This window comes from Talpa europaea (genome assembly GCF_964194135.1).
Source record: "Talpa europaea genome assembly, chromosome: 6".
Lineage (NCBI taxonomy): Eukaryota > Metazoa > Chordata > Mammalia > Eulipotyphla > Talpidae > Talpa > Talpa europaea.
In genome coordinates this window covers 10,226,144-10,298,232 of record NC_140072.1, presented here as the reverse complement: position 1 = coordinate 10,298,232, position 72,089 = coordinate 10,226,144, and positions in this window count along the sequence as shown.

Sequence of the window (72,089 nt, the reverse complement as noted above, 5' to 3'; positions counted from 1 at the left end):
CAATTTATTTCATTTGTAAATGGGAACTTAGCTGATTTTATTATTCTGCATTATTAAGCATCGTCTGTTTCCAGATGGTCTTCAGAGCAGGTCTGAGCGCGGGTGTGTGTGTCAGGCCTTCGCTAATCTATCACTGGGGGCACATGTTCTGCAGGCTTCACTTTCAATAACTGGTCTGTGTTTTTCCAAATGGATTTACATTTTTATGTTCAACTGATGACTTCTCCAGAGACACATAGCATGAATGCCTGCCTCACTATTATTACATGTACAAGTCATAAAGCTATGTAATAAGACTCATAAAAACATGCAAATAGTCCTTTTCCAGGGAGGAGAGGAACATGATCAGCCCTAGAATAAGAAGCTTTGCCAAGCAGAGTGCTCTGCTGGGAAATGACAGGAAGGAAGAGGAAGCTTCCACTGGGCTGGCCATGCCAGAAGATAGGCAGATAGATAGATAGATAGATAGATAGATAGATAGATAGATAGATAGATAGATAGATAGATAGATAGACAGACAGACAGACAAAGCCAACCCAACAAGAGAAATGTGAGTGGGCAGGGGGTCACCTCCAGTGGCCAGATGAAGAAGAGCCCCACACTGCCACACACATTGACAATGAGGCAAAAGATAAATTGTGGGTAAAACTGCCACATGGAGACAGATGTGATTGCAATGCCCAAGGCATCATATATGATCCTCAATATCATTAGACTGAGGCCAGAAACCATGTCTGCCTTGCTCACCCCCTGCAGCCCCAGAGAAGCAGTTGTTGAAAAAATGGGTAATAATTTTAAAAGCAATGTATAATAGTCACAAAACAAACTAGAACCCGCTGACTTTGAAATATCATTTTCCTCAATGCCTATTGATCGGTATATCTGTTAAATGAACAATTTCTGGATGAAGGATGGACATATGCAGCGAAAGCATCTCTGATAAGGTCAGCTGTGTGTCTGGGTGGAGCACCAGGTTGGGGGCAACATGCTGAATGCAAAAGGCTGCAAGAGAGCAGGTGGTTCTAGTCTTGGAGCCAGGCGGCCCCTCCCTGGAGGACCTTCTCAAGAATCACATCCTCTTGGCAACTTGGTTTCCTTTTCTTTCCTTTCCTGTAAATCTGGGAGAGTCACCCTTACCTGTGAAGTTGATGTGAAAGGTGAAAAACACATTTTTGGAATCACATAACTCATAACAGGTGCTCAGAAATATTAGTTTTACTATGTATTTCATAAAGCAAAGCTCCTTTCCACAGCGAGCTCAGCAGTTGGCAGGAGAAGAGCACATAGATACATAAACCAAAGCCTAATGCAGGTGAAGGATTCAGACAGGAATCTCTAGAAAGAAGAGTGGAAATTGCACAAAGGGGGGTTATTGGGAGAGAGGAAATGGAATGCAGTGCTGCCGTGGGTGCTGGCCACTCCCACCTTGTCCTTTCTTTCTGCCCCTCTCAGACTTGGCTCACAGCCCCCCATGGGACGAGTGAGCTCCTGTCTGGTGGTGTCTGAAGAACAATGTGCTCCATGTGAAAGTATATGCAGGACACTTTCCACTGCCTCCAGTTCTCTTATATTAGTGAGTCTCCCTTTGGAATACAATTTCATCTAGAGCAAGGTCAGATTAAGGTGTCAAAATATTCATAATTTGGTTCACTAACTGTTCAAGTGATTTGTTCTGAAAAGTTTATTTTCTAGGGAATACATTTCTCCTTCCCCTCCCTTCCCCTGGACCTCTGCCCTTCAAATTTTTCATCCCATGCCAGACTCATGGATGTCAAGAATGTGAAGCATCCCCTGCACTACAGAAAACAAGTTAGGTATTGGCAGAAGAAAGATCTTGTGCAAAGACCTCAGCCCCGTATGAACCAGCAACCTGCAAACCTTTCCTTCTCTGATCCTTTCAACTGAACAGCACTGCCAAAATCATATATACCTATATACCACCCCTTTCCAGAGATGCATGTAGTCAGCTCTTATGAGCTGGTTAGTCAGCTTGCAACTCTAACCAGATTAACCTAATTAGGGGAGTATCCCAACATTGCTCCTGGCACCCCAATGAGCATCCAATTCAGTTAAGCTTCTATCCTCCACTCACCCATTTGTGCAGACATTAAGAGCGCACCCAGAACTACCCTTCCCTTCAAGACTAAGCTCTACTTAATACAACCCACTTCTGCATGCCTTCGACTCATCATCCTTCTGTCACAAAGAGCTCTCTTATAAGGTATCTCATTCTCCCAGCAGATAGGAATCTGCAGCACAAACCCCAGCAATACGAAGATGTGCTCTGAAAGTTTTATCTGGGCCAAGAAACACACACACAGTCAGAGCCCCCCAGCACCGACCACAGCACATATTTGGCAGATTGTGTTATTATTGCTTGAACTTCCTGGTATTCCACGAAATCCTTCTGGGAAGAGACATGACAGGAGTCATCTGACGGCTTTGGTGCCCAGAAAGTGGCATATGGTAGATGCTTGAGGAATGCCAATAAGTGCAGAGACTACATGCCCAGGGTAAAGGCTAACATCTCTCCCCACCCTCCGCCCCCACCACCCTCCTAAATCTCATTCCCCTCCCAGCGCTTTTGCTCTCTGTCACTAAGACCAATAGAAGAAAACAGTGTTTCTTCACTCCTGGTTACTGGAAGTGTGGTTCAGGACACATTCCCAGCAGCCTGTGCAAGGGTCAAGCTCAGCCCCAGCACAGACATGGTAAAATGGTAAAAATAGAAAAGCCCCCCCCCCTTTTTTTTTGTCACTACCCATTTGGAAAAGACTTGACTCTGGCCTGCTTGGTTCCCTCTTTTCTAAAACATTTAGCTTATCTCTCTGTGGGCTTTTTAAGTTGCATTCACTGCAAAGTTTGCATAGAAAGCATTGTTCCAGGACAGAGAACCCAGCAGATGGAGGAAAATGAAAGAGAGGAAAGCTTTGCAGAGAGGAGCCAGGTTGGCTCCTATGAGGCAAATGGTCTATTTCCCAGCAGGGATCCTTAATCTCAGTGAAGCCAAGTGTTTCGGGAATCTGAGATCAAGACGGTGCCTGGGGATGCTGGCCTGGCCAAGAGGGCCATACAGAAAGCCATTTCCTGCAGTGAGAGCGCCGGATCCAGCGGCTGCTCAACACAGAACTCCCAAGTTGCCTCTGCCGCCCCAGAGCCTCCCCACAGAACAGGCACAAGATATGCTTGTTTACTGGGCAAACTAACAAATGACTGGGGTGACTCTCTGGCCAGTCTGTGATTCCAGAGATATAACATGGAGGGTCTTTCACTCTTGACCAAGGAGGACTAGCGGGCACCCCATTTAATAGTCTCTGTATGTTATTTAGGTCAGGGATTGGCTAAATAGGCCTACAGGCCACACCTGATCTAATGCCTATTTTTGTGGATCACTTTATTAGAACACAGACACTCTCGCTCACTGAGGTGTTACTTGTGTATTACCTACAGCTGTGTTCACCCCACAATGGCCGAGCGGAGTCACTGCAACAGAGGCCACGTGGCCCGTGAAGCGTAAATATTTACTGTCTGAATCTTTACATATGAAGTTTGCCGACCTGTAATCTGTGCTATTTCAGACAGTTGGTTTGATCCAATTTCTAAAATGTACACAATTTGCGTAACTTCTTTTCAGGTTAGTCAAGCAACAGGTGCAGAATAGGTGCATGGTCTCTGGTTGTTGGGTAAACGAGTCCCAGAAGCACGGGCTACAGGAGACGCACTGAAAGACCACACTTCTCGCTGCTCTTTCCTAAGGAGACGGTTTTCTCTTGTTCCTTTCTGACAGGATTCACATTCCCTCCTTCAATATTAGAGCATGACACCTTCAGTGAACACTTAGGAGACCGTAGCAATGGGCATATAACAATATCCTGGACAGTCTTTGTGGCATTTACCACATATTTATGGAGGACTTTCTATATGATCATCATCATTAGGATGATAATATATCCCTCCCAGTTTAATATTTTACAATTACTCTTGCAATCAGGTTAGCTGGGAAGCAGAGATGGAGATGAGCCTCCATGCAGCCGTGCTCTGGGGACTATTTCTGTGGCAGAAAGACAGGGAATAGATCTTGGGGATGGGAAGAGCCGGGGGGTGATGCAGTCAGGACAGAAGCCTCCACTGGCCTCACAGGGGCTCTGCAACCCGGATGTGCTTCCAGAACTGTCCCCAGTGGGGTCAGGGACTTTCGGGCTCTGGTGGCAGTCCCTGGAGGCACACCCCTGCTGGAGTGGGGTCTGCAGGGGAGGGGAATTCACACAGGGTGACAGCTAAGTCTAGCATGGAGGGAATTAATCCTCCTTGGTTCTGACGAGGCCAGGGACATCCTGTGCCCACCACAGCTGCCCTTCACTTCAATTCTGAGGTCAGCTCATCCAGGATTCAGGAAGGCAATTGTTTACTTGGGAAGCAAACTTCTAAAGGACAACAGTGGGGTAGGTGAGAGCAGTGGACCCTCGGTCAGTCTCTCAGCTCCCTCCTGTGCCCCCTGTCCTGGAGCCCTCGCCCTCGGCCAGCCCCTCTGCCACTGGATGGCGTGACCCACGTTCTCCTCTCGTGAGGGTCTAAGCTTGGGGACATCACGCCTTTCTGAGGCCATAACTACTATATTTATCTGTTTATTATTAAAATTAGCCAAAGGTGTGGCAAGAGGTCCAATTACAAAACATATTTTCCCTGCACCTGCCCAGTGGCCACTGCCCTGCTCCTCCTTATGCGATGGCAACTCCTCTCCTGCCTCCGGACCCAAGCTCCAGGAGCCCAAACACCTAGCAGCGGGCAGCTTAGTGACAAGGGGGTGCTGTTGTCTAGGCTCCTCTTCTGTGGGAATCAGAGCCTCTGAGCCAAGCCCAGAGTTATGGGAGCCAGAAGCATGCATTCCCTGCAAATGGTTCTCTGGTGCTGATGAGATGTTCCATCCTCTTACCTCTTGGTCCCCAGGCCCATATATTCTCCCCGCCGGGACACAGCATTCATTGGCCACCCTGACCTTACCTCACTGGGACAGTCTTTACCATTTCCTTCTGAACATTAAGACCACAGCCTGGCCTCCATGATTCGGGATCTCATTGTCCCATTCTTATTAGTGAATCTAAGTCTCTAAATCATCCAACTGTCAGCCACAGTCCACAGAGAGCTGCCACTGAGTGGAGGGAGATGCCGGTGCCCTTCCTTCCTGTATATCTCTTATTGCTGCAAGAAATGGAGCAGCCGTTGGGTGCTCCCACTGCCTATAACCAGCTGGTGAGTGTTCCAGCCAAACACAGGACACGGTGTCCCAGCATGCTCATTTCTCAGTGACTTTTGATCCACCATCTGCCATCACACTCTTGCAATTTTACCTTCCTTGATTTGCGCCATCACTTCCTCCACACCCATAAGAGCCATCCTGCAGCGTGTTAGCACCCTCTCCTGGGGCTCGTCAGGTCCAGCCCTGCAGCACAGAAGTGTCTTTGTGGCTATAAGGGCTCCCTTGTCCAACATTAAGTTCCTGTCGCCTGATTCGACATCACTGGGCTCCATTCACAGGTGTATGTCACTCCCCTGGGCCCTTGGGTGCATATTCCCCTGAGAATGGGCTATAATTCCTGTAGTCCCTCTACCCTTGCTTACTCAGTTAACCCAGACTTTGAAGAAATTAAGTGAAGTCAAGCCCCAAGGAAGGGCAGTCACTTTGACAGAAGGGGCTCTTTTCAGCTCTGGACAATGTCTGGCAAGAGCTAACACTGTCAGTCAGGAAAACACATTCAGAGGGATAATTTCCTGACATTGGAGGAATAAGTTTCTCAGTGTCAAAGGGGCTCATTCTGAGCAGCACAGTGCAGTGTCCACTACAAGGGCTTCCCCAATCTTCTGTCCACCCGGGTGATAGGACCTGCTTCCCGGGACATTTCTTCTAGCAGCTGGACATCTAACAGGTATAAACCTTCTCAGGGAAATTGGGCAATAAGATATGGCAACAGAAAGAGACTTTAGACTCCATTCTCGGGTCAATATGAGGAAGCTGAAGGCTGTTGCTGAGGAGATTGGCCCCAGGTACACGGGTGGCTTGTGGCAGAGACTGACCCTATTCCAGAGATCTCCTCCCAATAACTCTGAGTACCCTTCTATATTCTTCATGCAAATTCTGTGATGCATCAGTCTCAAGCTGAAGACTCCTGAGTGCCCAGATCAGCATCCAGTAAGTTGCTCAGGCCAGGAGACAGGAGTAAGCCACCCCTCAGGTGCTTTTTACCCAAGGTCCCAGCACTGCCGGCAAGTCTGGCAGTCCACCCAGTTGTGCTAGTGCTGGCCCCTGCCACACAAGGCACTAGCTAAATGTCCTGCAAGGTGAAGGCTGGAGCTAAAAGCAGGAAGGAACTTGGCAGAAATTCCATCCAGTCTCCTCACCTTACACTTTGTCCCAAATTACACTGTAATTGTGACAGAGCTGAGAACAAGACAAGAGCGAGAAAAGGTAAAGTCCTCTTCCAGACTTAGCCCTAATTACTGGAGGGAGCAAACATCTAATCTATACTTGGAAACAGTAAGAGCCAACAAGCAAAGATGACACTCTAAAGCACATTTGCACACAGAACACAAATGCTGTTTCCTGGCAGCTAAAGGCCACTCTGAGGGCAGGTCAACAGTTGCTCATGGTGTCCTTCCAGATGGAGGATGGAAGATGAGAACAGATAAAGTTCAGCATTTCCCACTGACCCTATGGATGGGAGGGTGTGTGTGTGTGTGTGTGTGTGTGTGTGTGTGTGTGTGTGTGTGTGTACCCACCATCTACAGCAGAGTCGAGATTTCTTCCTCTCTTTGTGTTTCCCAGTAATGGGACCCAGAGTTTAGATCTGGTCTTGATCACCACACCTTAGGGACAGGAGTATCTTACTGTATACCCTTTTAGTATGTTTACTCAAGGGAGGGTCCCAAGATGGGGAAAGATCTGAAACCAAGGTCTTCAATTTGTGTCTGTGATAAGGGAAGTCCTGGGGTTGGGGTGGGTCAATGGCATTGACCAATTCTCCAAAGTGCAGCCCAGGAGACCTGCACAAGTCCAAAGAGCATGCGCTAGAGTTACAGACAGGCAGCTCTCAGCTTTTCCTAACACATGAGTTTCTAGAATCTAGAGCCAGTTAGCAGAGTCTAATGGTATAGTCTGTCCATGGAAGCAAGTCGTGAGTTTCTCAACCTTTCAAATGTTCAGAGAACCATATGCCAGCACCAGAGTCAGTGGGTTTCTAAATCAGGAGGGAGTTTTCAAGAGGTGGGGCTCAGGTGCCTCCCAATAAGAGATTCCCCAAAGCTGGCTGGCTAGGTAGAGATGCAGGGGGCAGAGAAGTGGCCCCTATAAATAATACAAACTTGTTTAGATTCCAACTACATAAGTGGAGTACCCTCCTCTACCTGGGATCTGGGACTCACTTCCACCTGGGCAGCACTGAGCTGATACTCAGTCACCTTTGCCAGCACCCAGGAATTAAGGCTCTGTCCCCATGACAGTGGTGAGAGTGCCTGGAGCATCCACTTCCTTACAAATGACCCTGAACATGCCCTCCAGGTCACCAGCATTTTCTCCCATTTGGGATGTATTTGTCAATTTAACAAGCTGTTAAATCACCACTCTGTCCTCTCCTCTTTCATAGAGACTTGAGCTAATAAAACAGAATTCAGAGATCATATTTCTAGAGAAGCCTATGTTCTGGTGTCTGCTGACAGTGTTTACTTTAAGCAATAGATGTTTATGAAGAAGAGGAGCTGATCGCTTCGGGTCTTTCCCTCCATTATGAATTTTGTGGGTGAGGGGAGGGGGGGTGTCTTCAACCACTCTTATTCCCATTTCTCACTTGCAAGGGAACTACTTTTAAAAAATAAACTGGTCACTCCTAAACATGAAAGTAATTCAAACAAATGACTCAATAATTAAAGTATTGGTAAAAGAGAAAGTTGCTGGCAGTTTGAAAACTGGGTTTGGGAGGAAGGGACAAAGAGATGGACCCTAAGCCAGGCAGCCCACCAGACACCCAGGCTCACAGAGGTCCCACACCCGCAGCCAGCGCCTGCGCATCACTGGTGGAGCGAAGCTGCTCTAGGGTTTTGCTGCCTCTGCCTCTGAGTCTCTTTAATCTGGTCAAGTGGCTTGAGCGGGGGCGGGAGGGAGGCCTTAATGGGACAGAGCCACAGTCACAAACAAATGTAAGTTCCTAATAGGATGTCTCACATTACCCTCTGTTCCTAGGTCTCCCTCACCTCAGCCTGTTTACCTCATGTGCTTCTTGGATAAGACCCCCCTGAGGCTCACCAAATCCCTTTGGCTTTAATTGACCAGCCCTGCTCTAGCTCTAGGTCCCAAAGCCCTCTGCCTGGGGACCCTAATGAAGGCAGGGGCCCAGACCCTGCCTCTCTCTCAGTCAGCACTCTGCCTCGACCTCCCCTGACACCCTGCAGGTGTGCTGGGCACATCTGCCAGGACCTGCCAGCGACAAAGCTCTCTATTTCAGTCTCACTCGTGGATCACTGGCTCGCCCTCCAGCCCCCCGTGCTCCACTCACAAATGCTAATTTAATAAAGTCCCACCAGTGTGGGCAGGAGCTGAAAGCGATTGTGGCTAGGACCCAGAGTTACCTGCGGCCCAGGCTCCCGGGCCCAGAAGACATGCAGCACCTGCCACAGGCAGCCTGGCCCCCAGCCTGACAGTTTTATAGAAATATGACTGCTTCTTGGAGACATAAAACACTCGGTGAAGGACCCTAAGAAGCTGAGAGCCATTCCCTCATTTGATAAATCAGGAAACTGCCGAGAGTAGTATGACATCTTGCCAACGTACCTGAGGGAGTAATTGGCAGAACACATGGGGATCCCATTTTCTCCGACCCCGAGGTCTGAGTGTTTAATCCATCAGCCCGCACCCTCCCTGGAAGTGCTGCTGTGGACAAAGCCGACAATGAAGACAACAGCTCAGGGAAGACCTGAATCAGCTTCCATCCCATATCCCCTTCCTAGTCCTCTCCCAAGTCCAGGACCCACAGGCCCAGCTGACTTCTGTTGCCTCCAGATTCCTGGAGCACCCCCAGGATGACTCTTCCCCAAAACGCGTTCTCCCACTCCAGGTTTCATTCACACAAACCTCTCAGAGGGCACGGTCCTGAGCCGAGAGATTTGAATACTTCTCACCAAGCGGGTGCTTCTCTGGGCATAGCTTCTCTGGCATGAGTTGACTCAGTGTGTCTCTGTGGGTAAAAGGTCTGAACCGGGGTCCTTTCTCTCTGCCACCTGCCCATTTCCACACTATTCCCAGGTCCTGATGCCACTGGACAAGACCCACTAGATCCCCCTTCACAGCACAGGGCATCTCTGCAAGTCTCACAAAACAGAAAAGTCCACCAAGAACGGGCCCTGCAGAGTGCCTCCCGCATCGCCAGCATGGCCCAGGCAGTCAGATGCTAAGGAGAAGGAGTTGATCAGCTCTTCCTCCCGTAAGGCAACTGCACAGCAGTCATATCTAGGGGGGGAAAATGTCATTACTGCCCACAGGAGAGTGTAATGACCCGATTACAGTGCACGAGATGAAAAACACCTGCTGGGAGGCGGTTGCGGGGCACAGCCCGCAGGGCAGGGGAGGGCTGTTCTCCTGGGCTGCAGGGCTGCGACTGTGGCTGGGGCCTAGCACTGGCTTCTGCTTTCACTCCCAGGCTGCAGGTGCCCCGAGGCTCCTGGGGTAGAGGGGAGGAAGTGGGTGCACAAGCAAAGCCACCTAACCAGGAAACATCCTCTTGACCAAAATCCTTAAAGAATATTTAAAAAACATTTTAATTTTGCAGAATTTTATAGAGATGGGATGGTATAAAAAAATAGTCACAGGGTCAGGGGATGGAAATTACCCAGGCATGTGTAGTGAGGGCTGAGTGCCTGCTTCACCACTGGGCAGCCTGGGGCAGGTGGTTTTCTCTCTGAGCCTTGTTTTCCTCACAATCTCACTTCATCCAAGGGTTCTAGGATTCCACCTTTGTTCACTCAAATAATTATGTTGAGCACCCACCCATTCAAGGTTGTGACATACTCTTAAAGAATAAATATTAGAAAAGGACGCAAAGTAATAATAGTAGCCATTATTACAGGTGTAGAAGAGTAACCGCAGGAAGCACGAATTGTGCCAGACACTGTTGCAAGAACTTTACATTTTTAACTATTTCAGGCCACTAAAAAACCCTATAAGTAAGATCCAAATGGTTCACCATTTTCCATAGTCAAAAAATAAATTCACAAGTCAAGTATCCAACAGCCATAGCCACAGCCTTCAAAGTGCTTTTATCCTAGGGGGACTCACAGATTATAGCAGATAATTATAAAATTGCAATGGAATATGCCAAATTAAAATGTACAAAGTAGCAAGAAAGAGACCTAATAGATCAACTGCTCATAGGCGGCATGAAGCTACAGCTGAGAAAGGAGGAAGCACCGAGGATGAGAGAAGCATGGAGTACAGGGAGAACAGGCCTTGCACACCGCCCAATGCATAGTGGTTGCTTAATAAATGCTAGTCCCCCTCCCTTAGCAACTCCTTGGTACAGAAACTTGATGTGAACTTCCATGGCGATACTTTTAATCATGTAAAAATATGGTGCAGCCCATGGGGATGACACTCACAAAGTGGTTTCTGCCTTGGACCATAGTCACCACTCATCTTTCAAATATGAATCACCTCTTCGTTAAGAGAGCTATTTGGCAGCCACTGAATGGGAAACAGGGTAGAGAGGACAACTGTCACCCTGAGGATGAAGAAGGGATAGAAATCAGAGTAGACAGGACCTTTGAGTCATAAATCTTGCTTGAATATAAAAGACCAGAGATAACTGAAGCCCCTGGAAAACTTGGGAATATCTTGTCCCTCACACAAAGGGAAAGTTCATCCCCAAAGTCTGATCTGGAGAGCATGTGGAATGTGATGGTGTCCACCATCCATAGCCACTTGAGAATAATAAGCCAATGGACTCACCTAACGACATGCTATGGAGAAATTTAGATATCGTTCTACAACCAGCTTAAGGATCTTGACTATGACAATTTGGATGGATGGATGGATGGATGGATGGATGGATGGATGGATGGATGACCTGTCTCTATGACAGCTCTAAGTGACTAATTCCAATCATTACCTTCCTATTAAGGAACGACCAATTCATCCTGATAGAAGCTGGGCCAGAGTTTAATAAATACATTTTCTGGCACTCAGACAGGGAAGCTATTAGGCTAGTAATGGAAGCTGCACTTTCAGACCAGCTATTTGTGGCAAAATGACTGTTCAATATATTTTGAAGATCCTTGATAATCCATCCAGTGTATCCTCTCTATTGTGTGAAAGCCCTGGGAAATTCTTCAGATGAGGAAAAATCCAAGATGGCCTCACAAGTTGCAAGAAGGGTAGATCCACTTTTACACGTTTTATGTTAGGAATATGCCAAGAATTAATTTGAACCAAATTTATGGAGACTCTCCTTTTAATGTACACCTGTGGGAAGTAGATGAAAATAACCTCTATAATTAAGGGAACTTTGAAGCTTAGTTGTTTTAAGGATTTCACAATAAATATATAAGAAATACAGTTATAAGTATATGATGTTTTGGTAAATAAATCAAGGGTTTTCAAATATCTTCACAACAAGCCTGTAATTTTAAATATTTGCCCTACAATCTTGTTTATACAAGTCAGAGTGCATCATCTTCCTAGCCCCTTCCACTCTTCTTAAGTTTGAACAATTTATGTCCAATGCAGATCTTAAGAAAAAGAGAGGGGCCTCCCTGGTGGCTCAAGGGGTTAAGACGCAGCACTATGAAGCTATAAGCAGCCACTTCAGCATGAGTTCAATCCCAAGCCAGGGAGGTGACCCACATGGCACAGCAGACCTCTCCTGTCTCACCTGCTGCTCCCTTCAGCAGTGTATTTCAGTAGATCTGTTTGTTCTGCCCCCTATCTCTGGTGAGTCCTCTCACCCCCCTGTATCTCTGGCCTGTACCCCAGCTCTTACATGCACAAATAAAATAATCTTTAAAAAGAGAGAGAAAGTTGTATCTTCAAGTAGTATATTTTTAAACTTTAAATATTTTTAAGCTTCAGAAAACAACTGCATTATTTCCTTCTCTAGTTGTGCAGATTCATTACAGACTGACAGTGGTGAAGAGCTCACGAGTGATGTGTCCTAGAACTGACGGTAGTAATAGAACAGGTTAGTATTGGATTTAACTTGGTCACTGAAAAGCGTGCATTGTGCCTGTGCTAGCATGCATTTTATAGAAAACGGTGCTGCAGAAAAGCAGGCAGACATCCCCCGTGCCTTCCAAATTGGGAGCTTCAGACGACACCAGAAGAGCTGTGGAGTTGGCAGGGGAGGGGGGGAAACTGAGCAAAAGCCATGTGTGAGATGAGCCAATTTTCAGTGAAATGGCTGTGTGGAGAGTCCCATCAGCTCCTTTGCAAATGGACAAGTCATAAACCTGCCTAATGACTTGGAAACTCAAATTGCCCCTTTCATTTTAAAGAATTTTTAATGTTGTCCTCTCCAATGGGCACCATTAAGAAAGAAACCCTCCACTCCTCCACATGGTTTCCCTGGTAGGCAAGTGTGTTTGCAGTAAGACCAGAGGGGAAAGGAACTCTCAGTGGGGGGGGAAGATCTGTATGGAGAGAGGCACACTTGCTAATTTCTCCAACCTGCCCCATGCACTTAGGCGGAGAGACTGCAGGCGTGCAAACCACAGAGAAAGTAGAATTGATCTCAGCTGTGATTGCATCTTCCAACCATTTTAATCTTTCTTTCTTTTGACACTGTATAATAATACTTTCTTCAAGGAACATTCTTTAATCTTATAATTTGAAAACAAATTCTATTTCAGCTGTCCTTCCGGTAGGCGACCTTTAATGGTTTTGCTATAGGTAAAACTCTGTCATTATGTTCTGCCTCCCCGCTCAGCTTTCTGGATATCAAATTGCTCAGATGCTGCAGTTTTTGTCAGTGATAATATTGCCCTTTCAAAATTTCTCTGTAATCAGCCCGAAAGGATTCATTCTGAGCTGTGGTTTCATTAATTTATTGAAATGCATTTCTCAAACAAAGCAGGTTAGTTGTTTCTAAATGTCAGGGTCTGGGAAGAGATTTGAAAATATTCTGCAAATGCAATTGACCAGGCTCTTGGAAGGAACGAAAGCAGGCACTTGTGAAGGAAGCAAACCAAGCAGTGACCGCGGGCTGGTCCCAAAGACCCCAGAGGCCCCTCTTTGGGGAGATCAGCGGTGCCCACAGCCACCTGCTCACGCAGCCCACGGAGGGATGACGTCTACAAAGTGGCTTCTGCCTTGGATCATAGTCACCACTCATCTTTCAAACATGAATCACCTCTTCGTTAAGAGAACTATTTGGTGACAGACTGCTGCAGTTTCACAAGATCCCTGGGGCCAATGGATGGGAAACAGGGTGGAGTAAATTCCAGGGGCTTGTCTCGGAGAACCGGAAGCTGCTGAGCATCATTTGGTGGAAACATAGGGCTCTGCGCCAGGCAGGGAAAACAAAATAACATGTGTTGAAAACCCACCTGAAATGTGAACACATAGCTCAAAAGTATTGGTTGGTGTATGTCATTGAAGGAAGAGTAGAATTTATCTTCTTCAAACATAGCTTTTATCACACCAGATTTTAAATCACCCAGATGTTTTAGCTTTTTTTTTCACTCACTTGTTAAAAAAGCAACCATCCTCTGTTGTCTGCTGAATAACACCTAATCTTCCAGCATTCTAGGCCAGCATTCTAGGTTCTCCACAAGCTGGCATAAGCCTTCAAAACTGTAATTCCTTACCACTGCCTCCCTCCGTGCCCACCCTTGAAATACACATGTGAGGCTAGACACCCCTCCCATTCCTAATCATGCCCTGATTTTCACCCAGCTTGATCCTTTGGTGACAGGGGCAAACAGTCTCTCCTTTCAGGCATCTTGGAAACCCCAATTGATACTTCAATTGGAACAAATGCTTCAGCTCTCACCCCATGCTGCAAGGAGGCCTCTTGCTGTCTTCTCCAATTTCATGACACCTGATAGTTCTCAGTGCCCCATTTCAGAGGGGCTGACTTGAAGGCAATCTAGATACACACTGCTCGGCCCTCCAGGGACACCTTCCTGAAGGTGGGATGGGGCCTCAGCCATGACTCTGCCCTGGTAGTTTCCAACCATGCTCCTTGGTCACCAGGGAGTTTTATGGAAGCCTCAGGACAGGTTCCACCTCAGAAACTGGTGCAAATAGCCTGAAGTTGGGGCTGGGCATTTTTTTAACCATCGTAAACATTTTTTTAAGTGGACAGATAAGTATTGATAAGTGGATTCATGCTCATGAATAGCCTGTCTCCAGAACTTTTTCCTCTTGCAAAACCTGAACTCTATCATCACGAAATAACAACTTCCCGTCTCCTCTCCCCCAGCCACTGGCACCCACCATTCTACTTTCTGTCTCCATGAATGTGGCTCCACCAAGGAGCTGATGCAAGTGGAAGCATACCGTCTTTGTCTTCTTGTGACTGGCTTATTCCACTTCATATAACGTCTTCACAATTCATTCATGTTGTAGGTGACATATTTCCTTTACTTTGAAGACTGAATAATATTCCATTGTGCGTAGACACCACACTTTCTCTGTCATTCATCTATCAGGGGGCATCCAGGTGCTTCTTCCTCTTGACTATTGGGAATAACACTGCTGTGACCTCAGGTGCTCCAACATGTCTCCAAGGTCTTGCTTTCCCGTGTCCTGGGTAGACAGCCTAAAACGGGATTGCTGGATCCTTTGACGACTTTGTTAACTTTCCCATAGTGGCTGCTCCGCGTCACAATCCCTATCAACAGTCATAAGAGTGCTAATTTCCCTACATCCTCAGCACTGCTTGTTGTTGTCTGTTTTTTTGACAGTAGCCATCCTGATGGATGTGAAGTGGTACTTGTGGTTTTGATTGGCATTTCTCTAATTGGTGATGTTAAGCATCTTTAATTTATATGCTTGTAGGTCACTGGCATATCCTCTTTGGAGAGCTATTTGTTCAAGCCTTCCACCTATATTTTAATCAGGTTACTTTGATGTATTCTTGTTGAGTGATAGTGTTTCTTTGTATGCTCGGATATTAACCCCTTGACAGATAGACCCTTGGTGAATATTTTTTTTTCCATTTCATAGTTTGCTTTCCACTCTGTTGCTTGTGTTTATGGGTGTTTATAAGTTTGATGTAGCCTACTTGTCTATTTTTCCTTTTATTGCCTGTGCTTTTTATAACATATCTAAGAAGTTATTGTGAAATCCAATGTCATGAAGAGTTTGCCCTAAGTTTTATCTAGGGCTTTTATAGTTTGAAGTCTTATGTTTAAGTCTGTAATCAATTTTGAGTTAATTTTTGTATATAATGTAAGGTAAAGGTCAAACTTCATTCTTTTGCATGTGGATATCTGATTTTTTCACCACTTATTGAGGGAGCTGTACTTTTGCAGCTGAGTAGATTTGGCATCCTTGTTGAAGACCATTTTGTCATAGATGCCAGAGTACATTTCTGGCTCTATTCCACTGATCTATATCCCCATCTTTATGCCAGTATCACATGCTGATTGCGGTAGTTTCTATGAAGTTTTGAAATGAGTCAGTGTGAGGTCTTCCACTTTGTTCTTCTTTTCCAGGATTGGCTGGGCTATTTGGGGTCCCTTGAGAGTCCATAAGGAGTGGAAGATACATTTTTCTATTAATGCAAAAATGTCATTGGGGCTTTGATAGAGATTGCATTGAATCTGTAGGTTGTTCTGAGTCCCTTGCCCTCTCAGAGCAATCTACAGATTCTGTTTCATTAGCAGATCTCAGGAGTCTCCGGTGCATAATCTAGGTTGAAAACTGCTCTCTCCCCTCTACAGTGGTTAACACAGAGCCTGGCAAATAGTCATTAAATACAAATTTGCTTTACCTTATTAATCAGTTATGTAGCACGTATTTTGTAACTACTTTGTTCTCAGGAGCAATGTAATGGTAAATATGATTTGAAAGAAAAAATGAGTCTAAGAAATGGGACTTGATCAAAAGCACCCAGAGACAGTAACAGCGAGCCATAAAAGTGGACCAGGTGGATACTGATGCCTCCCTCCCAGAAAATACACCCCACGCGAAGCACGTCATCCCAGTGAGATGAGGAAGGAAGATGGTTAGAAGTAAGAGGCTAAAATCCGACATGTAGAGCAAGGCCAATTTAACCCTCCAGGGATTCTCCTGAACCAGATGTCAGTGGAAGTGTCTTGTTCTTAAATAAAATTGCTTCAATTTGATACATTTACATATTGCAACACCATAACTACTGCAGTATTACTCCATCATGTCACATATTAGCATTTATTTTATGTGGTGAGAACACTGAAGATCTACTCTCTGAGCATTTCTAGGGTTATACGGTTCAGCAAATCTTCACTTAATGTCATCAGCAGGTTCTTGGAAACTATATCCTTAAGTAATAGCATGCATAAATGAAACTAATTTTACCATAAACTAATTGACCTAATCAAGAGTTATGTTCTGGTCACAAAATCATCACCAAACTTCTAAATAAAGGCTCCAAACACTTCTAACATTAAACAATCATTTGTATTTATCCGTTCATTCATCTCCCAGCCAGCTTACTCCAGTTCAGAGTCTGGGGATGACAGGAGCCCATTCCAGAGCTCAGGGGCAAGCCAAGGATGAAGCCTAGACAGGACGCCCTTTCATAGCAGGGCACATCATAGACACACACTCACACTCACTCCTGTGGGGACAACGGAGAACATCAGGGTGCATATCTTTGAGAGAAAACCCATGCAGGTAAGGGGGAATGTTCTGACTACGCACATGCACATAGTGACCCGACAGGTAATTGATTTTTTTCTCACCAAACTTATAGTGAAATGACATTAAATAAGCCGACATCATCCAAAGCCCTGCTGTGTTTTAATGATAATCACCATACTGTACCTTAGATGCCCAGGCGTACTTATCTTGCAACTGAAAGCTTGTACTCTTTGCCCAGCATCTTCCCATTCCCTCCCAACCTTCAATCTCTGGTAATCATAGTACTACTCTCTCTTTCTATGCAAAACAGAGCTTTTAATGTTTGCATATATAATTTATATCATACAATATTTGTCTTACTCTGTCTGACTCATTCACTTGGCATAATGCCCTCAAGTTTTATCCAGGCTGTTGAAAATGGCAGGATCTCTTCCTTTTCACGACTCTATAATATTCCTCTTTTTCACATCATGGGGTCCCATTGTTCTTCCCAATATCCCCACGGATAGAAGTTGGCACCATCAGAGCAAAAGGCAGAGCAGCAGGTCAGGGAGACAGTACTGCCTATAATTTCCCAAAGGAAGAAAAACCTTTACAATTATGATATCTACAAAAAGCACACAACCTCTTAAAAAATACGATACAATATTTTACAATTTAAAAATTGGACATTTTAATTCAAATATATGGCCCTCTGCCTGTGTCACTGAGCAGAATCCCGGAGACTCTGAGGAAGCCTACCAGAGGTGACATCCACCTGGAACACAGCTTCTCCCCCGTGCCCTGAGTGGAGCCTGTGGTCACAATTGTGAAAGGAAGCACTTTCCAGGCAGGACCAGTGCAATGATGCTCAGTGATTGGATTGTCTTGAAATCCTCTTGAAATAATGGAGTCTCTTCTAGAAGGAATAATCAGTCTTGGCTCAGAGATGAGGAAGAGACAAAAAAAAAATGTGTTCTATGGAGACATTCCCCATTTGGGATACATCATCAGGGTTTTTGCTTCTTCAAAGAGGATCAGTGTGGAGGGAATTTTCAGAGCCTAGAGAAGGTAGCATTCCCTGAACAGGAGGCCATCAGTCACCCAATCCCCAGAGTCTCCATTTTTAATAATAGACCGGGACTATCCAGCATGTGGTCGGTGTCCTCCAGAGGAAAGGGAGGGAGTGGATGCAGGAGGGGTGGTGTGAAATGGTGCAGAGAAGTAGGAAGAGAAGGGGACGCGAGTAGTTAACAGGCAGGAGAAGGAGAGGAGGCAAAGAGGAGAAAAGAGGTCTGTTGCTGTGGGGACTTCCTCCTGCACTTCCACACTGATCGTGGCAGAGTCTGGGATGGCTGTGGAGTTGGAAAATTCCACAGTGAGTGGGACTAAAAAGTGGACACATTGACCACAAATTTCCTCTTTCTTAAAGATTGATAATTTTCACAGATTTCACTCCAGACTAAACCATCAAGAGCAACTGGTTAACTCCTCAAAACACCCTCTGCACTTTCATGTGGGCAAGTCTGTTCCTCTTCTCTCCTTACCCAGCCTGTCTTCCTTCCAAATGCAGTTCAGACTCTACCTTCTCAGCACAGCCTGCCCTAACCACCCAGGCTGATGTCGTGACGCTGCCCCCTTCCTACTCTGAAGCTCTGTAGTAATTATAAACTGTAAAATCCACTTGGCAATGAGTCATGTACTACACAGAAGCATTGATTTCATTGTTCTTACAAAGTGCTATTAAATCTTGGTTGAGCATATGTCCTGGTCCTGGCAGCCTGTCCTGGTTTACGCAGGTTAGTCCAGATTAATAATTAACAGCACCCCCTTTTACTCTCCCAAGTATCCTGACTTGGAAGATAAACAACAGGACTAGCCTATTTAAATGCTAACTTCTATGTCACTCCAGACGGCCTAATGAGAATCTAAAAGCTCCCCAGGCTCTTGTCATTCTCCACACCAGCCTGGCTCTGTACACACAGTGCCCAATAAGATTGTTACTGCGACCAGGAATCACGTTTTTCATTTTTAAAATATGGGAACGGAACAAGCCCTAAGCACTTGTGAACATGTTGATGCAAGGAGGGAAATTTTCATTTAACTTAGGCCTTTGTTTTCATTGCTTAAGATCTAAAATGCATCACATTCCACAATTGAAGATGGTGTTATTCTCTGACTGCCATCTGATTGGGAAAGATCATGGTGGAGGAGAAACTGCCAGCTCAAAGGCAGGCATGCTGTGTGGCCCTCCTGAGGCTTGAGGACCAGGCCACCCAGAAACACAGGTCCCTTTGGGTTACTCTGAAATGCATTTATCCAATTTCATTCTTACAGGACTGTACCAATAGGTGGTCCTGTCAAGTACAGTGAGAATTTATTTACTTAACAAACATTCTGAAAACAAAAGTCCAAAAATGAAATCTCTTCCTTCTTACTGAAAGATTACATTTCTGCAGGTGAAAATGAAAGTTCATTTCCTGCCTTTCATTTCCTCTTAGTGGAGAAAAGCAGGTTTGTCACAATAAGAGCGTCCATCTATTTATCTACCCAGGGATCCATATATATGAAGCAACTGTCATATAAAAATCCCTGTGCTCTGTCCCATATATGATGATGAATGAAACGGACACAGATCCTGCCCTCAAGGAGCTTACAGTTTAATATGTAAAAGAGGCATCAAATGTGTATGCAAGCAATTGAATAGTGTCTGGCAATAAGTAAAATAGAGTATTTCAGTAAAACCTCGACAAATCTTTAACCTACCCTAGAGAATCAGAAAAGACCTCCCTAAATAAGAGGCATTTAGTTTGAGACCCAAGTTGGATAAATAATTGGGAAGGCAAGAAAAATAACGATAAAGCTGTAGATAGAGGTTGCAGCCAACACCTGCATCCTCAATGGAGTCACCACTGTGGCTGTCAAAATAGAAAGAGCACCATTGTCTGGGACATGGGGTGAGGCAGCAGAGAAGGGGCGGCAGGCACCACTATGCTCCATCCATATCTCCAGAATTTAGCTCCTTGCTCTTCCCTTTGATCAATTATCCTGAATCAGTTTCTAAAGCCAACAACTACACAGGTTGCTGAGTGAATATCAAAGTCACTGCCAGAGCTTGGACACTATCATCCAGGCTCATAGCATTTTGGGGGGAAAAAGGAAGAGATTTACACTTAGTAGAATTTTGGGCCTGGACCACAACATTACTTGAAGACACAGGGACATCTAACCTCCGTCACATCTAAGCCAATTGCTCCACTTAGAAGCACTCATTTCCCCCACTCATGATCTGTTGCAAGAACAACCAATGAATCAGTTGTCAATGGCAGCCTGGATGCCAGCCTGGATGTGGCAGTAGGTTACTCTGCCAAATGCCAGCAAAATAAAGAGAAAAAAGACAAGTCTCTGTCCTTAAGAAATTTAAGGGAAAAGGAACCATTGGGGATAGATTTCTGGTATCACAGAAAAAAAAGAATATGGCCTCTGGAGTCAGGAGGCTTGGGCTGAAGTGCCAGTCTATCACTTATGAATGTTGTGATCTTACACAATTTTATTAACCTCTCCAGTCTCAACATATTAATTTGAAAGATGAAGATAATATCCACCTGCTTCCTAGAATTGCTGGGAAGATTGAAGGAGGTAATATTTTCAGCTACTGTGTACGTGTGAGTGTGTGTCTGTATGTGTGTGTACATGTGTGTGAATGTGTATCCAGGGAAGGTAGTCCAAATGAGAAGGAAGATGGAGAAAAATGATAAACGGAAATCGTTCCCTCCTCTTAGAGGTATACACTGGTAGGGATATAGATATATAAACTCACTCTGTAAGCACAATGTAAATGGAAATTTAACAAGCCGCAAAGAAATGATGACTGCCTGAAATAAAGTGGAGAGGCCGAGTTGATGTAGAGGAAGGGACAAATTCAAGAGATATTTCAATTCAAATTAACATAGATTTGAAAGTATGATATAAAAATAGAAAGTTTTGTATCTATATAGAGTTTTGTTTTATATACTTGAAAACTGTGTGAATTCTGTGAATATAAAATGCATAAAGACATGGTTCTTTTCAAAACTACCAGGGCCACGTGAATTAAAGCTGTTTACCCTGGAATGCAGGCAGCGGCCCTATGGCTAGCAAACAAGAAGGCCTGCCTTCTTCAGGCTGTCTCTGTGACAAAGCTTCCAGCCCCCGTGGCCTTCAGGAGCCCCCTCTCTTCCAGGTAGCGTAAGCTCCCTTGCTCTGGGGGTGCGTAGGGGAAATGAACACAATCTTTAAAATGAATAAGGGGCAAAGAAATGATAAGAGAGAAGGAAGTAAAGGTTGGCTTTCATCACCTAGCCTGACTTTCATTTCCTAGCTTATGTGACTTGAGACCTGATAAAGCCAGCTGATAAGGATAGAAGCAGCAAATGGCTACTGAGAAGTGTGTCTTGAGATCGCCACTGAGAAGTGTGTCTTGAGATCGCCACTGAGAAGTGTGTCTTGCAGATGAAGAAACTCACGACAAGAACAGATCACAAGAGTGCCAGGATCCCACACCAGAGCCAGGACTGAGCAGGTATCTGTCTCATGATCCCCACTCCCTCCACCACATTGCCCACCTCCTGCCAGGTGAGGCTTCCCAGGACTGGCGCCTGGCAGAGGCAGGACGCCTTCAAGCACAGGACCCTGGCAAGGCTGTTCCAGGGATTCCCCTCGCTGGTGATGAGTTTCCCAGGGGCCAGCGCAGAAGGACTGCAGCGCCAGCGGAACTTGGAAAGGGCCTGTGGGCCAGCGGGGGTGGTGGGGGGCTCTGCTGTTCCTTGTGTGCCTCTGCTCTGCAAGTTTCCTGGAATCCAGAGTCAGAAACTGCCCATTTCTGTGACCACACCTCCATTCCTGCTTCCCTCTGGTCCTTAAGCTCAGGTTGGTCCGGGACTGAGAACATATCACCTATCTTTCTTGCTTTCATGTCAGAGAACTAACGAGAGGACAGTACAATACAGAGAGCAAGTTTTACACTCACGTACACGCTCTGCTGTGATTAGGATGGTGATGGCTCCCCACTTCGGAAGACCAGACAGGAGGAATCTGGGCACTGTCTCCCGAGCATGCATGCTAGGGACCGCTCTGGTGTCACATTTGTGGAGGAAGGTGTCACCTAGAAGCTGAGTGACAAAACCCAGCTCTCAGTAGCTTAGGTAAAAGCTCAGATTCTTTATTCAAATCCCACTGGACAGTGTGGAAGACGTTGGAGCGCCCTGACTCAGGATTTGAACGGACCATCTGGTCTAAGGATAGATCCCTGCAGCTGTACAGAGACTCTCACAGCCACATCGAGGATGAGCAGGGGCAAGGCAAGTACTAGGAAAGGGGAGTGATGACATAGCCTGCTGGGGTCTTCTCCAAGTCACTGCCATGCCAGGTAACGTAGCTGGCAGACAACCCCCTTGGGGCAGAACAAACCAAGGGCATTTATTGTGGGTCACAAGGCAACGGAGGGTACCAGGCCTTGATTGGCATGTGATAGCAGGGATCCGGGTGGTAGTCTACAAGAGCAGTTAGCATTTATTACACATTTACATTTAATATCTGCCAAGAGCGTTCAGGGGTCACGAGATCGGTATAAGGCTGTAATGTGATTATCTCTACTGAGCTCTAAAAACCTCTGTTTTGGAGAAAGGAAGTGAAATGTTCAAGTTTTATTCTGCTAGGAAGCTGCTGCTTGGGAAGTTGAATGCAGTTCTCTCTGACCTCGGAGCTCACACTCTTTCCATTAAAACATTGTCTCTGTGATTTAGAAAACATACAGCGTGCACGCAATGGGATGCCAAGTGGAAAAGCTCCAAATGCACATTCCAGGTGGTAAAAGAAAAAAATGCAAAATAGAGCCACCTGCCTGGCGGATGCAGTATTTTGACTTTGACTCCCCTCACTGACTCAAAATGAGGCGCCGACCCTGCTCACCTTACTCACCTCCGGTGGCCCAGACAGCGCGCCGGGACAGCCAGCCAGCCACTCAGCAGCCTGAGGAGAATCCTACCCCATAATCTTTCTCTCCGTGGCTTGTCTTAAGGTCTTCCAAGCCCCTAAAAATCCAGGAGCTGATTCTATGACATCAGATGTCATTTAGAAAGGTCAAGTCACCACCGAGGCCTTGTGACCCCATCGTGATGCGGCGGCTCTGCGGGGTGAGGAGTCTGTGCGCGTGGCAGGGACGCCCTCGGGTTTGCTGCTCTTTCCATTTCATCGATGAGAAAATGAACGTGGCACATTGCAGTTGGCCCAGCTGAGCCACAGTCACAGGTGCCTCGGCTAAATAATCACACAAGGGAATGAGAAAGGCCAACGTCCTCCTGCACCCCAGAAGCCTGCTCTCTTCTCTGGAGGGGGCATCAGGCTGCCCCGAGGAGGTCTCCATGCCCGCCTCTCCCACTTCACTGTAGTCTTCTCAGCATCCCTCAGCGCCTGACTGCGTCCCTCGCAGTGTGGGGATCCCCCCAGGCCAACACCGTGGGTACAGGGGTGCCCGACGGAAGACTGGCCTTCCAGACCTCATCCTCAGCCCCGCCAAGAGACCCTCCTGGCTCTGCCAATGAACTTCCCCTTCCTCTCGCCCCTTCAACTACCGTCTTAAGAAACCCTGAGCCAACAGAGCCGCCCGGCCTCGCCGAGAGCGCCGCGGTCACCGTGTCTCTGCGGGCTTGGGACTTGAGCAGAGGAAATTGAAAAAGGCAAACCCAGTTCGAGGGATGGATAAATGACGAACGAAAAGAAGTATTAATATTGACCTTTGTAAAAAACACAGCCCCCCTCCTCATTTTGAAGCTGGTTTTCTCTGTACGCAGAAGGGAAAATGAATTGCTGGAAGCGCCTCAAAACATGCAGCTGAGAAGCCTTTATATTAACAAGGAAAGTGGTGCCCATGAATGGGCTGCAAGAAAGTGAGAAGGAATATTTCCTCCCTCTGCCTTCCTGCCAGGCAAGGGGCAAGTGGCCCCTGGGGTCCCCAAGGCAAGGAGAGCCGGGCCGGGGCCTGCGGGCTGGGGCATGTGTGAGCTCATCGTGCTTCATTTGTACTGACGCGCAGACAGACGCTAGGAGTTGGCCCCTGTGAATCAGGCAGCCCTTGTCCTCTGAGCCTCTGACCCTCATGGATCAGACACCTCGCTGGGCCACACAGCTAGTCTGGGAAAGGATTTTGTGACTGTTCAGTTCAATGACAATGACTGATTTATACCCTTAATTCTTCCTCACACTCACCTTCCACTTAGTATGTGTCCTGTTCCCTCAGGTCTGTAATTCAGAAGTAGTTGTTCTGCACAGGACGGCCATGCCCAGGGGGCAAACAGGACCCGAGGCACAGGAGGCGGAAATGCCCCCACGAGCAGGGAGGAGTGTGGTCTGGCTGGCTGTCCAAGCTCTTCCCTGCTGGGGGCTTTGAAGTCAGCGTCTACCTGGGCCAAGAGCTTCTATCTGACTGCACCTGCGTGGTCCAGGCAGGGAGGCTCCCGGGAATGAGAAGGACGCCTTCTTTCCAACAAGCCACAAGGGAAAATGCCTCTGCCTGGCCTCCAGGCTGCACATCAGCCTCACCGCACTGCCCTCTGCGCAGAGAGGAGCCAGGCTCCACACGCCACCCAGCGCCGGTAGCTTGGGAGATGGGCCATGGCAATGGGGTGATCTGGACACGCAAGGGAAGCTGGGCAGCTTCTGGAATCTTGCTCTTTAGTCAAGAGTCCAGGCTTGGGAGGAACAGGTATAGAGAGGTCTGAAGCACATGCAGTTTTAAGGTCCCTCCTTAGAAAAGGCCACAATTCCAAAGGTTTATATGAAAGTCAACAGCTACTTATCAAGACAAAGTGTATCATAATATGTTAAATGTTAGAAAACTGGCAAATACCATAAAATCATCAAAGGAGGAAAACTAACATATTTTTATTAGTGAACTGCCTGTCACAAGCTTTGCCCTGCTTGGGCAAAAGCAGTTGGGTGCATGTGCCAACTGTTCTGACCACCGGCCAGGCAGTGAAGAGAATGACTACTCAGTCTTTGAGTCTTTCAGTGGGGACTGGCGCCCACCGGGGTCCGGTGCTGGGCACACAGGACATTGTCACGAAGCAGCACAGACTCTGGCCTTGACTCTCTTGCCGAGACCAGGCAGGTCATCTCAGCAGGATGGAGGAAGCTTCCTGGAAGCCATTCCTACAACTGCACAGCCAGCTGCAGTTATTTCCAAAGTGTCAACTGCAGACCCCCACCTCACTACACTCCAAGGCAGTCTCCCGTTAGTGGATCCCAGAAATTTCTGTGGCGCTACAAACCAAACAACATGGCATGTTTGGAGAGAACTTGGGGAGGAAAACATTGTGGTCATAATTAATCATGGTTAAAATACCTTAATTTTGCAAGTTAAATAAAGGCATATTATGAACCTATTACCCAGGTCCCTCCTCATGCAAGTGTGGATCCCTGAGCTTGAGCATTAGTGTGTTCATAAAGCCACCTCTGGGCCTTGCTCTGTGTCCCTTTTCTGCAACCAGGGAATGAGGAGGAAGTCTCAAGATCACCATCTCCAGGACCCCTGGGCTGACTATGTTCTAAAGCACCTGGACAGTAGTCACAGGTGAAGAGGACACTCCTAATCCCTAGCGTGTCTGGTCTCACCAGACCTTTCTCTGGACTGTTATCAGTCAGCAAGCCTGCTGGGCAGCCCCAACCTGAATTCACACCACTTCCCCATGACCTGTAGGTCTGCTTGTACCCCTCCCAGCCACACCTTTTCTTAGAAGAAAACAATCTGGGAAAACACATCAGTATCTAAATCTAAATGGCGTAGCACCAACCTTGAAGCTTTATTTGACACCCAGTGATCCAGTCACAGAAGTAAAAGAATTGCAGGAGCATGAAATCAGCCCTGTTTAGTCTCCAGTTTCTATGTAAGATGCAACACATCATCCCCCAGATGAACAAAGATATGAACCCACCATACAGTGGAGAGGCTGATTGTCCAAATAAGATGGAATCATCCCTTGGGAAGCAGAAGCATTTGAGGATTTTCAACTGTTTCCCCAGTCATCACTATGAATCTGATCATTTTGTTAAAGGAAAAGCAGAGGATTTAAACAGCTGGACACCTACCAACATGCTTTCTCTTTTTTCTGTCTTGAGCTAAATCATGATTCTCAATAGGTACACAAGGAATAATAAATACCATATGGGATTTCACATTTGAAACCTTGTATATTTTAGTGGCTGGAACAGTTTACAGGGGAGTTTTTATAAGCTGTAATGGTGGCAGGCAGCATATAGAATAAGATTAAAAAAAAATTGAAGGTGAGCTTAAAGGTGATTAAAGATTAAAGAAGAGAAGATATAAAACTTCCTTTAAAAAAATAAGACCTTGTATATTTTCATTTGTGGGGTAAAAGGAGGTGCTGAAGAAAGACTAAGTCAAAGCTGCTGTGTGCCAGAGACTCCATCTTATTGAACGTTTAACTTTTAAAAACTCTTCACTAACTGGTAAAAACCAGTTTCCAGCTAGACAAGGTCTTGTCCTAGAACTGTACAAAGATTGTTTTTCTTGTTTTTCTTTTTCCTCTCTCCATAGAAACCAAGGCCAGTTTGACTAAATGTCAATGAGCTCTAAGGAATATAATCTATAACCAATCCAAATTCTTGGTAAACAGCTTCTGCCATCCTATCTTCGTTCCATGTTTTGCCTTTAATAACCTCTCACGAGATTCACTGAGACCCCAGGGGTACATGATTTGAGCCAGTTCTTGAAGTTGTGTTCCCCAATTTGCAACTCTAAAACCCCAAAGATGTGCTATTCTTTTATTTTAGCCTCACTGTGTTTTTCTAGGTCCACAGTGAGCACTATAAAACATTTTCATGTGCAATTTTAACATATATGATTTTCAATTTATTCATTGATCTTTTAACCTAACCCACAGAGGAGCTGTTACTTCACAGTATTCTTGTTCTTTAATTCAGAAAAGTAAATAATTTTCATTTTAATGAATTATAGGGTAGACATTTTAGTTCCATAACTTGGGGGTGGGGAGGAGAAGAAGGAACTGGTAGTGTGTGGAATCCTGATAAACCTCTCTGGACACAAAAGGAAATTGCATCTCTAATCTCCAAATCTGATTAAATATGAAAGGGGGGTGATGATAAAGCTTCACATAATCTTGGGTGACTCTTGACAGGAGGACTTCTGAGTCTACTGCACAGAGCTTTTAATTTGGATGCTGTATTTCTCTTATAAACATGAACCTCTTGTAAATATGAATTTGGCTGTGAACATAAAAAGGACTTGAGTTTTAATTTTTTTTAAATATCTGTGCTACTCAGGTACAAATGAAAATTCAGAAATTTCAAGCTGGATAATAACAAATAAGAAGGATGCAGCAGGGACCCTGGAAATCAATGTGTTTGCTCAGCTGTCTGGTCAAATCCCAATAAGGCCACTCCAGGAGACTACTCCCTGCCTCCCATTACTCTCTGCTTTTCCCAGCAGGTTGTCAACTCAAGTGTCCTTTCATTTTCATGATGAATTCTTTCACTGATGAGTTGCTCAGATGTGTTTTTAAATCTCATCTGGAGTTGAGTTGTTCTACTTATCTTTTACCAAATTGAGTTCCAATTTGATTTTGTTTATTCTAAGGACAAATATTTACTAAGTACCTGCTAAGTATCAAATACCAGTCTAGACATTGCTCATCTAAAAAATCCAATGTTCTACTACCCTTAATAGTAATATTTCAATGAAACAACCACTTGTACCAGTCAAAATGGTCAAGTATAACAGTCTCACATGGGTCAGGCAATATTGAGGAGATGGAAGATTAATATAATTGGCAAGAGCTTTGGTAACTTGTCACAACCTCTCCTGAGGTTAAGGCCCTTGCCTGGTCTCATCAGACACACCACCTTGAGTGGAATCTTGTCCTTACCCCATTCCGGGTTTTAAAAAATGAAACCCGAGATCCTCCAATCATCAGCAAAGGGCCTCTGGAAAAAAAAAGCAGTGACTCCCCACCCTCTTGCTACAGCTTCCACTGAGTTTTTGACTTATGAGGAACTCTTACTTATTGCTTCAATGATGGGTTAAAAACGCATTTATCATTCTTTATTCAAGGGTATTAGCTTTTCTGACAGAAAACTGGTTCATTTAATAATACCTGAAATAAAGTCAGTCACCGGTGAATACTAGCAACATTTTGGTTATTACTCTCTGTATAATCACACCTAATAAGCTAAACTTTGCTCATTTATGATGGTTATGGCTTTGAGTGAGGAGCCTCTTCTAGAAGACTTGTAAAATAAAGTTCCCCGAGGCCTCGGGTACTTCTCTGCCCTTGGTGTGGGGCCTTAGGAAGTGCCTGAGATTTACATACAACCAGAAACTCCCTGTGGGATACTGGGTCTGGTTCCAAGAAGTCCCGGATGATATGTCTTCACAGGATGAGCAGATACTTAGAATCTCAAACAGGACTGAGACAGCAGGGTGATCCCTAAAACTGGAAAGTAAAACTCTGCCACTTACCAGCAGTGTGAGCTCTGATACATTATTTTCCACCTGAGACTCAGTTTCCCACATAAAGATAAAGTTCTACCACACAGATGCCAAGTGAGAGAAACTATGTAAAAGAGTCTTGTAAATTTTAATAGACAGAAGAGCAATTTTCAAATAAGGAAATAAAATTGTTCAAAATCTGAATCATGCCAAGAATTAAAAACAGAGTGCCTAGATGGCTGGTTGGAGAAAGGATTTCTAGGTGGTTGAGGAGGAATTCTGCAGGAATTCACTGAGAATAGCAAGGAACCTATACTTAGACTCTGCTGGGGTCTTAGGGTTTACAGTATGCCATGGTAAAGTGGGAACACGCACTATGGGAAGGACACGGGTTTGCTAGCAAAACAACTTGAGTTCACATCCTGGCTCCTAAAGTGTGAGCCTGGGGGAGTTCAAGGGCTTGTCGGACCCTCTGTCCTCAACTATTAATGGTGGTCGAAATGGACTAAACACACTCTAATTCATAAAGGATTGATGTTTCTAAGGGGCTGTACATATGTAAAGTCCTTACTTCATTGAAGACCTTATCTTGGGAGTTAGATTTTCATTGTTCTCCTCTTAAAGAAGCCAACCTGTTCAAGGAAACTTAGAGGCTTACATAACAAAACTATAGTGCATACCTAGCTTATTTCTGCTCTTGGCTCAGATATTGCCACTAAATACTACTGCCTCCACTGTATTAGATCAGCCCATGCTGATGGAGAGGGTGGGTTGGGTGGCGATTTTAAATAGAGTCATGAGATATCACTCTCCTGGAGCAATTGGAAACACACAGGCTGATGGAAGTGCTATCCAGGTATAAAGATGTCTAAACCTCTGACCCCAAAGATACAGACAAATGACATAAGTTAAATAATGGTTGGGATTTTCTTGTACTCTCTGACACACACATTTCTTATCAGTGCATCTTTGGTTATTGCTACATGCAATTCACCAGGTTCAAATAGTAAGAGACTGCCAATGTCATAAGCCAGCCTGAGCCACCTGATAATTAGATAATGACATATGGCTGGAGAGTTGAGGCAGTAGCATGAAAGGGTATTGTTGGTCCCACCAGATGAAAGCCAAGCTACTTCTAATGATCGTTAGTAACAAATACAGAGAAAAGGGCATTTGACAGATCAATAGCTGCCTACCAGGTGCCAGGGAATATGTGGATTTGCTCTAGCAATGAAACCACACCTGGAATAGCAGGCGCTATTAGAGTCACTAGCTGATTGAGTTGATGATAATCAGTTGATTCTCTCTCAGATCCCTCTGCCTCTGCACACACCAAAGAAACAAGTTGAATGAAGATTTGGTAGAAATCGCAACCCTTGAATTTTTCAGGTCCTGGAGTCAGCATTAAATGTCTTAAATATCTCCAGAGAGGCATTATTCTCAAAATCAGCAAGTAATAGGTCCCAGAATCAAGGGTTTTGGAAATGGGGATGCCTCCTCTCGTTGCTGTACCAGGAGATCCACAACAGGAAGCTTTCCTTTAGCTACAACGTTGGTCTCTTGTGGCTCCCACCAAGGAGCACAGCAATGCTTTACTGAAACTGGTCCTCAAGACAGTCACTGAGCACTTTGGACCCCTGCTGGCAGTAATGCAACAGACCCGGAGGTGGAGGGGAGTTACTGCGCTGACTGGGATGTCATGTTTCAAGAGAATACAGTGTATTAAAGGTAAACAAGAGTTCATCTGGAATTTATGAGAGTCTCTGGGGTATCTCTTGGTATTCCAGTCCCTGCAACCAACATCAGTGGAAAATTCCAACAACTCAAAACAGGCAGGGATATTAATACCCTTAATCCTTTAGGGATAAAAGTTTGGCTCACTCCACCTGACAAGGAACTAAAATCAGCAAAGGTACTTTGTAGAGGCAAAGGAAATATGAAGTATAGGACAGCGTAGAAAAGGGAAGTTATGAATACCAGCATAACCACGTGGTCAGCTCCAGAAGTTAGGGTTACAATAATTTTTAGTGCTTCTTGTTTATTTTCATCTGAATGTGATTTAGTATGTATCAGCCAAATGTTTTCTCTCCATCACTTACATTCACCTACCATCTAACATACGCTATGTTGATGATAGGTCAATTTATTTCAGCACCTGTTACAGAATATCAAAGGAAGAATGTGATCCAGCAAGAAGAGGAATATACATCACTCAAAGACAAATAAAAGAAATTCATTCCCACTTTGGGAGAGAAGATTATGTTTTCAATTGTATAAGGGACAGTGGCCTTATGTTAGGCTTACACATGGTATTTCAAGTGTTTTCATTTGGAAGGTAAGTGTGGTTAAAAGACAGAGAGAGACAGGCGCTGATACTGATAGAGACAGAGATATGTATGGAGAACACACAAAAATGGTGTGTCAGTTTAACTAAGCTTAAACTATGTATTTTATGATCCCCTTCCCTGAGTAGTTTCAGATGACTATGGGCTGACAGAGAAGGTCAGCACAGGACAGGAGCAGTAGGCAGACGGCCCTGGCTGGGCAGCTGTTGCAGCTCATGAGCATTTGCTGATGGGCTGGCTGCCCTGGCTGTCCTGGGCAGTGACCAGGCTCACAGCAACCCCAGCTTCCACTACATCCTCCTTTAGCTTCTGACACCTGAGCCAGGTGAGAGTTTATTTCTGTGAAGAAGGAGCCAGCTTCTTCTCTAGGTGACTTGCATCATCAAAGATGGCATCTGGGGCCTCCCTGTTGGCACAAAAGGTTAAGACACAACCTCTGAGGCTATCACAGCCTCTGCAGCGCAAGTTCAATCCCCAGCCAGGGAGCTGCTCACATGGCACAGCAGACCTCTCCTGACTCATCTGCTGCTCCCCTCAGCAGTGTACTTTGGTCTATCTGCAGTTCTGTTCCCCGCTCTGTCTCTGGTGAATCCTCTCACCTGTACCCCAGTTCTTGTAATTATAAATAAAATAAATCTTTTTTAAAAAGATGGCGTCTGGGAGGTAAGAAGAGACTGTGTTCGGTTCTTCCTGTGGGCTTCAGGACATCCTTGTGGGTTCTAGTCTGTCCTGGTTTTCCCCTATTTCATATACATCTTTTATCCCCAATGGGCTATCCTGCTGCTTCAGGCCTTAGCAACAATATATACAGAAGTAACTGCCTTCCCTCCACTGGTTCAACCAAATTCACAATTGTAGAATCCAAAGCCCTTCCACAGATCCCTCATTCTATGCCTATATATACACACCACGCTAGCAGTCCTGCTCCTCTGACCCCCCCTAACTGAAGGGAAACAGAGACGGAGGGGCAGAGCTAGAGCTCATGTCAAGCTCATTTCTAATTCTGAATCAATATTGCTGCCTCCACCATAATAATTCAAGACCCTGTGTCTGGGGGTGTTAATGGTTTAAAATATGCATGTTGACCGCACCCTTCCTTTTGGGAAAATGGACACATACACACTAAATGAAGGGTTTTGACAGACTTGGATGATTAACTATCTGGTTCAGCGAGTACAGGCTAGTGACCTGAAGTCAGTCTGCAGTGGAGTCTAGGGGAGCACGCCCTTCCCAGGAGCTCCCTTAGACTTTGGCCATTCAGCACTTTCAGCTGCAAATTGCATAATAAAGACAGAAGGTGTGTTGATCAAATTTTCAAAAGACACAAGGCTGGGCCAGCTAGCTACTGCTCTGAGTGATAGAATCAAGAATCCAAAAGGTTTGACAGAATGAATAATGAGTCACAGCCAACAAAATGAAATTTAATGGGCTGGCTCTTAGGTGTAGCCTCCACAGCCCTGCCCCCGGTGGTGGTGTCCCAACAGCCTCCCTACACTACAGGCTAGTGCTGGGGTGTCATGTGAGCTCAATGTGGGTAGAAACACATGAGCTGTGAGGGGCTTCCTCAAGGGATGCTCTGAGTACAAAAATCATGTCCACAAAAACAGACTTAGAGACTTGGGTTTAATAGCAGAATTTGGGGGAAAGACATTGAGCTCGGTGTCAGTCAACACCGTGTTAAAGTGTTCAGTAGGTCCTTGGGCTTCATGATTCAGGTATGGTGTTGAAGATAATTTGGCGACTCATGCCAAATCATGCTGCTCAAAATCATGTAGCTGAGGTTTGGGGTGCAATTCTGAAGGTCACACTTTGGATACAAACTGGATTTTGATGTGCACGGCAAGGCTATGTAATCAAGGCCTATGAAGAACATATTAAAGACAGTGATCCTGAGTGTGGGTTGCAAATAATTTAAGAGTTTTCATAAAGAAAAATATGTCCTATGTGTACATCTAGAAGACAGATGGGCAGAGACCATAGACAGGAACACTTCAAGCACTGTAAGAATATGCAGACAACTTCGCGTTTTAAAGGCTCTGGAGCCAACAACTTAGGTGAGAGCTCAGGACACCCTCTTACACCCACAGGCCTTGGGTGAGTCACTGGATTTCTCAGACCTCAGATTTCCCTTTTATAAAATGAGAAATAGAAGAATATCCTCTTCATATACTCCTGGTGGGGATTAAGTTGAGCAAAAACAAATAGCATCCACTTCACCTGATTATGAGGCTTCAAAAAGGCAAGGCACATATTGACAAAGCATTTAGAAGAGGTGGCACAGTCAGAGGTCAATACACACTCACCCGTCCTCTTCTTAGGAGGAAGCCCATTCTACTGCTCGGAGCCACCCTGACAGGATGCCCTGCAGGTGAGCAGGCAGCACCTTATGTCGGAAGGGGCCAAACCCAGACTCTCTGTTGATCAGGGGCATCTTAGAGTCATGTTTCTTAAACTTTGTGTATCAATTTATTAAAATGTGAGCTCTGACCAAGCAGGTCTGAGTTGGTCCAGCCTTCCCTGGGTGGGAAGAAAGGAAGACGTTCTTTTTTTATACATTACTGATTTGTGATGCCTTGACTCTGAGAATGAAGACTCTTTTGAAACCACTTCATAACTGAGCAATCTAGAAAAAAATGACTGAACTTCATCTCTTGTTTTTCTATCAATAGATTCTGCAAGGACTTTTTAAGAAATGAATATTGTTTCAAAGCAAAATGCAAAGTCCTCAGATGGAAGCTGATCTACTTCAGCAGAGGGTTTATTTCCTAACTGGCTAAACATCTGTTCTGTTCTGAGCACAGATTTATCTTTATCAAATACTGATTGGTCTCTGGCTTCTGCGGGCTCCAGGTCCTGGTATGATGGGGAACAAAGCAGGGTAGCTCTGGGTCCCAGCCAGCCAGCCCCAAGAGGACCGCAAAGAAGGGCCAGGGAGGGGCCTCCCTGGAGGTGCAAGGGATTAAGACGCAACCTATGAAGCTATCAGCAGCCAATGCAGCACGAGTTCAATCTCCTGCCAGGGAGCTGCCCACATGGCACAGCAGACCTCTCCTGACTCACCCACTGCTCCCCTCAGCAGTGTACTTTGGTCAATCTGCCTCTTCTGCTCCCTACTCTGTCTCTGGTGAGTTCTCTCGCCCCTCACACCTCTGGCCTGTACCCCAGCTCTTGTATGCACAAATAAATAAATCTTAAAAAAAAAAAGAAGAAGAAGAAGAAGAAGGGCCAGGGAAGCAGAAAAGAAAACGACTCATGTTGCTGGCAGGGAAAAGCAACAGCAAACTCTACTGGCTCCAGGCTGACTAGGTCAGATCTGGGCACCAAGAAGACCATTGCAGATCACCAGATCCATCAGCCTCAGCTTTTAGGAGTGTAACAAAGGGCCGAGAGGGGCTATGACTTTCTGGAAATAACACATGGAGGTAGCACTGGCACTGACAGCAGGCCACGTGGCTGTGGCCCAGCGCCTGCCCCTCCGGTCCACGCCTGCCCCCAGCCCTTCCTGGGCCCTCCTGGGCGAGGTGCCTGGTCTGTCCATGGTTCCTCTTCATTTTGAGGCTGCCCCCAGGATAAGGAGGATCAAGGAAGATTCTAAGAATACAGTCAGAACAGGGACTTTTTGTTCACTCAGGTTAACTTCTCCAAAAGATCTGAGAAATATTTGCAGATCATTCACATTGTTCTCCGAATACGTGAAACAGCAAATGGAACATGCACACCCAGGCCTTGCTACCTTTTCAGGACCAAGAGGCCAGAGTCGACATCTGATTCTCAGTCTTTCTCCCTGGCAGGCCCCTGGGCTCTCTTCTACCTCCTCTTCCATGTGTGCACTGTCCTCATGGCATATCAGCATGCGCAGGATGTGCCTACTTCCCTTCCTGCCACAGGTCAGGTCAGGGAAGGAGCAACGACTGTGGCTTTACCCAGAAGAGGAGGAAACCTAGAAAGTCACATGGAATAACTTGAGACCTGAAAATTCCTGTTTCTCCCAAGTCCCATATTTTCCTACTGGTTGAGAACTTAGGCATCCTTGAGACTAAAAGTCACTAATTCATACTAACATTGAATGACTATCATCAAGATTCTTCCTCAGAGGCTGGGTTCTTGAGGGTTCTCCACTTAACTGCTTCACCTCCTCTCCTCAGTGCAGGAAGCTGTCTGTTTTGGTTTTCTACCAAATTCCCTCATCACCTATAAATGAAGTTTCTCCACTCTTGACCTTCCACACCCCATGCAGCCCTTTGAGGGTGGAATGGCATCTCTGTGAATAAGCTAATCAACCACCCTCCACAGTGCGGCTCCATTGCGCTCTTTATATACTTGCTCGGAAAAGTAATAGTATTAACCACCCACCACTTAAAGAGAAGATGCATTATTTTCTCAGCCATAAATATATTTGTAGCAGCAGAAATATTACACACATCAGCAATTAAGGTGCCAGCTAGTGGTGTTCTTGAGACTTTCAGGGCCATGCATTTATTTGCCAAGATCACACAGCACAGAAAGCCCAACCTCCAGAATGCAGTCAAATCAGAGGCTGCTGCGCAGTGATGAGGTGATCCTAGTTTCCCTGCACTCAGCTGTCTGGGTAACCCTTTGCTCTTTCTGTAGAACTGGAGGGCTGCCACCCTATAAGTCTATCCAGGTCTCTGGTACATGTGGGTGGGTAGTGAATCAACCACTGGCAGCAGGGACAGCCTGAGCAGGCTATTGGCAGTGGCACATTGATTATCACCCAGGAGGACTGCAAGTCCTCTCCTGTGCCTTTCTCAGAGACATTTCTTCAACATCACTACATTGAAAGCCATGTCCATGTGTAGACTGATGCATAGCCAAAGTGGTCACCAAACATGATCCTCTATACATTTTTAAAAGCAATTTATTAAGTTGTTAGCAAGTAGTGCAAACTACAAACAGCCTAGTAAATCCTGTTGCCAATCTGCAGCCTGTTTTTCAGCCCATCTCTGCCTTCCTTAAAGAGAATAGCAAGGACAGCAATAATGGGGCCAGGATCAGAATAAGTTCCCAAGTTCCCACAGAGAAGAAAGACCAACATAGTTAAGTCACAGAAGTACATATTTCAAGACTACAGCTGTCCTTAGTATCTACGCATTCCCTCTGGGGTATTTTTCCTGGAGGTCTTGCTACCTTTCTTACTTTCACAGGACAGACCAAGTTGCAGGCAGTGACAGCAGGAAGGAGACTGTGTAGAATGATCTATGTGGAATGGTCACTACGGTTTTGCTTGTTGCTGCAAAGTGAGAGCTAAGAGCCCTCTTATCCATATTTGCATGCAATTTTCTGAGTTTGCCTTAATGGATATGACATTTCATTAATTCTGATTCATTGTGTACTCAAGCCAAAACACATGCAGTTCAGTTCCATTTCCTGACAGAAAATAGAAGCTGAAAAATCCTAAGTCAGAGTAATAACTGAAGGTGTGTAATTACTCATTACCCAATCAGCTACCAAGTTCAGGGGGCAAGAATGGCTTGGAGATAAATTGCAACTTTGTGAGTGAATCTGACAGGCTGGGTTAGTAGGTGTGTTTCTTTTGATTAATGACACAAGGAAGAAAGGTTTAGAAAGGTGTTTCCACTGTTTCTGCTACTTCTAGGTTGACCCTTAAAATGTTTCTACCAGTAACCAAGGAAAACATAAATTACAGTGAGCAAAGTGTGAATTTTGTAAAAACATACAAAAATGTTATATCCATAACTTCTCTGTTCCAATTAAAAAGAAACTCAAGATGATAAGTCCTAGGAAATGCCAGAATCAGTCATTCGATGACAGATCTCAACTTTTCTTAGAACACGCACTTATTTAAATGAAGAAAATACAAACACAGTGGCAACTATTCATCATGGTCAATTAACATGAGAGTCTAACTGCAGCAGTTACTATACGAGCTTTGACATCCTTCAATATTTTTCCAGCAGATCAGATTTCTGGGGGCAGAGGAGGCTTTTGCTTAGTGGCTCATGAAATGAAACAGAGAATGCTTTCCAGGTGCCTCCCTTCCACAAGCTTCCTGACTGGGTGCTGTGGTGAGATAATAACACATTTGTGCATTTGTGCTTATACAGGCATACACCATATATACACATACACACTTACACACACATACATGTAAACTCACAGATACACAGCTATGCATATACTCACATACACACATACAAGTGTGAAAGAGCAGAAGCTGAAAGTATCCAATGAGTTGACACAAGGAAGGGCACACATAGGGCTGGGATCTAGGGAAAAGGACCTAGGATTTCAATCCTAGGATTGTTTGGGAAGATCTTACAAGGGAAGGGTCTTGCATGGGGCATTGACGATGAGCTGCGGTGGAGTCCAGAGAAAGCACAGTTTGAACAGTCCAGTGGCAGGCACCATCTTGGCTGAGGGAGAGGAATTATGTCAGTGAGATGACAGTAAGAGGATTCTCATTCAGAGAGATCAGACGGGGTCCCATGGGGGGCGGGGGAAGGATGGGAGGAGATTCTGAATATGAAGACGATTATCTCATTCGCACAGAACCAGCACCTTGACTCAAGGTCATGATACCTGCACGAGTCTTGAGAAACACTGGCACAGACAATTCTCCATGGAGGGCTGGAGTGGAGGGAGAGGAGAGCCACGAAGCCCTGTTACTGTTACGTGTTTACAGGGAGCTGATGAAAGCCAGACCTGGAGGGGTGACCGAGCAAAAGTGAAATGGAAGCTAAAGCAATAAAGAGGAACTTGTCAAATCTTGGGACCAGACAGGCATGGAAGGGAAGAACAGAGATGCAACAGATGCCTCGGAGTTTTTCAACCAGACTAAAGTCAGGAAAAGAACCAGTTTTAAGGGAACCAGCTTTAACTATCTCTTCAGGGAGTTTTGCTATCGAGAATGGAAAGGATGTGGCAGATGCGAGAGCTCGGAAGCCGGAATCAGTGGATGTGGGGCAGGAGCTGCAGTGAACACACAGGTCTGGGTCTGGGGCTCAAAATGACAAGCCGAAGGACTTGACACTCAAGCCCAGCCCCATGGGCATGTCCCCCAGCGCTAACACAGGAGCTCAGTCCTGTGTGTTTTCTGCCTGCCCCCCACCCTTACTCAAACTTTGTTCTCAGTGAACACTGGACTGGCAACCAGCAAGATGTCAGCATCCATTTATAGACTCCAAGGACTATGTGTAGAAGCAAAGTATCTCTGGCCATTTGGGTCAACATAACAAAACACCATAAGCTGAGTGATGCATAAACAGTTCTCATGTTCCAGAGGCTGAAAAGACTAAGATCTGGGTGCCGCAGACTCAGTGTCCAGTGAGGACCCATTTCCTCATGGATGCCCAGTTCTTCTGCCCGTCACAAGGCAGAAGGGCATATTTTCTGGGGCCCTGGTCCTACCTGTGCAGGCTTTGCTCTCAGGACCTAATCCCCACCCAAAGGTCCTCCCTCCTAATATCATCACCTTGGGAAGTAGGTTACAACATATGAACTTGGAGGGGTAGGGGTAGGGGGGTGGGGAAGAAACAAAAATCCAGTCCATGGCAGAAAGAACCCTGTCAGTGTTCTGTTGTGTAGCAGATGGCCTGCTAGGGCAGAGGTGGCTTAGGAGTCACTACAGATGGTTGTGATGAATGTAATCATGAACCTGGAGGGTCAGAAGACCAGGGAGAGCATTCAGAGGGGCACTTTAAGCCTGTTTAGCCATGGAAATCTTTTTTGAAATGAAAACTTATCTGGAAATGTAAATAGAGAAGCTGATTCCCTTGGGGTTTGGGGTAGGATCTACATTAGCCCAGAAGGAACCTTCAAGAAATATTGTTTGCTTTAATTCAGCTGCCCTATTTTATGCAGGAGAACATTGAAGAACAGATTGGGGAGCCCAGAAAACACAGCCAAATTGAACTGTAACATAGGGTTGCAGGACCCCAAGTCAGGATCACTATACCACTTTAGAGAGGCTGGGAGAGTGAGTGTCAGGTAAGGTAAGGTCAGGTGAGGTCAGGTCTCCATTGTTCAAGTCCACCTCCAGTACCATATCAGAAGCAGAATCCTATACCACTATACCACTTTAGCAGAGGCTGGGAGAGTGAGTGTCAGGTAAGGTAAGGTCAGGTGAGATCAGGTCTCCAGAGTTCAAGTCCACCTCCAATACCATATCAGAAGCAGAATCCTAAGGCCGCTCAGGGCAGGGGTCCTGATTCTTCTTGTTCCCTTATCTCCACCAGATTGTTCTCAGCATTCAGCTTCCAAGAAACCCTCCCGCAATTCATAGCAGATTCCTCCCTGCAGAATCCTGCTCCAAATCTCATCCCCACCTGGGTGCTCTGCAGAGCTGGAGTTGCAAAACTCTGGCCTTAGGGAGAGGTGGTTTGGGACCTTCTCCCACTTTGAGAAGAAAGCAAGAGTCTAATTTGCTGTGAACTATCATGAGCAATAAAACGTTCATTAACTTTAATTGTAAACACTTTAAGTTCCAATCACTGTAATGAAAGGATAAATTGAAAAATCAAGAGTTAAGTACCTTCTTAAAATTTCATATCTTCCATCTCCACCTGCCCTCTTAAATCAGACAAAGTCAGATTAAACAATGCACCAAGTGCCTGCCCCCTACTCCACAGGCCAGACCTCTCCCATCTCTCAAGGCCCGTGTCAGATAATTTCTCTGATCCTCCTCAACTGCTAGGAATCTGCCCATGTGTGGTACCCAAAGCACTTTGCTGGTCCTCCTGATAAGGACACTTATTTTTAAAATGTGTTTTATTTGCCCCAACTAGACTGAGCTACTTGGCAATCAGTATGACATCTTGAGCTTTGAGTATCCTTATCAATTCAGTATCCTCAGAAAGGATGTCACATGCTCAACAATTGCAACCAATTATAGATGGAGTGAACACATAGTTTAAATATTTGTGAAAGGCCAGTGAAAAGTCATTATGAAAGATGCATTCAAAGATGTATTAATTTAACTTATATCTGCAACCGGGTTGTATGTCATACTGAAGAATTCTGTGGCATATCATGTCATTTTGCTATGCAATCTCACACCAGTGATGATGGATGTAGCAGATGGATGGACAGATGGACAGACAGATAGATGGATAGGTAGACAGAAAAATTTCCTGTTGTTTCTACCTCTCTGGTTGAACATTGGCGACAAGGAAGCTTCTTCAGAACCCCATGCTCATAATGAGCACTCCAATTTACATTTGCATATATAAGGTGTGTCTTTGTTTTTATAAAACTTACAAATCAGCCTGTTTTCAGAGAGAAAGAAATCAATTTAAATTCTACCTTCCCAGTTGATTTTGGGGTCAGTTCTAGATTCAACCCTGGTTCTGCGATAGTTTTAATCTTTCAGTCCATGCCACTTAACCTCTAATCCTCAGCCTTCTCATCAGGAAAGTGGAAGTAATAATTTCCTGCCTCATAAAGCTAATATGAATCCTAATGTCTCCATATACATCAAGTTCCTAGTACACAACAAGCACAGACATTCTTTCCCATCTTTCAAGTCCTAGCTATTGTTCCATTTACTGCCTAAAGCCATCCCCAACACCACCCAGGCCCACCCCACAATGGCCGCCCTCCTTTCTTCTATTCTACTGCACCTCACTGTTAACACCTTTAAGTTGCATATTTTATGTCCCCCATCAACTAGATTTTATGTTTTCAGATCAAGAAGCAAGTGTTATGCTTCCATATTAATAGAAAAGAAACTAACTCACTTAGCACTTCACCTCTCACCATGCACTCTGACATGCATTCTCTCACTGGATGCCCACAGTGAGCACAGTTAATACTCAAGGATACAATAAAATAGCCACAATCTGTAATCAAGCTATACTTTTAAAAGCATTCATCTCGTTCCATTGCTTATAGTCAAGAGCAATTTGCACAGTCATGAACAAGGTAAAGCTACTAACAGATGGACTGGTTATTAAATAAGAATGCAGCAGGGGATTCAGCCAATACCTAACTTGGCCTACAGAAGCCAGCATTCATCCAGACTTTGGAAGGAAACAAATAAAAGGCGTGGGGGAGGAGCATTCTGCTGAACTGCCATGTGACACACACCTGCTATGGGAAATTCTGGGGAGCTGGGGTGGAGTGTTGTCTTCCACTTCCTACATTCAAGACCACCTGCTGAGTCAGTGTTTGTTACTAACCAGCACAGACTTTTAAATAAAAGCAATGTTGTCATTCAAGGCAGAGATGACAACTTTTCTGGGGGCTAGGCCATTTTTAAATGCTAAAAATATAAAGACTCCCCCCTGGTTTTTAATATCAACTGATTTATGCATTCTGTTGTAAAAGTTCTTATGAATTACATGATACTTCTAAAATAACTTGCATCTTAATAATCACAAATTTATCAGCATTCATTGCAAAACTCATAGGATGTCAATATATAAGGGAGTTTCTTTACACAAAATGCCAAAAGAGCATATGGATTTATAGACTCCTTGCTAAACCTTCCATGTCCTTCTGAGCTCCTCAATACCCTCACTGGAAGCCATTGCTGAAGGAAATTACCCTGACCTGCAGTGACTAAAAGGGGATGATTGGAAATACATTTTTTTAAGCCACTTGGAATTGTTCACATCAAAGGCCATTGAAAATGGATTAACCCTGGATTTGAAAGAATTGTTTGTCAGGGATCAAGGATTGGTTTTAAGACAGAAACACAGAGTAGGGATAGATGACCAATTCTTTCTGCATGAAGGTATAAAGAATAACATAGCCAAAAGATCTGTAACAAGAGCAAATCTTATTTAACATGCTATGAATGGTAATAGAAGAAATTCAGTAAAAGCCTCATGTTTGAATGGACTATAAGTCCTTTAGTATTAAAGCTAAACTGATAGAAAATATTGGGAGGTTTCAGGAGCAGACACAATGTGGCCATATAAATGCAGTGTGAAAAGTGTTATGAAACGTAGGAGAAATTATCTAAATTTGTCTTAAGAGTGATAAACACTGAAATATCACTAATATAACAAGAACTTGGGGGTTTCCATAGAAAATTTTTTTAAATCTGTTAGCCTCAAAGACAGTTTTAAGAAACAGTTGCTTCTGTATTGGGGATTGTCATGCAAGGGCCTGGGATCAAAACAGAAAATAAACACCTGCCCGATTTGGGGGTCTGAGGCCTTCACACCCAGCTATAGCTGCTGTTTGCTGTTGTCATATTCAAAAATTAAAGATCCCATAACTAGATCGTGTCAGAGAAAGGAGCCTAAAGGTTTCAGTGTGCCAGACAGAATCGTACGTGCTGTTATCAAAAAGATAAAAGGGGGTCTGCCAAGTTGGCAGAGAGTGAAGAGTCTGGGCTCACCTCTTCTACACAGTTACAGCCAAATTCCATGAATGAAGACCACACTCCCTGGAAGATGACCAGAGGACCATTGCATGCATGAAGAGGGGTGATGTAGCAGAGAGAGTCCAGAAAATGGAAATACAATTGTGTATAAAGCATTACTGGGGTAATAAAACCCAGGAGAAGGAGGGATGGTTGCAATATGGAGCCTCCCTGCTGTTGCCGACTTGGAGACTCACACCTTCTGTGGGAAGGTTAACACCCAGGGACTGCGCTGGAAAGGACAGAGGGATCTGCCTCCAGAGAACTGTAGAAGTCGGGGAACGGAGACCCACAGCAAACACTTCTGAGTAATAGACCAAGGACTACAAAGGCAGACTCTGCACTGTCAAGTAACAGCCAGGCATTTGAGTGGAGCAATAACAAACCCTGCTCCCCTAAATGGGACATGAGGACAGCAGTCATGGCTACTGCCAGCATGAAATCTATTAATATATAAAGTGGTGGTCGTCGGCAGCTTGAGATTATGATTCCAGGTCATGAGTGAAAAGCCAGATCCAGAGTGGATAGAGAAGTTTATTGATGTTTGTTGAATTTAGAAAGCCAAATTAGAAAATCAGGATCTTAACGACAGAAAAAACATGAGGATTTACCAAACGGAATATTGAACTTAAAGAGCACTATAGCTGAACTAAAAGATATGACAGAGGACCTCATAATAGAAAAATACAATTAGTGGATAGACTCAGTGAGGTTGAATACACACAGTGTGGTAGAAACACACAAATAGAACAGCAAAGAGAAAATAGAATGAACAGTGTAAGATCTCTTTGGGGACAATTTAAAGAGAAAAAATATACATACTTTGAGGAGACCAGAGAAAGACATAGAAAAAAAGATAATACCTGACAGTCTCTCTTACCTAGTAAAGTAACTAGAGACCCTGGTCCAAGAGGTTCATAGTCCCAAACAAAACAAAATTCAAGCAGATACACTACAGAACATATTACAACCAAATTACTGAAAACTAGAGAGAGGAAGGATACTAAAAACATCCAGATAAAGAAGTTACATACAAGGGAACACGTAGCTTATTCATAGTCTTCTTGGTGGCAATTTGCAGGTAAGAAGAGAGTGACAGAAAATATCTAAAGAAAAGAACTTCTTCAAAGGAAAGAACTTCCAGAATAGAATACAATATATAGCCAGGTTTCAAGACTGAAGGAGGGCAAAGATCTTTTCAGAAAAATAAAAATTAAAAATATACATCACTACCAAGCTGGTCTTGAAAGAAATATTAAAGGGAATAGCATAACGTAATGAAAATATCATCTAGAAGTAACAAACACCAAAATTAGGAAATGTGAAGAGAGAGTCTGGGATAAAGAGGAAATTAAGTAGTACCTGGAGATGAATGAAAATCAGAACACAAGCTATCAGGATTTATGGGAGGCAGCAAAGGTGGTATTGATGTTATAGGAGCCTGGGCTCTTGAGTTCTCTGAGAAGAAGAAATAATAGAGACTAATTCTGCAGGTACCAAGTAAGAATTCATTAAAACTTACACAATTGAGCAAGAGGGATTCAGCATCAGGGCCAGGGTCTGTGTGCTGTTACCCAAGGCTCTATTTAAACAATGCTAACCAAGCATAATTAGAGGGCTGGAGTCCTTTCTTTGATCATTTTTTGTTCCATGAAGTCATTCAATCCCTCGAACTCATGATCATCTCATGCCTATGGCCTCTTTGTGATGGATTACATAACATTAGTCTAGAGGGCTGTTCATGGTAAAAACTTTGTTCTATCTAAAATATGTATTAAGGAAATTTTCCTTCTTAGAGACAGTCCCTACCAGAGTGTGGGTAGATGACTTTGGATCCCATCTTCAGTGGAGGAAATGCTGCTTTCTATATTACAATGACTTGGTTGGCCTCAGCCTGAATTAATGTTTCCAGTATCCAGTTCATGTCTTAGTTTCCTAAGACTCTTTGGCCCCTGTCTCTTGCCTAACACATTAAGAGGGATGTTAGTTGCATTACAAGCCTACTTCAAGAAGAAAGAAAAATCCAATATAAAAAAATCAACATTACACCTAAACAAAGTTGAAAAAGAATAAACTAAATCATAATTTAGTAGAAGGAAAAAAATTAGAAATTAGTGAAAATAATTAAAATAGAAATTAAAGACTATATAAAAGGTTAGTGAAACTAAGAGTAAATTCTTCAAAAAGATAAACAAAATTGATAAGCCTTTTGCTAGACTAACAAAGAAAAGATAAGCAAAATGTTAATAAATAGAATTAGACATGAAAAATGGGAAATCATTACAGTTACCATAGTAATACCAAAGATCATACAGAGATTACTCTGAACAACTATATGCCAAAAAATTCAATAATCTTGAAGAAAGGGATAAATTCTAAGAACAATATAGTTTATAAAAAGTGAACCAGGAAAAAACAGAATACTTGAATAGATCAAACACAATTATGGGAATCAAAACCTAATCAAATATAGGGTTTTTCACTAAACAAAAGCCTAGAACGTGATAGCTTTTCAAGTAAATTTTATCAAACCTTTATAAAAGAACTTATGCCCATTTTACTCAAGCTATTCTCAAAAACCCAAAGAAAAGGAATACTTCCTAACACATACTATGATGCCAACACTAGCCTAATACTGTATCAGATAAAGATGTCACCAAAAAAAAAAAAAGGGATGCAAACCAACACCTCTGATGAATAGATGTAAAAATTCCCAACAAAATAGTAGCAAATCAAATTCAACAATACATTACAAGGATCACACATCATGACTAAGTGTGATTTATTCCAGGGATGCAAGAATAGCTTAACATAAACAAATCAATTACTGTAATACATTTTATCAACAAAAGAAAAGATTAAAAACATATGATATCAACAGATTAAAGGAAAGCTTTTCACAATATATTGTACCAATTCATGATAAAGACTTAATTAGATGGGAATAGACGGAAGCTATCTCAATGTATAAAGGCCGTATATCACAAACCTATAGTCAACATTGTACTTAACAATGAAAAATTGAAAACTTGCCCTTTAGGGTTTAGAATAAGGCAAGGGTATCCACTGTTACCACTTCCATTTAATTTAGTATTAGACATTTTAGTTAGATCAAACAAACAAAAATATAAATAAAAGGAATCCAAATTGGAAAAGGTGAAATGCAACAATTATTATTTGCAGGTAATATTATATACATATGTGTATAATCCTAAAGATGTGACCAAAAAGTTACTAGAGGCAAAAAATAAAGTGGTAGGCTATTAAATCAATGCTCAAAAAAGTCTTTTGCATTACCATAAAGAAAGTGAAAATGCAAAGTTCATGGGTAGATATGTCTGCAAAGCATATGCTAACCTATTGCCAATAGGTTAGTATAAGATTAAACTACATATCAAAATAAAAGACACAATTCAATTGTACAAAAGCAAGAGACTTAGGTGTCTCAGAGAAAATAAGACTAGCTTGGATAACAATTGCATAAAAAAATAATCTAAGAAAAAAAAAAGATCCTCCATGTCAACAATTAGATAAATGTAAATTAAAAACACAATAAGGTACTTTTTGCATTCATTATTTCGCAATCATTAAAAATAGATAATATCAAGTATTGGTGAAGTTATGGGACAAATAAAAATGATACATAAACTCTGCCAATTTGAATGTAAAATGATACACTCCCTTTAGAAAATTTCAGATACAAGATATTAAGAAATAGGACAATTTGCCATTTTCCTATAAAACTAACTATGAACATATTCGATGATCAGTGATTCCACTCTTGGAGAAACTCTTGCCTATACACAGCAGGAGACATATACAAAAATATTCATAGGAGCATTGTTTGAAATAGCAGAAAACTGGAAACAAATCATATACCCACCAGCATAAACAATAAATTATGGTAATTTCTTATATCAAAATATTATTTAACATAGACAATTAGTTGCAGATACAAGGAACAATGTAGATAAATGATAAAGAAGTTAATTTTTTTTCAAAAATAAAGAGCAATTTAATTACAATAATATTCATATATGTTAGCCCCTTTCTAAGACTTCATTATCGTATCAGTATTAATATGTGTGAAATGAAGATCTTGCCAAGGATACATTTATCAATAGTGGCTAAGAACCTTTAAGAATTTGTTTGTATTGGACATTGCTCATTCACATACAGGGCTGGTTTTTATTGCCCCGAGTAGACATTTCATGAAACCTCAATAAGAAAGGCAGGTCCTAGTCCCCTCCCAGAGAAAGATCTGCACTGGGAAGATTATTTATAATTCCCCTGAGTCTTTACTTTTTCTTTGACAAACACCCTTCATCACAGACCATTGTTAGCAGGGGAAGTACATTGTGTCTCGAGGCAGACAGAGAACAAGGCCTATTCAGATATGGAAAACAATGTGTATTCAAATTCCCATTGAATATAATCAAGAGGACTTGTTTCACTTCGAGGAGTGATGATTGTGAACCCGCTCTAAGATCTCCTGAGCGCCTTCTCAGGCCTACTCAAGACATGTGTAGTCTTGAGAGAGCTCATCAGATTACCCAATTTGACCTCTCTCATTCCCCAGTGAGTGCTCAAATATAACTCAGTATTAGCTCTTTCTAATAGCTGCTGTCCTCTGGTCCAAGATCTTCATTGTGACACGTGTAACAATGTGTGCTAGTGACAAGTGTGACTGTTTAAATATCACATTATAACAAGCAATACATTAACTGACAGAGAACTTGGGAGCTGACGTATTTGGAGCTATGTTGGGAATTAGAAAGATAGTGAGACAGTGGGATGAAAGAAGGTGAATGTGAAACAATTACCCACAAACATGGGTCTCTATGCCCACAAATACAAAGGTCCTCTAAGGCTAAAGCACTCTTCCCAGATTTCTGGAAGTCCCAGGGTTATCTAAGACTCTATGGACTCGAATATCTTCTCACCCAGTTCTCTGATGCATTTTCATCAGTATCAAATACTGGTCAGTTGAATGCAAAGTTCAGGGCCAGAGACTATCCGTAGAGACTTGTCTAAACTGTACTCAGAGGAGTGGCTGTAAGGGTCCATCTAGCAGAAGCAGAGCTCAGGGAGACTGGGTGGTAGAAGTTCAAGGTGACTGTGATGGCTCTTGCTGAGATCTGTGGGCTGTTTTTGGTTTTGGAAAGAACTTCCAAGAGAAAAGAAAAGGGTGGGTAACATACTCAACAAGCACACTTGTCCCAAAGACTAATTTCCAAACAATGAACTCTTAAAGGGGAAAAGAAGTCAAGCAAGTAAGACCCATTTTGTCTTAAGGTGATGACAGAGAAGTAGGGATGTCACCTAGCAATAGATGACACATTCAAGCAGTAATTAAAGAGGTGATTAACAAGAGATCATCTGCAAGAGTGTAGGGAAAACACACAGGATGGGGCAGTCCCCCAGGGTTAATGGGATAGGAAGCAGCAAGGGTAGGAAGAGGTTTTGGAACCTGGGGAAAGAGATACTATGCGAAGAAAATTTTCAGACGTCCTTTGTCTATCCCTCCCAAGACCCACCAGTTTAAGATGATCCTGCAGGGCAGAAGGGTAACAACCACACTCTCGCCTCCCTCCTGCAGAACTCCTTCCAAAGTCCCACTGGCCAAACACAAGCCCAAACCAGAAGGTATGGGAGGGAACCCACCCGGGCCAGCCTCCAGGAGCACAGAGCAGGTGTGAAGAGAAGAGAAAATGCATCTGGATGAGAGAGTTTCCCAGGCAGAGCAGCAGACCCCACTTCTTATCTGAAAAGGAAAACCTTGGAGTGAGATTTAAGTGAGACTGAGCAGAAGGTCTAAGAAAGGGGATACAGGAAATCAAGATGGAATTTTTATTCCCTTATTTCATGAACCCCATTTGGGTCTCTACACTGTACCAGGAAAGGTACCTGCAATCACAACTGTTATACCCACAGAAAACAATGGAGAGATAATGGTTGGCATTTGCCCCCAAAAACCCTGTGCCACATAGGGGCCTGTGTTCACAATTTTAATGGTCTACATACTCACTGAAATACAGAATATCAAAAATTTCTTTTTTAAAGAGAATGATTATAATTATTTTTAAAAGCAAATATTTGATTCTGAAATTAGACTCACTTGATGATTTAAACTGATTTTTTTCATTACCTTATGCTTTCAGTTTCCATGAAAAACTTTTTACTCGACCTCCAGAGATTCTAAGCTTTCACCATATTGCCCCCCCATTATTAACATTTTAATCTTGCTTTAATTAACACTTGCTCCAATGGGATAAAACTGCCAGGATCTAAGTTTGCAAACCAGAAGCTAAAAATCTGGCATACTTGATTAGCAGCTCAAAACAACTGTCAGGCCAAGGCAAACCTCCAAGCAAACACAACCACGGTGGGAGGAGATGCATGAAGACTCTGTCACCATCTTCCCACCACCACCTCCCCAAGCCCTGCCTTTCACCATTACAGACCTGAAGGAAACCAGTCCCCACAATCAGGAATCAGACTTTCATCTGTCAAAGAAGGCCACTAAGACGTCATCTATTATTCTGAAGATGAAAAGGCTAGCATAATTCTTCAAAAACTGTAAGGTCCTAAAAACCTTCACATTCTCCTCCACTTAGCTTCCAGGACACCATCTACTCTTGTTCCTAGTCTCTTCTGCTGAGTCTTCCAATTCTCCCCCAAGTTTTAAGTTTCAATGCCTGTGGGTCTTGCATTCACTCCTTGATTTTCTTATCTTCTTTCTTTATATAAGCATTCCCTTGGTGATCACACTAATCTGTGGCTTTTTAGAATCTTTACATTGATTCCTAAACGTGTATCTTCAGCCTAGTCATTCCTCCTGAGCGTTAGACTCATATGTCTAACTGCCTAATCAATAACTGTACTCAGACATCTCATAGACATCTCATGTTCTGATGTCTACCCTGAAGTCTTGACTTCCTCTTCCCCATCACAGCTGACCCTTCTGGCTTCTCAGGTCTCTAAACACTGGAGTCATCCTTGACTTTTCACTTTCTCTTGATTTGAATTTTACATATAGTTTTGACTGAAAAAGAAATGTATCTAGAATCTGACTCCATCTTCCTTCACGGTTACCCAGTGGTCTAAACCATAATCATTTGCCTGGATGTTCAGTTGCATCCTAACCAGTCTCCTTCCTTCCAACCTTGCTCCTTGGCTATCTGTTCCCAAAGAGCAATCAAGACGATTCTTTTAAAAATTAACTTGGCTCATGTCATTGGTCTGATTAAAATTTTACTCTGCCCAAGTCCTTACAACAGCTTCTAATACGTCTTCAATTTGACCATATGTTTACACCTCTCTGACATCTTTCTCTCTTTTCTGTCCTCACTTACTCCATTTCAGTCACACTCCTGTTTCAGATTCTGTGCACTGGCTGTTTCCTCTACTTGAACATTTCCCTCCCAGGTAGCTACCTATGTGGCTCCCTAATCTCCTTCAACTTTTTTCTTCAAATACCACTTCTTTATACAGCCTGCCCTGATGACTTAATTTAAAATTATGTTCCCTGCTCTCCCCCAGAGATCAGAAATAAGACAAGTATGTCCACCATTCTCACTACCTCTATTTAAAATTGTACTGGATGGCTAGCAAGGGAAATATTTCAAAAATAGGCAGATAAATAGATAGATAGATAGAAATAGACAGATAGATAGATAGACAGACATCCATACTGGAAAAATAAAGGAAAATTATCTCTATTTGCAGGCAACATGACCTATATAGGAAAATCTAAATAACCCACAAAAATATTTTAGAGATAAAAATGAGTTCAAGTTCATGTCTATGCAACTAACAACAGATGATCTAAAACCAAAATTAAGAAAACCATTTCAATTATAATAGCTTTAAAAATAAATATTCAGCACTAAATTTGAGTTTAAAAGAAAACTAAGGCTTGTAGATTGAAAGCTATAAACTTTCATAAAAAGAAATAACAGGAGACCTAAATAACTGGAAAGTTACTTGATATTCATGAATTGGAAGACTACGATTGTTAAAAAGGCAGTTCTCTCCCAATTGATGAACAGATTCAACTCAATCCCGACCAAAATCCAAGCTGTCATTCTTTGCAGAAATTGACAGGCCAATCTTAAAATTGATATGGATATTCAAGGAACCCAGAACAATCAAAGTATTCAATCAAAGAAAAGAACATTTTCCCTTTTCAAATTGTATTACAAAGCTATAACAATCAAAAGAGTGTAGTGCTGGCACAAGGATAAACACATAGATCCATGAAATGGAATTGAAAGGGCAGAAGTAACCACAAACCTACCGCCAACAGATCTTTCACAACAGTTGCAAAGGCAAGTACATGGGAAAGGGATAGTTTTTCCAAATATGGTGCTGGGACAACAGGATATCCACAGGCACAAAAATTAACTCGGAATGAATCAAATATAAGAACTAAATACAAGAACTAAAACTATGAAAGTTTTTGAGAAAAACACAGGTGTCATATCTAGGAAACACAGACACTATTCAGCAATCAAAAAAGATAAACCCATGCAATTTGCAGCAATGTGGATGGAGCTAGAAGGAATTATGCTCAGTGAAATAAGTCAGAAGGAAAAAGAAAAATATTGGATAGTTTCACATATAGCAGGAAAATAGGGGAACCAAATAAGACATCCGTGTAAAAAAATAAAGTACAAACCACAACAAAGCAAAAACGGACAGTTATAAATCAGAGACTTCCTGCAAGGGACGAGGAGGGAGAGGGATCAGAGGGAGGAAGGAGCACAGGGGACTGAGGTGATGGTGCACGGGTGCATTGGTGAAGGAAATTCTATGGGGACTACACCTGAGGCGGGGGAAGCAAAAATTGGGGTCAAAATAAAGGGGTTGCAATTGTTTGGGGAATATAAAAATAAAAAAATTTAAATTTAAAAAAAAATGAACAATGATGTTCAAAATATATAAATAAAATATTTTTATAAAGTAAAAGTACAAAATATACAATAGCAGAAAATATTTGCAAGCCACATTATCTTTGATAAGGGACTAGTATCTAAAATACACAAAGAACTTACAACTCAATAGTAAAAACACAATCATATGTTCGTAATGGATAAAGGATTTGAAAAGACATCTCCCCAAAGTAGCTAGACAAAAGGCCACAACAAAAGATGCCCACCATCATTAGTCACTATGGGAATGCAAATCACAACCACAATAAGGTGCCACTGGAACGGCTGCAATAAAAAAAGACAGTTACGAGTGTTGCTGAGAACGTGGAGAAAGGGAAACCTTTATACATTGCCGCTGGGGATGTAAAAGGCTTTGGAAAACAGGTTGACATTTCCAGAAAAAAGTTCAGCAAAGAGTTACCATTTGACCCAAGATATAAAACTGAAACATATGACCATATAAAAACTTGTACATAAATGTTCACAGCAGTTTTATTTGTAATATCTAAAAGGTAGACACAATCCAAATGTCTATCAATTGATGGAGGAAAAATAAAATGTGATTCATCAATACCATGGCTTAGTATAAATCATAAAGAGCCACAACACACATCAACCTTGAAAGCATTACGGTGCATGAAAGAAGTCAGGCTCCACAAGCAACATAGCGTATGATTCCATTAATATGAAATGTGCAGAATTGGCAAATCCATATAACATGATTTAGTGGGGTATTAGAGGTTTCAAGGAGCTGGATGAAGGGGGACAGACAGCGGGTTGAGACCACTTATAGGCACAGGGTCTTGGGGGAGCAATGATGACAATGTTCTGGAACTAGATAATGGAGCTGAATTACCTTTTTACTTTGAAAGGTTGAATTTAATGATATATCTAAAAAAAGTAAAATGCATCAGTGAAATAATTTTAATCCCCTACCTTAATACACCTATACCCCTAACCCACTTATGTTTTTTCTAAATCATCTATAACATTTACCATATTACATAAATTATTAATTTTATTAAAATTCATGGCTATCCCTGACACAGACACTAGAAAACAAGTTGTGTTAGGGATAGGGATTTCTGTCTGTTTCTTTCACGGTTTCTTTAGTGCCTAGAACAGTGCCTGTTCTATATAAGAGGCCCTCAGACATATTTATTTTTTTTAAAGATTTATTTATTGATGCAGACAAAAGCTGGGTACAGGCCAGAGATGTGGGGGGTGAGAAGACTCACCAGAGACACAGTGGGAAACAGAACAGGCAGACGGACTGAAACACACTGCTGAGGGGAGCAGCAGGTGAGTCAGGAGAGGTTTGCTGCACCACGTGGGTTTCTCCCTGGCCGGCTAGGGATTGAACTCGTGCTGCAGAGGCTGTGAACTGCTTCATAGTGCGGTGCTTAACCCCTTGCACCACTGGGGAGGCGCCTCAGAAATATTTATGGAATGGAATGAGCTGGCTGAACATTGTTGAGGATATAAAAAAATAAATGTGGACTCTCCCAAAAAAGAAGTGCATTGATGATGTCTCTTCACAAAAAAAATTAGCTATAGAAACACATTGTAATGAGTTCTTTTTTGTGGTTTTTTTTGGGGGGGCTCGAGGGTGGAGGAGTCTGAGAACTCCAGGGCACCCTCCACCATCCCCTGACTCTACAGGTACAACAAACAGGTAAGTTAATATGGAATCAGCTATATGTTCCCATCTAATAATTGCTGGGGACACAGAGATGACTTTCAAACCAAAATTTCAGAGGACATTTAGCTAAAAGCACCTGTACATGTACCTCAGTTTTTAAGGACCACCCCTCCACTCTCTCTGCCTATCCTATCCATCCTTCTAAACCAAGCCCCATGGCTACCTTCACCAAGAAGCCTTCCCAGCTACTCGAATCCACACTGATCTCCTTCTCATCTGATGGCTCGGGCTGTTAATGTGACTTACAGCACCTCAATTCAGTGTGTGTGTGTGTGTGTGTGTGTGTGTGTGTGTGTGTGTGTGTGTGTGGACTCTTGTGATTTAATAATCTCCCAGGCACCAGCAGTGAGCTGGCAGGCCATCGGTCCCTAACTGACATGGATGAATGGACAGGCAGTTGAAGATGGCGATTTGTAAGTTTTCTGTTCAGACAATGTTAGAAATCAGCTTTTTGACAGCAAAAAAAAAAAGAAGAAGAAGAAGAAAAGGAAAAGAAGAATCTTCATGGTCTGCATAAAAGTGTGACTATTACAGGTGGCCCAATTCCCTGTTACTTTGTTCCTGACACCAAAGACCTGTTTTTCAATCAAAATCGCAGCAGCTGTGGAGCTGGAAGACGGGTTGGTTCCCAGGTCAGAGGTTCCCCATTAGTGCTGGCAGATTTTTCATAATCAAGACACTTCTGAAATGCTGAACCCTACTCAATGTCAAAGGTTAACGATTCCGTGTGCAGGGACTGAAGCGCAAAGCAAGGCAGCAGACAGCTAGGCGAGAGACGCCACCAGCGGGCTGTTCCGGCTGCTCTGGCCACACTCTGGAATCTATTGGACATTTGCCTTCATGCCGAGGAGTCATTCAGCAGAGAGCATTCATTAAGCAGACTGCAAGAATTCTGTTTTTCTAACCCTGCTTCAGGTTTATACATTTGACAGTCAATGTTTTTGAAGCAATCCCTCTGTCCACCACTGAGTCTGATTTTCCACAAGAAAAGAGAATCCGAGAGTGTGGAGGTCACCTGCCAAGTTCTGTGTAGACAGGCAACTGGGTAATTTTGCATAATTGTTACAACTCACTCTCTCCTACAAAACTTTGGTAGCATCGAAGGGACGTCTTCATTCCACTGGATGCCCTCTAGTGTGGGCTGTGTCAGATCATTATTGAGCAAAATAAACTCAAATTCATTTTGATTAAAAAATGCTGACATTCCATAAGAAAACTGATGATGAACTATGGTGTCAGAAACAGAGATCATTGCTTTAAACAACCAGACCTGAGCCTCCCTGGTGGCACAAGGGGTTAAGATATGAAGAAATCCGCAGCCACTGCAACACGAGTTCGATCCCAGGCCAAGGAGCAACCCACATGGCATGGCAGACCTCTCCTGTCTCGCCTGCTGCTCCCCTCAGCAGTGTATTTCAGTTGATCTGCCTGTTTTGCTCCCCGTTCTGTTTCTGGTGAATTCTTTCACCCCCCATTCCCCAGCACCTCCTGCCTGTATTCCAGTTCTTGTATGTATAAATAAATAAATATTTTAAAAAAACCCAGACTTATAATGACTCATTCAGCTTCTGTATCTTCCTGATATCTTTCTATGCAAAACATTAATGAGGACCTTTTAGAGGACCCTTCCCCACACAATCCCTGGCTTTTCTGTGTTTTCCCATTTTAGACAACAATTCCGTCTTTTAGCTTAAAGCCTGTTTCCTTCCCCCATGCTTTTAAATCTAGTTAAAGTCTAAAAATTTTTTTCTACAGTATGTGTATTAGTCACACTTATCCAGAGAAATAGAATCGTGTGTGTGTGTGTGTGTGTGTGTGTTTTATGGGGAAGGAGATACAGAGAAAAGGAGAGAGAGAGAGAGAGACTGACTGAGATTGATTACAAGTAATTGACTCACAAAATTACAGGGGCTGACAAGTTCAAAAATCCACAAAGGTAACATTCAAACTTGAGACCAAAAATCAAGTTTTTATTAAACCAGGAAGAGTCATTGTCTTGGTTCAAAGGCAGGACAATTAATTTAATTGAATTGGCATTAATTTTTTATATTACATGAGGTATAAATTTAACTTTAGAATTTTGCCAAAAGTTGAATCAATTGTACTGACTCTAATTGCTGAATAATTAATTTCCCCAGGGAGCTGTTCTATTATCAACATCATATAAAGAACATACATGTTTTCCAGGCAGGTTTTATATTTTCATTTGTTTTTCTAGTCTGATATCAATGTTTGTTTTTCTTCTTGAAGGGATCTCTGCATATTTTGGTTTTGTACATTTTCATAAATAGTAAAGTCACACTTGTGTGTCTTTACAATTTCATAGATAATCTTCCTTAGTGGCTCGTCTAAGTTCTTCTAAGTAAGCCTTAGAATAATCTCATCTATTTTAAAAAACAAATACTAGGACTTTACTTGGAATTGCATTATTAATCTGCAGAAAATTGACATCATTTCAGATGAGTCTTTCTTATCCATGAATAAAGTGATTCCATTTACACAAGATAGGTTTCATGTTTCATGGTTTCCTTACAGATCTGTTTTCTTATTAAAATTTCCTTTCATAACTCTCCTGCACTGCTGGTGGGAGTGCAAACTGGTCCAACCGCTATGGAAAGCTGTGTGGAGATTCCTCAACCTGCTTAAGATGGAGCTTCCATATGACCCAGCAATTCCACTCCTAGGTATTTACCCAAAGGACACAAAAACATTAATTCAAAAGGTACCTGCACCCCTATGTTTATAGCAGCACTATTTATAATAGCTAAGCTATGGAAACAACCCAAATGCCCCAAAATAGATGACTGGATCAAGAGGATGTGGTACATAACACCATGGAATATTACTCAGCATTCAAAAAAGATAAACACATGCAATTTGCAGCAACATGGATGGAGCTGGAAGGGATCATGCTCAGCAAAATAAGCCAGAAAGAAAAAGAAAAATACCAGATGGTCTCACTCATAGCAGGAATTTAGAAAACCTAAATAAGGGACCAGGAAAAAGACTAATTATAATAAAGTAAAAATCAAAATCAACAAGCAACTATAAGCCAGAGGCATACTATGGTGGGGGAGGGGGGTTAGGAGGGATTACGGTCAAAATAAGGGGGGTGGGAATTGTATGGGGACTATAACCAAGATGAAAAAGCACACATTGTGCAAAAATGAAAAATGATGTAAAAAATATATAAAATAAAATATATATATAAAAATTTCCTTTCAGTACTAATGTGAGTGATACTATCTAATATATTTTTCTAATTGGCTAATGTTAAAATATGGGAAAGATAATGCTTTTGTAACTTTTGCTTTATGTCTTACCAACCTGGTAAGTATTCCTATTATATACTTGCTCACGATACATAATATTATATCCTTAGAACATACTGAGAAATTTGTTGGCCTCTTCCGCTAGTTCTGCCTCTATTTTTTTTCAGTCGTACCTTATTTCCTTCATAAAAACTTCCAGAAAAAAATTTAGTAATAGGGGACATGGTTGTCCTGTTCCTGTTTTAAAAGAGATACATCTAGTTTTAACCCTAGGGTATGACAGTAAAGGCTGGTGGGCATAGATTTCCAGCACTTCCCATGCTTCTATATTTGTCTCATTTGCTTGATAATCTCAGGATTAGACATTTATGTAAACATTAAGCAAAAAAGGATGAATTCTTTGTACAGGTAGTTGCTGTAGGAATTTTCGTCTCACTTTTTAAATTTACTGGTCTATTAACATACATAGCATCTAATGCAGTGGTTCTTAATTCTCACAGCACATAGGACTCATTGGGGAACTTTTAAACTAGGCTGATCCCTGGGGTCTCTGCCTGATCAATTAAATGAAAATCTCTAGGAGGAGACAGTCAGACACCACATTTTTGTCAAAACTCTCCAAGTGATCCTGTACCAGGACCTAGCAGGGGTTGTGATCCACTGACACTCATTTGCAGACTAAAGTAAACAGCCAGGCATTTGGGGAGTTTATCAAATTGCAGATTCCTAAGCCCTGCCCCTCCTCCTTCCTGGAGATTCCAACTTGGTTTGTCTTGGGGAAGAGTCCATTATCTACATTTTCAGCAAGTATCTTGGGAAACACTAGGGTAGACACTGGATTGCAAAATGATTTGATTCTACTTCTCACCTAAAGGGAAATTTATACCTGGATAATCTGAAACAGCAGATTGTGACTGAGCTACCTGTTAGACTCAAATGGACAATTTTTTTTTTAAATCCCTACAAAGGAGCCCACATTTCCAGCTATTCTTATTTAATAGCAGATCAAAGCCCTGAGCTCCTTCAGTGCACTTTCTGCCACAACCCCTTCCTCTAGATTTACTGGTTCCAAAACCCCTCCCTAGGGCTGCTTCTGCCACTAGGCCATACAATAAAATGGGGATGTATTGATATACCTTCTGAGCCCACAGAGAAAAAAGGGTCGGAATTGGTGCTCCAGCCCCTTCTCAATCCTGAAAGCGGTTTTGCTCTGCTTGGTGCTATCTTTTACCTCTTCATGTGTCTCCTAACCTTCCTCCAGGCCAGAGGGTGCCTCTGTTTTTACCCCTGTGGAGGATCTGGATTTCTATGCAGACCTACACCTTCTCACAATCGATGCAAATCCACCTCAGACACCATAGAATCTTTGGGCTGTATGGATTCTGAAAACTTGTCTCAGAAGCCCTGAATATTTTTTGTAGGTGTCCTGAGGCAGATCCAGCACAATCTAAGGGCAAATTGCAATTTATTTGTGTAACATTTATTAGGGTAACTCTGTGCAAGATACAGTGTTGTTTCATCATAGATGTCAGTTCTCACCCGAAAGTCTTGTGTTTTTACCGATGGGCAGTTGGAAAGTCAGGACTCAGGCCCAGATGTCTGTGCTCAGCTTGGCTGATACACACCTCTGTGGCTTAGGGCAGGTGAGGAGTGGGTCAGGGCCCCTCATCCCACGGCCACACTGATGTGGAAAATCTCACCTGCCTGCCGCGCTAAATGGAGCGAGGAAGAAACCTATCTGAGCAATTCAGACAAAGTGGAATTTGTTTTGCTGCAAATGATTCAAATCATTAAATTCAACAAATACCCATTAAGCCTCTATTATGTGTAAGGCTCAACAACCCTTTATAAGCGCCAACCCTAAATTAGATTTGGTTTATGTGAAATCCTCCCCTGTTAGTGCTCGGCTGCAGGGTCCTATTTTCATTTTTGTTCCACTTATTATTTCATCTCTGAAAACAGAGATATACATGCCCTACCCGGTGTCAAAGTCTGGACATTCCTGACAAACAACTGCTGTGTCGGAAAGAAAGAAGGGGCCAGCCACGCTGCCTCACAAGAGGCGGAAGGCTCCAAGGCAGGACTCCGCACGGCTCCCTCATGGTCCTCTGAGCTTGCCTGAGCTGGCTGGACCAGGTCCTCCCCGAGCCCTGTGCTTTCTGGGAAAGCTGATTTCTCATTAGCCTTCGGAGGAGTAACCCCAGCCCCATCTGTTCAAGCTCAGTGCTTTCCATTCCCAGCTCAATTTAAGGATTTACAAATGCAGAGAGAGGCCTCCCCATCTGTGAGCCAGTACAAGTCCTCCTGGGTTACTGGGTCCAGCAACCACACCGAGCCACAGAAGGGGCTCGGCAGAAAGAGCCCCAGCACTGCTGCTGGCCAGGCTCTCCTCCCAGTGTGGTAATAAGGAGATTAGGGTTTAATCAGATCGGATCCACACTCCTCTCTTGATCCCCCCTTTGAATATGCTCCACTGAGGCCTGGGTTTTGCCACTTAATATTCAGAAAGACAATAAGAAGCTTAAAATAGACACATATCTAAGCCCCCTCTGAACTTGGGAAATTAAAATTGCAACAAATGCCTCCCAGCCCTCAGGAGCCTGAGGCATCCACGGAGCCAGACTGAGGAAGATGATTTGTTCTGAGTCGACTCACACACCCTGTGGAGGGTGTGAGGGGGGACAGCTTGCACTTTGGTCCCTGAGATCAAGGAGTCAGACCCAGAGAAGGTGCCTGGGGCAGGGTACTGGCATTTGATCCCGACCCTTTTTATCCCGGCCTAGACATGAAACTTCACTCAAAGTCAACTGTCAGGAAAGAAGACGGAAGAGTTTGACTCTGTTCAATTCTTTGTTCAGTAGTTATTTCTTGAATGCCTAGCCTCTGCCTCACTCTATGCTAACTCTTGACTGCCTTCTTCAAGACAGACAGGAACATCTGAACCTTCCATGCCCACCCAGAGCTTCCCACCACAGCAAGTGGTAAATGAATACAAGGCCAGCTATGCAGGCGGCATATGAAAAGAACCCCAAAATAGGACTGAAGGAATCTAAGGATCACAAGCCCTCAGTAAGCAGGTCAATTGAAAAAACTTTGTAATGAAGAGGGCTTGGTCTGGGTTGAGAAGGGTGGATGGCAGAGCCAAATGCACAGCATATCTGCCCAGCAGTGTGGCACCCGGATTGAACCACATGCTTCAAACATCATAAAGGCTGATTTTAATTCATTTAATTCTTGATTCAGCATGGACAGTCAAGCAAATATTTTCAAACCAGAGAGTCAGTGCATAAAGAACCTTCTGATTTAAAATGATCACTAAATCCAGCTTCAGGTTTAAACCAAACCTAATAATCATGAATATCAGGTATATCAATATATTAGCATATAAAAAATAAAAAATAAAGTAGTGCCATGTGCTACGAAGCAGATGCATCTTGAAAACGTTTTGCAAAGTGAAAGAAGCCAACCATAAGGGACCGCATATTGTATAGTCATTTTATATGAAAAGTCCACAATTGTCAGATCCATGAAGACAGGAAGTAAATGAGTGTTTGACAGCAGCTAGGGGATGGCAGGAATTGGGAAGTGACTGCTGATAAGTTTGGGGTTTTGGGAGGACTGAGGAAAATGTTCTAAAATTAGATATTAGTGGTGGTTGTGTAACTGAATATGCTCAAAATCACTGAGTTGAACACTTTAAATGGGCAAATTTTACAGTCAGCAAAATTATATATCAAAACTGCTAATAACAACAACAAAAAAATAACAGGAGAGGGATAGAGAGCGTGATCTAAGGAGTCATTATCAAGGATCAGGGCCAAACCATTGATTAACTCTAGACTTAAAGTTATGTATGAATGTTCAATTTTCTATGGTAATCACTAAAGGAAGAAAAATATAGCGGATAATTTCTGTAAGAGAGAAAATGTAGTAAGAAAATATGAAGCCACGCCAAAGTAAGGTGACTAAGGAGAAACTTAAATATAGATCAGACAAAATAAATAGAAAGGAAATTAAGATGCTAATTAGAAAATATAAAATGAATATATTATGTATATATGACACACTGAACATATACATAGAAATATAGTGTATAATGCATATCAGTAATTATGATAACTTTTGATACATATACTGTGCTAGTTAAAAGAAAAAGACTGAAGATGATAAAAATAAGTCCAACTTTATGGTGTTTTCAAGGGCTACATCTAAGACAGAATGTGTAAAATAAGTTAGAAAATGGAAAGATATTCTAGGTAGATATTAAGCAAAAAAACTATCAAAAGCACATGAAATTGCCTCTTAGAAAAACATAACTGGACAAAGAAGGTCACTATATAATGTTAAAAGGTTCAATTTATCAGAAGTTGTAATCATTCTTAATGTGCATGTACCTAATAATATATCCTGAAAATATTTAAAGCAACAATTTCTATAACTATAGAGAAAATTAGACAAACTACCAGGCTAATGGGAGATTTATTTTAACATAGCTACCGTGGTAACTTTTGTCCCAAGCAGGGGTGAAAATACCATTAAGAATACTGATTGAAATCATATGATTAACTGCATAACCTAATAGACATTTATAGAATATACCACCCAACAAATAAAGACAATAAATTCTTTTCAACCAAAATCGACAATACGCTGTTCTATAAAGAAAGTCTCAACAAACTTCAAAGGATTTGCTATCTCATTAAGTTCTCTGAGCACAAAAAAGTTAGGCAAGAAATACTAGGTAAAAGATAACTATAAAAAAATTCACAGGTTTGAACATTTAAAAACATACTTTTATTTATATATATATATTTCTTACCTCGTTTTTCATTTTTGTACAATATATGCATTTTCATTTTGGTTATATCCCCATACAATTCCCACCACCCTTGTTTTGATCCTACTCTCTTCTCCTCCATAGTGTGTCCCTTGTTTATAGTTGCTTAGATGACTGGATCAAGAAGAGGTAGTATACATATACACAATGGAATATTATTCAGCAATCAAAAAAGAAAAACTCATGCAATTTGTAGCAACATGGATGGAGCTGGAAGGGATCATGCTTAGCAAAATAAGCCAGAAAGAAAAAGAAAAATACCAGATGGTCTCACTCATAGCAGGAATTTAGAAAACCTAAAAAGGGACCAGGAAAAAGACTAATTATAACAAAGTAAAAATCAAAATCAATAAAAACATATTTTTAAATCACTCACATATCAAGGAATAAATCATATTAGAAATTGGAAAATATCTAGAACTAAGCAATCATGCTACACAACAACTTCCCATAGTGTGCAATGTAGTTGACATGACACTGGGAGCAGAACATAAATGGTATAGAAATGCTTATATCAGAAAAAGAAAAAAGGCTGGAAATCACTGAAATAAGCATCTGGGGGGCCTCCCTGGTGGCACAAAATGTTAAGACGCAACTTATGATACTGTCTGTGGGCACTGCAGCACAAGTTCGATCCCTGGCCAGGGAGCTGCCCACATGGCACAGCAGACCTCTCCTGTCTCACCTGCTGCTCCCCTCAGCAGTGTATTTCAGTAGATCTGCCTGTTCTGTCCCCCACTCTGTCTCTGGTGAGTCCTCTCACCCACCAACATCTGGCCTGTACCCCAGTTCTTGCATGCATAAATAAATCTTTAAAAAAAATAATAAAAAAAAAGAAAAGAAATAAGCATCTGTCTTAGAAAGCTAAAAATCAAAAAAGGAGAGAAAAAGAATAACAAATTATATCAAACAAAGTACAGGCTTTCTATGTATAAATGAATGTATAGAGGAAGTCTGGCTGCATTGGCAGTCTGGATGCATATATAGGAAGTTCTGATGCAGTAATTCTCAGACTTTAGTTTGCATTAACGTCATCTGGGGAATGTTACAACACAGACTCGAAGTCTTTCCACTAAGGCGCTGATAGTACATCTGACTTGGAGTCTAGAACTTACATTTTAGTACCTTCCCCAGGTAACTGGGATGAAGGTCTGTGTGCACTAGTCCTGATACATCATTTATCAAGAAATGAACTTGCAACTGTACTTGAACTGTGAGATCATGTGGTAACTAGGCCAAGGTTGCACGCCTGTATAGAAATGGGCCGGGGAAACTCAGCAGAAAGGCCGGGGAAACTCAGCCTCAAGTCTCCTCAGCTTATTCGCTGCCTCCACCTTCATAGTACTGTTTGTCAAACCAGTGAAATGTTTGTTGAATAAATGAATCTGTTCCCAGGAACCTGAAGAGTTTGAAAAGAAGTTTACTTTTAATATAGTTCAAAAACACATCATCTAAAAAATAGCTCACACTATTGAGCAACTTCAGCAAATCTTCTGCACTACTTGCCAAGGTCATAGTTTTGATCTCACCTTCAATTATTGATAGATAGCCCGATAATTTGAGAAGAGAGAAACAGACTTTTTTCGAGCTTTGGAAAAAGAAAGTACTTTTAATAAGAGATTCCATCCTGATTACATAGCTCTTATCAGGAAATCCCTTGAAAGCTGAATTCCAGAAGGCAACTATTAAAAATGCCATTGAAAAACTGGAAATTATCTGCTTACACAGCTTACAACAGACCCAGGAGGGATTATATATTTGGTGCAGAACAAGAACTAAAGGTTGTTCTTGTGGCCAGAACTGGACTGGAATTTTTAACTACCTTTGACCCTTCTAGTAAACTTCCTTTCAAGTTTAACTAAGAAATAGTCAGGAAAGCAGGAGTTTGGCCATTTTTGAGTGAGGCAATCAATGTACCATTAACACCACCACCAGACAAGATTTGCAACAAGAGTAGGTCAAGCCACATTACAGAGAAAAAGGACACTTTAGCCTAGGAATATTTCAGTGGGTAGAGTTTGGATAAATGACCAGGAAGACATGTAACAAATGAGGACCCCACACATGCTGAACATGGAGTTAACTTCCTTGGATGAGGATTTGGTCATGAAAGTCTTAGGCTGTAGAAGGACCCAGTCCCAGGCCTCCCTGGTGGCCGAGGGGTTAAGTCTCACAGCTACCACTGTGATGGCCTGAGTTCATTTTCCAGCCAGGCACCTAAGCCACACATGGCGCAGCAGACCTCTCCTGTCTCACCACTGCTCCCCTTAGCAGTGTATTTCAGTAGATCCCCCTGTTCTGCTCTCCACTCTGTCTCTGGTGAATCAACTCACACCCCCCTCCCCAACACACACACACACACACCTCTAGCCTATACCCAAGTTCTTCTATGCAAAAATAAAATCTTTAAAAATAAAAGGGCCCAGTCTAGAGTCAGTGCTCCAAAGTAGGTCTCAAGAGTTTGGTCAAGAGAAGTCAAGTGACCTAACATCCACCGGTACTTATTTATGATAAGATGGGGCCTAAAGATACAGCGCCCTTCAACAAGTCAACACTGTTTCAATTGTTGCTCTGCTCTGGCCACATCACCCTGGAACATGTTCCCAAAATATCATCTGTTCTAGAACTAATTATTTCTTAAACTTCTGCTCACTCTGAATTAAAATGTTTTACAGAACTCTTCCAACTGCATGAGCATTTGTGAACATTGGTGGAAATAAACACTGATTTGCCTGCACTCCTCACTGCCCCCACGCTCTCTGCTTATCCCTTTACCAGCTGTTGGATCCCACATCCCTTCACCAGCACATTTGATGGGTGAACACACCCTCAAGCGGACCGTGGAAAAGTGATTGTCTCAATGGAGTACAGAACAGACATTGACAGAACAAGTGAAGGCCAAGCAGAGAAATGACCTTGTTACTTTCTCTTATCTACTTGGTCTGTCATGCAACTATGATCCAGGGAAAAGGGACCTTGCAGGACAGACATGTTAGTCACAGAGTCCTGCTGCTTCTACTTGGTGACTTGGGACTCCTAGGTGATGGAGAATGCATAGATGATTGTTGAATGTCTTTACCAATTATTGTGATTAAGCTACAAATCACAAATGATTATCATCTTTTGTTTCCCATTTTTTAAGACAGAAATTACTATTTTAATATCTGGCTCAGAAGTATCCTTTAAGATAAATATGGATATAAATTTTATCTAGGAACAATGAACTGAATATTTTAAACTGTCCTGTCAAAGAAAAAAAATGGCCTTCAGAGCATGAAAACAAAGAGTCAAGTTCTGAATTTTTCCCTTATTGGTTCAACAGCCCAGTCAAAGAATACTCTTTATAAATATATACATATTAATATTTGCTTTCTACTGAAATATACATATATATATTTGTAATGTGTGTATTCATCAGCTTTCATGAATACTGTCAGACGTGGAAAATTAGCTTTTGCATTTACTGACTCCTCCATGGGAACGAGGTCCCTTGTGTGTTTAACAAAAGGAGCTTTATTGTTTATGAGATTGAAAAATAAAGGTTGCCATGGCTTTAAGATCTGGTGATTGGTAATCAGTTTTTATAAATGACCATGAATCACTTTTGTGCTGGCCGGGCTTTGTTGGAATATGAGATGGCTGTTCTGTCTTACAAGTAAGGAATTATTAATGTACCCTCCCTGGAGGGTTTCAATTTCACCCTCACAAATAGCTGTATATCTACCAAGTATATGTTCGGTATGCCTATCTATGAAATTTAAAATTATATGCTTTGTGTAAAACAGAATATATAATAGACTCTGAAATTGAATAAAACTTATTGGTCTCATTTTTTATCCTTTGTGACATTTTTCTACTAAGAGAGTTCAGACAAAAGGCATTGCCACCAAGGAGCCAGGAATGCAAAGTCCTGTCCAATTTAAATAATCACTCCTTTCTGTCATGTTTTACAAAGAGGTGTATTCAAACATGCTCTTTGAGCATTTTGATATTCTGTTCTTAGTTTTAACAAATATGAGCAGGCAAAGATCCCTCAGCCTATGTGTATGTTTTTGTTACTTGAAAAAAATAGAATCTTGGCAATTTTCTCATTATAAAAATGAGGGTTTTCTTCTATGATAAATAGGACAGAGGTCTGGCTCACAGTGATTGTAATTTGACTTGCAACTTCCCATTCACTCTTCTTTTTCTCAACAAATAAGGTAAGAAGTAGAGTCAAAAATAAGAGTGGATGACAAGTTTGATCATGTTATTTGCCCATTAAAATCCTTCATTGGTTACTCATATCTATATGGCCCAAACTTCTTAGGTTGGTTACAAAGACTTTCCAGATCTGTTTATTGATGGGGTCTCCAATATCAACTCCCACTCACCTCTGCTAACTCCTCCTGTTCTTCAGGCATCTGAACTCCCCCCAATGATGCGAATGCAACATTCTCTCTCTCTCCCCCCCCACTCCCTACCTACCTAATCCCCAACCAGGTTGTTGAATCTGAGACCACACACCTGACTGAAGCCTACATGCAGGAGAGTCATACAATACAAAAGTAATATGTGCCTGTTCCTGTGAAAGTAAATTTCCAGAGTCCCAGGAAAGGGAGCTTCCACGAAAGGTACCCACTCTTGTCAAATGGCTACTTGATATGTTCAAGGAATAGGGCTCACTTTGGCGTTCAGCATTGGTTTCAGTTGCTGGCAAGCTGGGCAGTTGGCAATGACAATAGACGGGTCAAACTGGGTAAGTCAGAAGCCATGCTGTTGAACTCGTATGTCACCTCCATCTCTGACACAATGGATACTCTATTCAACTATCCATCATGCCAACATTGAGGTGGCTGATAATAGAAGCTGGTTGACATCAACTAGCTGGGTCATTTTGCCCCGCGTGGTGTTTAGTGTGTCTTCTGTGGTAGATATCCCCTGGGCTAAGTATCAAGATCTTCACACATCACAGCAATTCCATTTGTCTCTCCATATGCCATTATCCCAGATTTCTTTAATCTTGATCTTTCTGCCTTTTTCTATTCACCACTGTCCCCATGAATCCATACATATTAAACCTTGAGCCATTTCTCTTTTCTAACAAAATGGATGGTCATGTGCATTATCCAAAACTCTTGGAACTGGGAAAATTTCTAGCCACTGCTATCTTTCAAGGTCACCCTGGGATTAGAGAGTCGCTGCTCTGCACTTTTAGCTTGCACTCACATAAGAAGTTGACCCACTTGAAAGCCAAATCAGTCTTTTCTTCTTTCAACTACGTGTATGGGAAACTCACACAGCCACAGACATGAGCTGAGGTAGGGCCACTCAATGCGATGGTAATTGGTCCCAGAGGTCAGCTGTTCATGCATGTGCTTGAACCTGCTGGTCCTGCTCATGGTCAACCCATGATGCACCACTCCCATGTTACAAAGATTGTGGTTGTGGGCTTATCCAACCTACAACTCAGCAGATAATGTCTCCAGCCACGTGGTCACTGGGTGTGCCGTTATGAGGCATTCTGTCTCTACCAGGGCTCAGTAGTAAACCAGGGGCAAGCTGGGTTTTTTTTTTTTCTTTTCATCTTTTTAAAGCAAAATTCTCTATTGTAGATAGCATGACTTTACTCCAGACCCCATGGACCTGTGATGCAATTCTCCCACTGGAGTCTAGTACAACCTCCCATGCCCCATGGCATCTTTCTCTACCAATATCTCCAACCCCGTGGGACTTGCTGGATTATATAACCCAGGTGGTAGGTCATCAGAACATTTTCTTGTTATGGGCCTACTCACATTACCTGCTATATGGGCCCAAGTACTATCTCCATGAGCAGAACTAAACTGAAGCCACCGGGCACTGTTGGGTTCCCTTTTCAAGACATAAAATACAGAACGTAATCACTGCTCTTTTCCCTTTGGAGGGCTTACTTGACATGGTTCTGACCACTGGATTCCTAAAAATTTTATAAATTTGGTAGGTCATTGAATATTTGCAGGATTTCCCACTTACCCCCAGAACATGACTTACCAAGGCAGGCTTCCAATATGCTAGCTCCCTCTTCTTCCAGCTTCATCAACACAATACCATTGATAGGATACATGAATGTGATGGCCTGCGAGATGCCCAGCTCAACGCATTCTCAATTACCACAGCCACTAACACATGGGGCTACTAACTAAAGTGTAGCTAGTCCAACTGAAACACTGATTTTTTTTTAATTTTCATAAATTTAAAGATTAAAAAGGTATAAAATATGCATTGTTAAATATAACTTAATTATTTTGGTAGGATTACATGCCATGTTAACCATCTCTTGGATTAATATAACATTGTTATGTTGTAGACTGCATTTCAGGGACAGGCATCATTTCTAGTATTACACAGAAATACAGCATTGATCAACTAGGTGCCAACAAATTGATTTAAGTACAAATGGCTTTTTCCAGGCATCAGTATGATATTGTGTTTATTTGATTCTTCTCTCTAATCAGTATATATGAGGTGATACCTATGTAAGATGCAATTGGTAAAAATTAGTGTTCATCATTTTAATTTTAATAAAATATTTTTTAGAATATAGAAGTATATATGGATAAAATGTTCAAATTAAAATGAAGGCCTATTGCTGATGCAGATTGAGTGAAATGCAAAAGTCATATCACAACTGGGAAGGTGAAGAAAAAGAGACTGGAAGAAAGAACATCATAAATTTCATGATGAATGGCAATTGTACATAACATACGCAAACCAGAGTTGTTCCATAAAAACATTATAAGATAATAAGTGAGCGATATTGAGACTTTTTCAGCCAACAGCATGTAGTGATTTTAATAAGAAGATTCCTCTCAACAGTGAAAAATGAATCAACAAAATTGGATACCTGACATCAGAATTAAATGTCCAACCAAAGTTTTACAAATTTTAATAGGATCTGAGCTTATGGTATTGGTCATCTGCAAGTGTTTCATATCCCTACACAAAATAGAAAATGAGATGTAGAGATGGTAAAATAATTATTTCAGATAGAAAGTTTGCCATAAAATAATAATGATCTAAAAAATGCATATTTTATAAAAAGTAAGGGTCTCAATGCAACCAATTATCACTAGAATAATGATTCTTGACTTTTCCAACAGTATCAAAAGTCAATTGATTCAAAATTTGAAGAAATGAAATTACTTTTCATTAGCTTTAAATGAGCTATGCAATATTAAGAGGCAGGGTTCAAATTTACTATATTTTGTCTCAATTGAAGTTCCAGATTTAAAAACAAACATTAATGTACAGACTCATGGCATAAATAGTTTTAAATGTCTTACACTTCTCAAAGAAAATTTTCAATTAGATACAAAGAATTATAGATATTGCTCTATGTCAAATCCAATTGAATTTACTGGAATTTTAAAACAAGACACTGATAATTTTCTTTTGCTGAATTATCCTACTATACAATATTTCTTGGAAACATTTTTGTTCAGATTTCTGAATCAAACTCTATAAAAAATCATCACCGATATGGTTGCTAAAATGATGGTTATATATGCAAAAATTATGAACCATCACCAGTTCATCACCAGTTGAAAAAAATAGAGGGCATTAATTTAGTGATATCCTCACTGATCAAGACATGGAAGAGCTGTGCAAGGATTTCCTGAGCAATAAACTCTAGTCACATAAACTGTAAACTCTCTGAGACCAAAGGAATGCTTGCCAAATATTCAACAATCAAAAACAAAAGAAAAATATAGCACAATTTACATTTTCTCAATAAATGGACAGTACATACATATGAATAAGCTGACTTTGAAACTTGAGGAAAGAGAAAGTCAGTGACCTAGCTACAAACTGAACACAAATTTATGTTTAAATTGAAACTTATTGTAAGATAAACTAATAACTATGATCTTTAAGCTTTTCCTACATGAATCAAGGTAGAAAATTTAATTATAATCAATAGTTTTATGTAAAATGATTGCAAAAACTTAACAAAAAATTTGAAGAACATTTTTTGATATTAAATTTAGAGCTGATCTTCCATTGATGCACTATCCTTTCAAATTCAATTTTAATAACACTGATTGACAAAAGACTTCATTCAATTCAAATTTAATAGTCACAGTTTTGAAACTGATACGCATTTTCTTCAAATTCAAATCTATTATGTAAATCGAATGCACAGAAGACTTGGTATAAAAAAACCTCACTAATGATTTTATATTGATTACAGGTTGAAATAATATTTTGTAAATAGTGGGTTAGAGAGAATATATCATTAAAAACAATTAACCTATTTCCTTTTACTTTTTAAATGTGGTTACCAGAATTAAGCAACATATATGGCTCATATTTTATTTATATTGGCAGCACTGGTCTAGACTTCCTCAGCCTATATTGTGATAAAGAGCAGGAAAATCAGCATAACTCCAGGGCAAAATTATAAATGCATGCAGTTATCCATTCCAAATGTTGAGAATGTGAGCTATTTCTGAACCTTCTTTGTGATGGTAACAGAATAGAGACACTCACAAATTCAGTGACTGTATACCTTCTACCTGAGATTCCATTCACCTGCTTTAGCAAACAGCACATCTGGCAAGGCAGCTGGGATTAGACTATAAATGTGTTAAGTTTGCAGTAATCTACCATCATCCTCAATCTCCATCTTATTTTTGCAAGGACTATACTCATAAATTGCAAGGAAATATGGGTGGGCCTCCCCCGTGGCGCAAGGGGTTAAGACACAACCTATGAAGCTATCCGCAGCTATTGCAGCACAAGTTTGATCCCCAGCCAGGGAGCTACCCACATGGTGCAGCAGACCTCTCCTGACTAGCCCGCTGCTCCCTTCAGCAGTGTATTCCGATCAATACGCCTGTTCTGTTCCCCACTCTGTCTCTGGTGAATCCTCTCACCCCCACACCTCTGGCCTGTACCCCAGTTCTTGTATGCATAAATAAATAAATCTTTTTTTTAAAAAAAGAGAAAATATGGGGGAAACTACCATCTGTATCCTTTAGATCCTATTACTATGAAACCAACCTTAATCATACCCTGTAGGGTACAATATTGGCTTTGACTCACTCTGTTAGCTGCAAGGGTGTACAAGGGTGAAGAGCAGGTTTGAAGTTTTCTCTATGGAACTTCAGCATTATTGATAAATGACCAATATTGTGGGTATACCAATTACCATATATATCAACTGTATATTTGGGGAAATGACCACCAGAACTTATACAGGACCCCGTAAGCCCCAGTTGTAATAAGAGTAGCATATGATTTCAATCTCTGAGTATTTATATCAACTCAAATCCTGTGCCAAAAAATTCTTGAAAAGTCTTGGTATCTCCCCTTTCCCAGTGCATAGTTAACCACAAAAATTACCTTAGGTCCCTTTGAGAAGGTCTGGGAAGCCATCATTACACATGTTTGCCATGGTATTGCCTGATCCTTCTTCCTAGGGGTATAACCACTTCTTTGTATTAAGTGGATTTAACATAGCAGACCTGCCATAATTGGGTATTTAATAGTCTTTAAAGTCCAGTCACTGTCACTATAAAATCCTAAACTAGTTTTTGTTTATGAAACGAGAGGGTTTTGTTAATATGCAACCAAAGATGCCCACTGACTTTCATACCTGGCTTATACTGACTTTAATCACCTTCAACTGCTCATTCTCTCTGGAAAGCATCAGTGGCACTCAGCAACAGCCGCTCAATCCTACCACCCCTATAGTGACTATTTATCATCTCATTAAAAGCCTGCTACATCCTGCATGCTAGTTATGTTCCCTTCTGCCAGTTCAGAATCTCATTTCACCGGCAGCCCTGTCCACGGGCTGTCTACATATTAGTGATTGGCTCTTACTGCGGACTGTTGGCTAGTGATTCAAAACCTTATTTTATAAGCTGTTTCCTTGAACCACTACCAGTAACCTCTTTCACAGGCTGGGTTCCTTGGAAACAAATGTTACGATGGAGAGATGGAGCTCTGGGTGGTAGTTATTTGCTTCTTGGAGGAGGTAGAAATGCAGCTGGGTCTTAAAATGTAGGATTGGGATGACCTAGAAGGATAGGGAAAATAACGATTTTTTTTTTAATAGAGAAGGTACAAAATAAGTCAGAGATTTAAGAAGACTGATTTTCTGAGCAGGATAGATTTGAGGGTAAAGAAAAGGAATTGGGAACTGGTCAAATGGCAGTAGAATCAAAAGAATGCAAAGAATACAAAAAAAAAAGATTCAAAAAAATAATTAGAGTGACCTGAAAATAGATTAAGAGAAAGAGTCGGGGGCCTGCATGACCAGGATGGCAATGGTGCCCCTGAGAGACAAATGGGAAACCGGGAAGAAAGATAATCAGTTGAAATTCAGAATGAGCTCGCTGAGATGACAATAATCACACCTTCCCGAACAGGTGTTCTCTGTGGATGGCGCGAGTACTAAGAGTCTGACATCTGACTCAGAGAAAGGAAAGGCCACCCATCCCCGTGTGGAAAAAAACAGTCAAGGTCTCAGGGACAAAGCTTACAAAGAATTCATAAGCTTGTGAGTTGAGGGTTGAGGAACACTCGCTTAGGGACCTAGGAAAACAGAAGGGGCTCAGGCAGAAGGAGAACAGAAGCAGTGCCCAAGAGGGAGTGTGCCTTGGGCGGAGCTGTCCACATGGACAGCTCGTAGGTGAGCAAACCAAACCTACCCACCTCCCAGGTGCCAGTTTGCACGAGGACTACACTGATACTTAAATTTTCCCAATTATTTTTTTAATTTTTTTTCATTCATTATTTACGATAAATGTTGCCAGATCTTGATTCTGCCTTCCCTCAAGGTTAGAGCTTATTCCTTTAGACACATACAAAAAAGAAAATGTATCTTTGCTAAGGAAGTCCAGGTGAAAGATCTAATAATAAAAAGAATAAAACTTTGCTGGGTGAGTCCTGGCTGTGGAACACCAGCTCTCGACACCTCATTACCATACACCAATTTGAGGGGTCAGGAACACCGCCAACAGCATGTGCCAGGACACGGGTCTCCAAAGATGCCCTGTGGTTTGCATCCTTGAGCCGTGTTCAGATAAAAGGCCAAGTGGCAGCACCGCAAAGCTCTGGTTCCAGTTCTATGCACCGAGTCTGCTCAGGGGAATTGGTAGCTTCTCATTTTCACATTTAATAAAAATATGCCTGGCTGATCTTCTCTAAAAGTTTGAGCAACCCTCTCCTTCCAGCAGTTTATAAACATCACCACCATCAAAACCCACCCTGTAGCTCCCCTTTCTCCTCCCAAATCTGCGTGCTTCAGAACCTCAATCCAGAGACATGTGGTCTAGATCTTTTCAAGGACACTCCTCTCACCTTCTTGCCTTATCT